Genomic DNA, 60,948 nt, shown 5'->3' with positions numbered 1-60,948 from the left:
TTGTACTTATTTTTTGTATATCATCCATGTATTAATTTTTAGTAAAGGATTTACTTTGATGAATCAATCCATTAATGTTGAATACTTTTAAGTAAACTTTTTGATTTGTAGGCTTTAAAAAATTTAGTCTTTATAAGCCTGTGTATGTATTTGTTTAAAATATGTAAATTAAGTAATAATTATGTAAATAGTAATAACATTAAGGTTTTACTTTAATTTTAATATATAATTATGTTAAATAAAAAAGTGTATCTGTTACTTTTGAAATTACCACTTTAACAAACTAAGTTTCCTGAAGTAAAAATTCATACTCATTGTCCTCTGTGTGTGTATGTATATATATTCATATTTTTCTGTAATTATTATACCAAGTATATTCTTAATTATTTTTATTAATCACCACTTTTAACCAAAGTAATAAACTTGTTTTCTCCACAGAGGAAACTAGAGGACAAAAAGCCAAGAACTGTCTAGCTAAATTTTTATATGAGTACACATTATAGATTACTTCTGTTAGGTTTTAAAGTGGCAAAATACACATACATTATATCATTCAAAGCAGTTACACATTCTGTTAATTCATAGTCATTTTAAAATGTATAAGAATAAAGATAAATTCAGTGAAGGTCCTGATTCACTGCAGTGAGGGTCTAGGTCAAACCTCAGTAGAATCTCCAAATTGTCCTAGCCCGACTAGCCTAAGACCATTGCCTTAGTCCATTCAGGCGGCTATAACAAAAATACCATAGACGGGGTGACTTGTAAACAGTAGAAATTTATTTCTCATAGATCTGCAAGGTGGGAAGCCCAAGATCAAGGCTCCAGGAGATTCGGTGTCTGGTGTGTCCCACATCCTGGTTCATAGGCAGCCAACTTCTCACTGTGTGGGCACAAGGTAGAAAGGGTGGAGGAGCTCTCTAGGGTCCCTTTTACAAAGGCATTAATCCCATTCGTGAGGGCTCCACCCTCATAACCTAATCACCTCCCAAAGGCCCCACCTCCAAACACCGTCACGTTGCCACACGTAGGCCGCCATCTGATACCAATGTGCTCCTGCCACTACCCTGTAACAATAAAAGATAATGAAGTCCTAAAGATAAATAATGAAGACCCATCACTGAGACTGAAAGTTACCAGGAAAACCACTAAAGTAGCAAGGAGCCTAAGTTTTCAACTTGGACTTATTGTCAAGGCCACATTCACCAAATAGTTAATATCCTTACATTCCCCAAAGACCCAGCATTCCAGAAAGATCAGTGGTTGTCAATAAAGAAAAAATAACATGTGAAGTACAAGCTATGGCGAGCCTTCTTTTTTATACTAGTTAAGTTGACTTCAGAATTAGGATAAAAATAAATTCAGAAAAAAAGTTAAGTTCAGCATCGTGTGAACATAATGAATTAACATTTGATCTCCAGATGTCACATATTTTGTAAGTGGCCCCTCAGGAAGCACTGTGGCATAGGAGGAAATATATATTTAATTCAATTTTAATTTGATTTCTACAGTAAACAAATTGAGATGAAAAAAGCATCTATGAATTCTCTGTTATATGATGCATAGAAGTTATACTGTTTTAAGCACAAATATTTATTAAAATGTGTTTTCATATCTGAATATAATGATTCAAGTTAACATCAGTGTAATAATTTAAGCAAAAGGAGAATAATTACAGTGTCTACTGGGATTTTGCTCTATCTAGGGAATTTATGCAAAAGTGTTATTTCAAATGGATGCCTTATGATAACTTCCCAGTATGTAATAGTATGTTATTAGTACACTAAATTATTCATAAGAGGAAAATTTTAACATCTTTAATACTTGCTCAATTACTTTCCATTATAAAAATGAATTGACACATATGCATCTTACTTTACTGACTAATTAAAGGCATGAAACACTGACTAGTAAAATTAACAGGATATGATATAGAAAATTAGAAGAGTATAAGCACAATCACACAATTCTACTTCCAAAGTTTAAAAGGGAAGATATTAGGATTATAGAGTGATAATCGATTCTGTTTTTTCCCCCCTTGAAACAACAAAAACTTAGAAGTTAAGATTTTATATTCTCACAAACTTCATGCCTAACTATAAAAACAGATTAATGCTCACATTCTAGAATGAAAAAACCCAAGAGCTGAATTTTTAAATAGTATACTTAAAAAGGGAACAATTGAATTATTAAGTACCTTGCTCAAACACACTTCACCTGTCTAAGAAATTTTGAGACAATCAATCATTCAGGTTTGCAGAATACCAAATGCATTTTTCTAAATGTCACAAAAGGGCTGAGCAGAGTTTCTCCAAGGACACTCCAACTTTAGAATGTTAACCGTGGAGATAGATTAAGCTGTCTGTGAGAAAGGAGAACAGAAATATGCTACCTTAAGATGTTAAAGAGAAAGGTCAATATAAAGTCTGACGAATGTTGAAAATGTAACACAGAACAAAAAAAGAATATACTGTATAAAGAAATGATAAGAAAATTCATGTATATTAACAATTTAAAATCTCTTTGAAAAGGAACTATTTGATTATTCTTTATGTTCTTTATCAAAATAATAACTAATTTTTTGTAAAAGAGTACTAGTATAGTTTTGCTTTATTTAAAAAAATTCTTTAAGCTAGCTGGCTACATAACACATTATAAAATTTGAGCTAAATAATTTTAACCTTTCTTAACATCACTCTATTATAGTGTTAGTAAAAATTGAGATTATTTTTTTACAGTTTATTCTTTTAACAAATTTTATATGATAGAACAGCTGTACATTCAATCTTGAATATATAGGGGAATACATAGCCAATAGGAAAATAATTGTGAAAGCAAAATCAGCATGTGTTATGTTTTAAAGGGTGTTATAGAATGTTTAACAGCTTGCACTATTGAAAGTTAAAGTTTTATTCCTAAAGTAGGGATAATATAAAGCTAGCACTTCCAAGAACATTCAGAAGAAAGTTGCTAAGAACACAGTATTGATTTAATAACAAGCGATTGGTCTTAGGTGTATTACTCAGCACCATTACATTCTCTGTTCAAACAACCAAAACTAAACAAATCAAATGCAATGCTATTTATTTTTTGTTGATTTTCACAGGTGATCCTTTGATGTTGAGTTTGTCCACAAAAACATTTGATCTTCTTCCACGTTCAATGGCTGGACTTTGATGCAGTTTCTCTCTGAGAAATATACATGTGAACATTAATACCATTTTTTAAATGGTCATTAAAAAAATCAATACAAACATGATACAGACCACTGTAATTTAAGGTGAGTTTTATCTTAAAGGTTCCTTAATAGCTTTGAAAAACATATGGCAGACTATTTCACTTAACATTTAAGAAAGCAACAGCTGCTTTCCTGAGATAGATTTAACTGTTTCCCGTTGAACCATGCGGTCCAACATGGTAGCCACTAGCCACATCATTTACATTTAAATTAATTAAAATAAAATAAAATTTAAAAATTCAGTTCCTCAGCTGCATTGTTTACATTTCAAGTGTGATTCAATAGCCACATGGGGCTACTGGCTACCATATTGGACAGTACAGATGCACAACATTTTCGTCATTGCAAAAAACCATTTCAGAAAGTTCTATTGGACAGTGCTGGTTTACAGAAAATGCCACGGATAGGCCATAAATTTATAGATCATCTATAAAGAGCATGCTTTTCTCTAACTGGGACCTGTATTTCATAGTCAAACTTAGCACTGTTAGGTTTTTATCAATAAACTTTTCAAAGTGACACAAATATTGTCTAAAATTAATATGAGAGCAAGTTTTCTAAAGAAAACATTAGGGCTCTAAATTCCTAAACAAGTATTTTAAAATAAAAGATGCTAGCACACGAAATTCTGCACAAGTCTTCTAATTTACTTGGTACCCACTTGTCGACCACTGGTTCTGGGAAGGCTTCCACCTTCTGCAGCAATTCTCCACACTCTTAGAGCCTAGAACAGATTTCTGTTTTAAGGCCTGCTGAGCCCTCTCTCTCTCTCTCTCTCGAGTCTAATTTTCAATAGGAATTAGGTAGTGTTTTCAATTTTTCCCCCAGAGTATCAAATAAAATTGTAACTCTAGAATATATACTAAATGTGTCAAAATCTCTATAATCTCTATAAAAGTGTGGTTTTAGCACGTTCATATTTTGCAGCTATTCCAAACGGTAATTCCAAAGGAGGCTAAAGTTTTTGCAAAACTCTTCCAAAATATTTGATATCTAATACAGATACTGTTACATATTATACAAGGGTCTAAAAATCTTTTTACCATTAAATGCTCAATTTTGACTTGTTAGGGAAGTTTTGTTCAGCCTTTTAGCTACAGTTCCTCTCCCCTTACCATATCCCTAAACACCAATATCTTTACCTGGTACAAAAGGTATGACTCCTACTCTATCCAGATGAAAATCTGTTTCACAAGAATAACTGCATTATAGTATATTGCTTTACCTTAGGAGGATTTTAGCCCCATTGTCTAAAGCATAATTTGCTAGTGAGGTACTAGTCATATAATCCTAAAATATTGGTTTTCAGATACAAATTTAAATTTGTGTTGGAATACTTGGAAATAATATAAAGTTATTACATCTTTCACAAAAGATATTATTGATACAAACAACTTGGATGTTAATCAAAACTTCCTGATAACAGAGGTAAAATTACATAACTTCTCTTCTAATTTGTCTTTGAAAAACACAGTTTAGTTTAGAAATAACTTTTACCTTCTTTTAAGTTCTCGGGATCCTGAATTCTCATGACCAATGCTTCGCATCTTAGAGTTTTCTAGATTGCGCCATTGTCCCCTGGGTTGGTACTTCAGAACCTCATTTTGCCACTCATCATCAAAAGCATGAGCATCACCTACATCAAATATCAAAATAAAGGGGTAAATATTAAGGTATCAGCTGTCAGTAATTGCCTTGCTCCCCACGCATTTCACTCTAGCCTGGTGTTTCCATCAGCCTAACCTTAAAGTAGAAGCAGGAAACTGCTTCACATAAAAAGGTCTTTGACTCAGAGTAATATTTCCTTTTCTCTCTGTTCCTCTCCTATTCCTGTTGATAATTTGGTTATTGATGATCTGGTTTTTCACACACCTGCCTGGGTATCATATTATTTATCCAATGGACCCCATGACCCAGCGACACTAACAGGCTTTCTTCCTGGGTCATCTCATGGTGATCCTGCTCCTCCTCTCACTGGGAGGACACTCCTCCTGTGCCTAGCGCTTCCTGCCCTCAGTTTGGCCTCACGAGCTTCTTTTTCAATTTCCTGAGACAGGTTACTCATCTGACAATTCATGTTGTTAGGAAGTAGGTAACCTAAATTCCATAATAACAATAAGTAAATGATAATACTTGTTCTTTCAGATTGCCTTTATAATAATGTGTTACTTTATTAAAATTTTCTTCAGTATGTTCATTATTGTGAACTACTCTGTATATATTTAAATATGACCAAATTACAAAGGTTAAAATTAAAGAGAGGTTAAGATGTTGTGGCTTCCATCTCATTGCATAAGAATAATTTTATCCAGCTCCAACCTTAAGAGAACTTCTTTTTTTTAAATCATATAATTTAAACCCTTTACTATGATAAAACATTTTTATTCAAAATACTTTCTAAAAACAGGAAATGAATACAGCTTAAAAACTATAATGAAAAAAGTTAGGAAGTCTTAAATGAGTTGAAGAATGAATATAAAATCTAAGAAATGGAAAGATTTGCTTGATATATATGTGATTTATTATCTAACAACACCAGAAATTTAAATCTTATCTATACAAAAGCCTAAGTGCCCAACAATACAGAATAGTTGAAATAAATTATGGCCAATTCATGATAAAACTTTTAGGTAACCATCTAGGATGTTTCTGAAAAGTAACACCATAGGTGACTGTTCACAATTATAGTGGGGAATTAAAATAAGCACAATATAAACTACATAGATGGTAAAATACAAATTTTGAAAAACAGTATGTGTGATTATATGTTTATATATATCAATACATAAAACTATTAGGAAGAAATACACTAAAACATTAATAGTAGTTATTTTGGGTTGGAGTTATGAATAATTTTAATTTTCTTTATACTCTTTTATACTTTTCGAATGTACTTCTTTGATATCAGAAATGAATAAAAACTCGATTTCCTACTGATAGTCTTTCTAAAAAACAATTCAAAAGATTCCATTTTCCGGGCTTCCCTGGTGGCACAGTGGTTGAGAATCTGCCTGCCAATGCAGGGGACATGGGTTCGAGCCCTGGTCTGGGAGGATCCCACATGCCGCGGAGCAACTAGGCCCGTGTGCCACAACTACTGAGCCTGCGCGTCTGGAGCCTGTGCTCCGCAACAAGAGAGGCCACGATAGTGAGAGGCCTGCGCACCACGATGAAGAGCGGCCCCCACTTGCCGCAACTGGAGAAAGCCCTCGCGCAGAAACGAAGACCCAACACAGCCATAAATAAATAAATAAATAAATAATTTTAAAAAAGAGTTTAAAAAAAAAAAAAGATTCCATTTTCCAAGTATAAAACAAAAAAATAAATGATACTCAACATTAACAAAAATCACTATAAAAAACAGATCTACAATGAAACACTGAAACCACAATTTTATTACTATTTTGATAACGTATTCTCTACATTTACAATTCATAAACTGTCTGAAACAACATCATATAAAATGTTTCTATAAAAAATATTCACCAAGTTCTACTGGTACAGCTGCTATTTTAACTTTGAGAGGAAGAATGCTATTTTCTCTGATAACTTACTTTCATTCATATTGATGAACTCTTGATTGACCTCTTCATCTCCAGTCTTCTTGTTCTTTGACTTTTTAATGACATGAGCTCGGTCACGGAGGTGATGACCAACAGCCATTTTTTCTAGTCCACTCTCAGAATCTCTCAGTGCTCTCCTAGTTTCCTTTACCTGTGAAAATGATGAAAATAAAAATTAGTTATTATTTAAATAAATATAGACTATAAACTCCTCAGAACCTGTTTACCTATACAGGTAAGAATATAAATCTACTGCTCTAAAACTAATGGGTACTCAGTTCCACTACCAACTTATAGTAAAATTATGGTAATAGTTCTCTGATATTTCCTGAACTGCTTACAATTAAAATATCTAGGACAAATAGAACCAATATAATTATTAAAACAAAGAATAACTTAATTATATTAAACTTAGTGCCTTCAACACTGTCCTTGACAATTAATAGATGGGAGTACATACTAGCATTCCTACAAGAAAGGGCAACTAATTATTCTGCACTCATGAAATGACTTACATATTCTATTTTCATTTAAGTCACCCGTTAGACAGGCAAACCCAAATTTTCTTTACTATAAGTACTAACAAGGAAGTGGAGAAATGGGAACTCATACCAAAGTCTGTGGGAGCTAATTGTCTCAATCACTGTGTGATAATAACTTGGTGATTTCTAGTTAAGGATGAAGACACAGGTCTCCTCCAATCCAACAATAGCATTCCTAGCCCTTTTGCACGAGGAGACAGGTATAAAGATGAATAGGTGAAAAATTATAAACACCTAAATATCTATCAATAGAAAAATAGATTTAAAAACTGTGGTATATTCATATTTTAGACATTTATATGGAAGTTAAAATAAAGAAACCAGAGCTATACATATCAACTTGAATAAATCTCAGAAGCAATTACTGAGCAAAGTCAAGCTGCAGAGGACACATGCAGTATGAAACCGTTTATACAAAGTTTAGAAACCTGTAAAATAATTCACTGTATTGCATATGAAGCATACATAAGTAATAAAATTATAAAAGCATCCATGAAAATGATAAATTCCAGGTACAGGCATACCTTAGAGATACTGCGGGATCTGTTCTGGACCACCGCAATGAAGGGAATATTGCAATAAAGTGAGTCACATGATTTTTTTGGTTTCTCAGTACATATAAAAGTTATGTTTATCCTATACTGTAGTTATTAAGTGTGCAGTAGCATTATGTTTAAAAAAGCAATGTACATACCTTAATTTAAAAACACTGTATTGCTAAAAATTGCTATCTCTCATCTGACAACACAGGGTTGCCACAAACCTTTAGTTTGTTAAAAACACAATTTATCTGTGAAGTGCAATAAAGTGAAGCCCAATAAAATGAGGTATGCCTGTATAAGAAAATGGTTGTCTTTGGGGGACAGAGAAAGGGAAAAGGAGGAGGAGGGAGGAGTATATTGGAAGCTTTAACTGAATCTGTAACATCTTTGCTTAAAAAGAAAGCAAAACAAGAGACAACTTAAAGTAAATAGAGAAAAGTGTTAATGATTTGACTAAACTGGATTGAAGGAGTATGGGGTACTTATATTATTCTCTATGTCCTTTCTGTACACTTGAAATATTTTATGAGTTAAAAAATTCATTTACTTCAAATAGAAACTAAAAGTAGACATTTATTTCATGAAACAAAGACTTCTTATAGTGTCTACTTACTTTGTCAACATGTAAAGCTAATAAACATCCATAGATATTAACATGAAAAAAGGCACCTGGGGCAGGGATGGAGGTAGGTGGGGGAGACAAAGAATGCCTTAAAATAAATAAATGAATAGTTAGTTTTATTGCTTTTCACACTGACCTGTGTTTTCTCCCCCCATCCCTTCCCCCGACCAGTACCAGGTCAAATTTTAATAGTTAAAATTTGATATAGGTGATCTATGATTCCACAACTTTATAAAGTTCCAAGAAAATACTTACTCCTCCTGGAGCCCTGCGGGTTTGAGTTGAGGCCTGGAAAACCTTTGGTGGTTCATCTCCTACTTTGGAATAAGTCATAACTGAGGAAGAACTAAACGAATGTCCATTTGGATCCGTTGAAAGGTGACCCTAGAGGTAAATATAAATTGTAAATCCAATGAGTTCAGTCAAATACGAAGAACTAATGTCAGAGGATTCAAATAAAGTAACAACACTAGCTAGAAGTTCTACTAAAGATAGTATATACGATCAGTATGATGTCCAAATGGTACCCCCATGAAGGCCCTAACTTCCTTGCATTTTAGATACCAATTCACACTCTCCTTATAAGGAATAATAAATAACAAGTGATTCATTTAGAAATCCTAACGTCCTTGCATTTTAGATACCAATTCACACTCTCCTTATAAGGAATAATAAATAACAAGTGATTCATTTAGAAATCCTCAAATCTTTGAGGTCAAAGACTTGTGGCTTAAATTTATAGATGCCGTGCCCTGAAGCATGTAATACTTTTACAGTCAGTGGTTGACTTTTGTGTGCAATTTTGCCAATGTTGAGCCAATTAGCCATATGCCAAGAAGTTTTATACCTTCTGTGGGTACCAACTGCTACGTTTCTAAAATCATTAATAATGTCCTAGATTTGGACATTCTGAAATGATCCTTAGATTTCAAACTGGATGACTAAAATAATATGGGTGGTCTTCATACTGAATCAAGTTATTTTGATTAATATCACGAGTAGAAAAGTAAGAGTATTAGTACTAGTTTATAAGTGTTTGGACTGTATTAATCTAATCCAGTGCCTAAACATCATTCCTGACATTTCTATTTTCAGAGTTATTTTTGAACGCTAAAACTTAATTTCTTAGATGCCACAAATCTTTTTAAGTAGACAAGTTATACATAATAAAAAAATCTAAATTCATATAAAACATTCATTTACAATAGTCATCTTCAGCAGAATAAATGTTTTTGAGGTTGAATTTTTTCATTTTGAAAGTTTAATTAACGCTGTTTTTCAAACTTGCAGGTTCTGAAATCATTTTGGTAGGTTGTGACCGGGATTTTTAAAATATGAAGTAAAATAGAAAGTATCAGCACACGCTGTAAACAGTATGATTATTTTCTCATGAAACTTTTATTTCAGGTGTAAAATATATACGGTACACAAGTACTGTCATGATGTAAGATATATTTTTCAATCACTGTGGACAATGGTTAGAAAAAGGTTGAAAGCCACTATAATATAGAGTACCGATAACTGAAAATAACATTCTCAACAATCTTTTAGTACTTACAAAGTTTCTTTGTAATTCCTGCATACTGTTTCGCATATTTAACATCATTCGGTCCATTGCCTGAAAAGGGTTGACATCTGTACGCTATAGGATATTAGGAAGTATGTCATTAACTATAAGCACAACACAAAAGAAGCAAATCAACATTCCCAAAACAGCTGAAAAATTTTTTTTTGATTTTTGCTGTGGGGTCTCATGCAGTGATCGACCAGGCAAAGATAATTTAAGGACTATATAATGAAAGTGATTTGTTAAAGAAGAATTTGAAGCATACACAAAATCCTAAACAGCCAACATACAAATGGTTAGGGAGTTGTAACACTATAAATACATGCATACATACATGTGTATATATCCACACATATATACATGCAAGAACATATAAATACACACACATAAAATTCAACTTGCTCATAACATAATTTGGTTAATATTTAAATACTGAGTGGTATATCCTTGGCTGTGGGACAGCTCTAGCATAGACTAGTCTTCCAATTTTTCCTTCTTCCTTCTGGATATCCTACCAGGCAAATAAATAAAACCCGAGTATAAGATGACAGTGTTCCTTCCAGCAGTTCCACATGGATGATAGAAACTGCCTCTGGAGTAATCAGCCCTCCTTTCCATCAGACTTGGACCCAAGTGATATAGGTTGATTCACTCCACTAACAGTCCTTGGATTTGCTGCCTACCACTGCCGGCTCAGTAGGGCATACCCTTGAAGCATGAGGTATGCTCCTTTATTTATTTATTTATTTATTTTAATAGATCTTTATTGGAGTGTAATTGTTTCACTATACTGTGTTAGTTTCTGCTGCACAACAAAGCGAATCAGCCACATGCATACATATATCCCCATACCCTTCCCTCTCGATCCTCCCTCCCACCCTCCCTATCCCACCCCTCTAGGTCATTGTGAAGCACTGAGCTGATCTCCCTGTGCTATGCTGCTGCTTCCCACTAGCTATCTATTTTACATTTGGTAGTGTACAAATGTCGATGCTACTCTCACTTCGCTCCAGCTTCCCCCTCCCACCTCGTGTCCTCAAGTCCATTCTCTATGTCTACGTCTTTAGTCCTGCCCTGCCACTACGTTCATCAGTACTATTTTTTTTTGTTTTAGATTCCATATATATGTGTTAGCATACGGTATTTGTTTTTCTCTTTCTGACTTACTTCACTCTGTATGACAGACTCTAGGTCCATCCACCTCACTACAAGTAACTCAATTTCGTTTCTTTTTATGGCTGAGTAATATTCCATTGTATATATGTGCCATATCTTCTTTATCCATTCATCTGTCGATGGACACTTAGGTTGCTTCCATGTCCTGGCTATTGTAAATAGTACTGCAATGAACATTGTGGTACATGTCTCTTTTTGAATTATGGTTTTCTCAGGGTATATGCCCAGTAGTGGGATTGCTGGGTCGTATGGTAGTTCTATTTTTAGTTTTTTAAGGAACCTCCATGCTGTTCTCCATAGTGGTTGTACCAATTTACATTCCCACCAACAGTGCAGGAGGGTTCCCTTTTCACCACACCCTTTCCAGCATTTATTGTTTCTAGATTTTTTGATAATGGCTATTCTGATCAGTGTGAGGTGATACCTCATTGCAGTTTTGATTTGCATTTCTCTAATAATTAGGTGATGTTGAGCAAATTTTCATGTGCCTCTTGGCCATCTGTATGTCTTCTTTGGTGAAATGTCTATTTAGGTCTTCTGCCCATTTTTTAATTGGATTGTTTGTTTTTTGATATGGAGTTCCATGAGTTGTTTGTATATTTTGGAGATTAATCCTTTGTCCGTTGTTTCATTTGCAAATATTTTCTCCCATTCTGAGGGCTGTCTTTTCGTCTTGTTTATGGTTTCCTTTGCTGTATAAAAGCTTTTAAGTTTAATTAGGTACCATTTGTTTATTTTTGTTTTTATTTTCATTACTCTAGGAGGTGGGTCAGAAAAGATCTTGCTGCGGTTTATGTCAAACCACATATATGGTTTGTGTTTTCCTATGTTTTCCTCTAAGAGTTTTATAGTGTCTGGTCTTACATTTAGGCCTTTAACCCATTTGAAGTTTATTTTTGTGTATGGTGTTAGGTAGTGTTCTAATTTCATTCTTTCACATGTAGCTGTCCAGTTTTCCCAGCACCACTTATTGAAGAGGCTGTCTTTTCTCCATTGTATGTTCTTGCCTTCTTTGTCATAAATTAGGTGACCATATGTGCATGGGTTTACCTCTGGGCTTTCTATCCTGTACCATTGATCTATATTTCTGTTTTTGTGCCAGTACCATACTGTCTTGATTACTGTAGCTTTGTACTATAGTTTGAAGCTGGGAAACCTGATTCCTCCAGAGGTATGCTCCTTTAGAAGAACAGTTAAGAATTCCTCCAGAAAGTAGTTTCTTAGCCAGGAGTGATTTTGATCCCAGTGGGACATTTGGCAATAATTATACTCATTTTTGTTTGTCACAGCTGGGGAGGGTATATGACCAGCATCTAGTGGTAGAGGCAAGGGATTCTGCTAAACATCCTACAAAGCATAGGACAGCTCCCCAGAACAAGAATTATCCAGCCCAGGGCTTCCCTGGTGGTGCAGTGGTTGAGAATCCGCCTGCCAATGCAGGGGACACGGGTTCGAGCCCTGGTCTGGGAAGATCCCACATGCCACGGAGCAACTGGGCCCGTGAGCCACAACTACTGAGCCTGCGTGTCTGGAGCCTGTGCTCCACAACAAGAGAGGCCGCGATAGTGAGAGGCCCGCGCACTGCGATGAAGAGTGGCCCCTGCTCGCCGCAACTAGAGAAAGCCCTCGCACAGAAACGAAGACCCAACACAGCCAAAAATAATAAATAAATAAATAAATAAATTTATTAAAAAAAAAAAAAAAGAATTATCCAGACCAACATGAAAGTAGTGGTGTCAAGGCTGCAAAACTCTGCTCTAGAAAGATCTGCTATTGATTTTAGGTTTTATCACTGGAACAATCACCAGGAATCAAAAAGTGAAGCACATATTCTAGTGTGTCACCCAAAGCATCATCTACTATTATAAGGAGTGTTTAGTTCAAGGAACTCCCCTGCTCAAGCAGGAGGAGTGTTTCGAACCCTGTAAGGCACTGTTATTCAATGCTGGTATTTCAGCCCTTCTGGATATTCTTTTGCTTTGTGCCAAGCTGGGACTCAGTAAAGAATTATCAAAGGCCTGTTTATGTCTCTGCCTTCTATTGGGTTTTTATTGCTAGTTACAATAGGAAATAGACGAAAAAAAGCAAATTCCTTTTTAGAACCTGCACTTAGCACAGTAGGGAACAACAAAGACACATTTAGGAGATATTGATACATCTTTAGGATGCAAAGGACTACAATAGAATTAATCTGCATTTCAGAGATTCAACACAATTCAGGAAATGTTGTGAATTTTTTGCTTCAACATTAGGTTAAGAATCAAGGCTGTATAAGAGAGAACAATTCAAGAGAGATAGAAGGGCTGGCCTAAGGAAGGAGAGGAGGAGGAGAAAAAGATCAGATGTTTGGGGTATATTCTGTCTCTTCTCAATTCACTATCAAATCAGCCATCAAAAGATGTATCTGTACTTGCTATGGGGTGGCCCAACGCCTTGACAAAAAGTGGGGCTACAAATTAGAGCAGAGATTCCAGTGGGCTTTTGAGGCCTTCAGGAACTCTGTACGGCTGCTCTTCTCTGCCTAGAATGTTTTCTCCTGACTCTCAGTATAGTTTCTTCTAATCATTCAAGTATCACCTCCTTAAGAAGCCCACCTGTCTAAACTAATCTCTGCCTCACCTCCACCTGTCACTATATCATTACTCCATCTCCTTCAGAGTACTTTGAAGTCCTTTGACGATCTGAAATTATTTTGTTGTTTATTGTCTGTCTTGCCACTCTGTAAAAATAATCTCTGTGAAGGCAGGGCTATCTTCTCTGTCTTACTCACTACTATATTCCCAATACTTTAAAAACAACTCCTGGCACATAGGAGGGCTCAATAAATATTTGCTGAATGAATGAACTAATTATCTCTAGCTCAGCTCAAACCCACATATCCAACTGTTTACCAGATAAATCCCACCTGGACAGCCCACAGATGCCTCAAATGCAAAACACCCAGAATTGAAATGACCTTTCTGAACACCCCTGCCCTCATATCTGCACTGCATCAATGCTCTGTTCCTAGCTCAGTGGCGTTCCCATCTACCTAATGCCTCATGCCACAAAAATAAGCATAATACTTTCCTTCTCCCTCTCTACTGATCCATCAACCCAATTAATCACCAAGTTCTATCCATTCACCTATTTAACTCTTTCTCAAAGGAGATTATTTCTCTTTATCACCACAGCTATTACCTGAGTAGAAGCTATCACTAATACTTCCCAGAATACTTGATCAGCCTCCTAGCCTCCCTGCCTCCACTGTGATCCCTTCTAATCTCTCTCCTCCCTGCAGGCACAGTGATCTTTAAAAAATGAGAACCTGATTCTACTACTGTTTTGATGAAAATTCACCAATTGCTTCCCCTGTTCTTAAGATAATGTCCACAATCCTTACCAGGGCCAAAAGAAGTCCCCCTGGTTACCTCTCCATCCTCATCTATACACACTCTCCAACTCACATCCTAGGGCCAAATGACCCTAAACATCTTTGGGCTCCCTAGCCTCTAGGTTTTTGCACACGCTGTTTCCTCTGTGTTGAGCACTCTTCTTCTCCCCTCCCAGATTTTCCTGGCTAATTCCTATTAATCCTTAAGGTTCAGGAATTGTTCTCTAGTTGACCTCCACTCTACCATCCCAAAACGTCTGGGCTACAGGCTTTTTTCTGCCTGTGCTCCCACAGCATGCTGAACTTCCTGATCATTTTTACTGATAACTCTGTGCTATAGCTGTTTTTTTTTTTTTTTTTTCCTTCATCACTTGTCCCACTAAAAACTCTGGTCAGGAAGGACAAATGTTATATGTCAAACTTTAAGGAGAGAAATGGCTGAAGTCTAGCACAAGAGAATAAAAAAACTTTTTCATGAGAGCATAGGTGCATCCATAGGAAATGTTCCAAGGTGATGCTATTCTCTGTTACTCCTCAGATTGCCTTTAAGTGTGTTAGAAACTAGAGCCACAGAAAACAGGACCAAAGGCCTGGAGAAACAGGGGTGGGAGAAAAGCTGGTTGCAGAGTAGCCATGCTTGAACTTGGGAAAGGAAAAGCATGAATGAATTGGCAATAGAGTCCTAGAGAGAGCAGCCAATCTGAGCTTTTCCAAATGTGCTTGTCTATCTACAGTTTGGTGGTTTTTCACCTTTTGAAAAGTCTTCATAAGCTTGGGGAAGTTTCCAACTTTTAAACACAACTGTGGGGATCCCTTTTGCAAATCAAGTGAATAGTCATCAACTAAAATGTACTATTTCTTTTGGAAGACTGATTTTATTATGTTGATATTACTTACTTCACAAAACACAGGCCTAAACACTCTAAGATAAATTTAACACATGAAACAAGTTTTCAGTAACAAATGCTAAAAAGCCATTATGAAAGTGAGATGGCATGCCAATTCAGTTTGCTTGAGTTAATGAAAAATAAATATTTGTCAGAAAATATTGCTCAAATGGTTTGTGTCTTATGATATGAACCATACTACCAAAACTGCCAAAAGGCACAAGAACACTCATCACCTAGAAAAAAAATCCAATTAATTTTGGTTATGATATTTATTATATAACAATCTCTGAAAAAGAGAGAAATGCACTGCATAATCACATAGTTCAGAGCTAAACAAATTACAGAACCTTTTAATCAAAAAGAACTCAACATATATTTTTAAAGTTATCTGCTTATTATTTCATTGTAGAGCCTGACAGGATCCTGGCAGGCAAATAGAGAGACCATATATCACTTTTAAATAAGACTACTCTAGTATTTGTTAAAGGCAGTTGAAAGAGAAAGTATTTGCTATGGATTGAGACAAACATTTCTCAAAGGAAATGCAAATTCACACCAAAATTAACACATAAGGTACAATGATTAAGATTATATCATCTTTCCTTTGTTCAACTATCCCATATTTTTTTAAAATCAGTTAATCTTTCCTTTAACCCGTTAAAAATCAAAAGTATCTAAATTAATAACATTTCAAAAAATTAGTAGAGATATTTGGCCAAAAATTTAATGAATACCTCCTAAGAACTAATTTATGGAATAAGAAATATGGACTTCAGAAAGGATCACACATAGAGATTTAAAGATATTTGGAGTCTTCGATAGGAAAAAGAACATTAAGTATAATAGATGGAATAATCAAAATTAATAATTCATAAATTATATTCCTCAATAGGTACAGATGAAAATAAATTTTTAGACACGTATACAAATTAAAAACTTTCATTACTTGGAAGTTTTAAATGTTGAAAATAAATTTTGAATTTCTTGGTAAAAGGTGTATATAAAGTTTTACCATCATTCTGTGATAATTTTCTCCCTGTGTAAGTTATGTCAGAAAAACTAGAGAGGGGCTTCCCTGGTGGCGCAGTGGTTGAGAATCTGCCTGCCAATGCAGGGGACACGGGTTCGAGCCCTGGTCTGGGAAGATCCCACGTGCCGCGGAGCAACTAGGCCCGTGAGCCACAGTTGCTGAGCCTGCGCGTCTGGAGCCTGTGCTCCGCAACAGGAGAGGCCGCGATGGTGAGAGGCCCACACACTGTGATGAAGAGTGGCCCCCGCTTGCCACAACTAGAGAAAGCCCTCTCACAGAAACGAGGACCCAACACAGCCAAAAATAAATAAATAAATAAATAAACCCAAAGTTAAAAAAGATGTCTCTAATCCTAAACATTTGTGAAGGGTTGATTTCACATCAAATCCAGCCTTCTATGAACAGTTTAGAAATTTAGGACCAAGGCCAGGTCTGAAACCCAAAGTTGGTCTTTAAAAAAAAAAAAAAAACTAGAGAAAACTGTGTTTATATTCAATTTTATAAGTTATATCAGATGATATATACTTATACTGTATATGCAGAACAGTAATCTCCAAAGTGTATTGATGCACCAGTAAAACTTCCCTTTCTGTTTCTTTTTACTAAAGGAAAACCAGATTTTACATTGACTCTGGCACCATCTCTCAATCTAATTGCCAAATGGTCACACGTCATATCTTGAATTATAAACTGCCTAATTAAATAAATTTACAGATTAAATTATAGTTTTAAACAAACCAATCCTCTCAAAATGGACTTTTTAAACTTAATGGCTTAAAAATATCCCAATAAGGAAATCATGAACTGAAGAAAATGCTAATAGTACAAACACAGGAAAACGGCAAAGCTGATGCTTCTCCTACTTCTGTAGGTGTCTCTGTTTTCCCTCCTAATAGGGCTGATAAAGATGACAAACGTCAAGAAATGGGCCAAAAATAAAGAAAAAAGTTATCAAGTGTCTATTTGAAATATAAATTTTCATCCACTGTGCTTAAAAGCATCAGCATATGGCTCACTACTTAATCAAAATACTCATTTTAAAATTTATAACTTCATAAAAAGAGAAAAAAGAGTTTGTGTAAACTGTAAATAAAAGTTCAAATAGAACAGCCAGCATGCTCAAAAAGCCTACTACTGTTTTCTTCACTGTGCTCTTTTCAAACTAGGCAGCCATCTTTCATCTTCTGCAGTCAATTTCTAATTTCTGTTTCTACTTTCACATCTAGTTATAAGACACTGACTTAGAAAAGTCAAGTTAGGATAGAGGTCTTCTGTTGCTACTGTTGTTTGTTTTTGTTTTCTTTTAATTAATTTAGTTAGTTTTGCTATAACATAAGTCTTTCATACTGAGACATAAACATGTCAAATGTATCACACCCTAGGGGAAAAAAGGTGAGCCATATCTCACCAGTATAAATTATAATGTACCGGGAAAGAAAAAGTGTTTTGGCTAAAAGAGAGGCTGAATGTTCCTGGGAAAACTGGATGAAATTCCTATATTTAAAAATTCCTACTGCCCTTCAACTGCCCCAGGACAGTGCTCGGAACTCTTGGTTGGCAAAGAGTTTTCATAGCTTGAACAAGAAAAAACTCCACTGGTGTTAGCTTTCTAAGACAGTTGATACAATATAATGTAATTGAAGAAGAATGTATACTACTTGATTTTAGATGGGAGAGGCAACTAAATACTACCTAGCAGTATTGACTATATAGAAAGTTATAAAACTCAAAGTTTTATGAAATGGTTTTGTCTAAATCTGATATAGTAAAAATTACCATTTACTTTTTATTTAATAGGTAGATGAGTACTGCAGTTTTTCTTGGGAAAATGTTTAAAGAGATTTTTATTAACTTAAAAAATAAGATGACAGGTTCACATATAGGTGATTAGTGTACTTTACTCAGCATTGGTTTAAAAAAAAGCTAAAAGCTTTCCAGTCTATTTGAATATCATCATGCTCTCCATTAAGGTAGCCAATAGCCACATGTGGCTATTTAAAATTAGTTTTAAAATAATTAGAATTTAATTAAAAATTCAGTAGCACTAGGCACATTTCAAGGGCTCGATAGCCATATGTGGCTAACCACACTGAACAGGGCAGATTTAGAACATTTGCATCATCTAGAATGTTCTATTGGATAATGCTACAGACTTTAGCCTACACCTATGATTAATAATCTTAGACAAAAGTTAATTTATGTCACTATAAACTGGACAAGGTAGCAACTATTTTAGTTTTTCATTCAAATGTTGGTCTTGGCCTTCCTTTATATTCAGAGTTGTTTTCCTGCTTGACTTTCCTTATTTCATCATCACATTTATGCAACCATATTACTTCACCTGTGTGGGGTTTTTTGGTTCCCCAAAACTTGATTTCAAGCCACACTGGCAAGGCAAATATGAGGCAAGCTAAAATACAAATAGTTCTAAATTATGAATCGTATAAACTACAGTTTCACAGAAATTTATCTCTTTATTTGGTTACATATATTTCTTATTCCAGCTCATTAAACATTCAGATGCTTTAAGCACAAGTACCCAGGAAAGAAACGTTTACTTCTACTTCCAGTGGATGACCAGCAGAGTTACAGCTTAGGCATCCTCAATAAGAACTTTATAGCTGAATTATAAACAGATCTCCTTTCTATGCTTACAAGGGAATAAAATTGTCACTTCTTTTTCTACAAAGGCTACGAGTAGCTCATTTATGCACGTAAATACAAAGCACTATGTACAGCCCTACTCTTTCTTTGCTGTGGTTATAGCAGATATATAAAATGCTTCAATGCTCATGTGAAAGATAAAATTTCAGAATGTCATATTTGATTTTTCTGTTCTCTTTGACAATTTTTTCCTTTGACCTTAATTTTCAACTTTTATGGAAATTTATAGCTCTAACAGTAAAAAATATATATAATGATACCACATTAACTAATTTAAAAAATAACTGGAATGTAATTAATATATATATTGGAATAATATGTATGTGAAAAAGAATGTGAAGATTACTTTCATTTAAATGGCAAATGCAATGTTATCCATCAAACGTCTCAGGAGTATTTGAAACATTTTGCTCTATTTAAGACCACTGCAAATAGAAAATACGAAAATGTTTTCCTGGAAGATTCTGGAAGTTTCCCAATTGACCAATTCAAAATGTTTACTGAGTTCCAAATATCTACATTTCTATTGCAGAGATTTATCTTTTAGAAACTGCTGTGGATTTGTTGTTCTAGAACTGCCATTCCTGAGGCTGAAGAAGCAATAGAAATAAGCAGAAAAGAAAATACTTAAGGTATATAAATATCCTGGTTTTTTTTGTTTGAGTTGAGTATGTTTGTAACTTTTAGTTTTGCTCTCAGACAAGACTTCTGAATATATATTGTAGTTTTGCAAGGCTTTTGAATACAATTAAAAGTTAATCTAAGTTTTGAAGGTCCAAGGTAGCCATGCAGAAGACTGGTTTTTCCTGGTCCAATAGAGATAAAGCATTATACTATAGTTTTTTATTTTAAAGTGGGGGAAAAAAAGTGTTGTACGCAATGATATTTCCTTGCCTGTTCTAATGTAAGACATGGGAGTAAATGATAAGGTGAGGAAAAAACTATATACCTATGGAAAACAATGTTTTAAGTTTGGCTTGTAATATATAACTTTATGGTGCTAAAAGTTTTAGTAGCACAGTGGAATCCTATACAATTAACAATTCATTGTTCAAGAACTCAGCCTTCCAACCGGTCCCTCCTTTTACATAAGTTATTTCTATAACATAAGTATTAGTCATGTCCTGTTGTCAGAGATATATTCTTCTGTAATACTTTTCTTTACTAACTTTAAAATGAAGAACTTACAGTCAAGGAATTTTCTCCATCCTCATGTCCCGTATGGTTACGCGCTCTTCCTCTGCCATCAGAGATGCTGAACAGGTCTCTTCCAAAAGGTTCAGAAAAATTTCTCATCATCTGTCGCATACTTTCTCGGTGTGCCATGAAAGAATCACTGTTGAAAATACATAAGAGTATCATGTAAGAGTAAGTGTTGGGACTTAAATAATAAGTAGGCAGCTTAATACTACAAAGAATGATTTTGGGCTAATATGCTTGCTAAAGAGACAAAAGAAGGGTTTAGGAGAATAGAATTATCTCATAAAGACCCACTATTCATGAATACAAAACCTGTTCTGTTTGTTATCTACCATAATTCACTTATGTATAATAGTAAAAATTTACCTTTATTTATCTCATTGTCTGAAATTGATAAACGCAAAGTAACACATCTCAGGTAGCTTAAGCCAGCACTACAGGAAATGGCAAAAAAGGACTGAAAAATACTGCTACCAGGTAGAGGCCACTTCGGGCAGTCAACATAAATTCTAGTGAGAGCTAATAAAGAATGCTGGCTTGTTTATTTTTTAACTCTTATTTATTAAATATGAGCATTGGGAACTATAGCTATGTTATGAATACCATAAAAGATACAACATTATTTTTTTAAAAACAGGTTTTTTTTGTCTTAATGTTATGGAGTTGTAAGAGTTCTTTTTATATTCTAGACATCAGGCTTTTATTATATATGTCTTGTAAATACTTTTTTCCCCCAATCTTGGACTTGCCTTTTCATTTTCTTAACATCAGCTTACTGAACCACACAGCCAGGATCCTTTGTTAGGTCTTCAGTTTTCACCAGACTATGACCTTTGCATGGAAATTTTATTTCTGACTTAGTTTTCTATCTCTGCCTTTCATCTTTAACTAACTCCAACTCCTATGACATTTTACATATCTCCATAAGCTTCTTTTGTTTTTAGAAGATGAGGAATAAGTAGAATTTAAAACATGAATGGAAGAATTGTAATAGAAAGTCAGAAGTGGACAATCTGAGGGGAGTATAGTATAAAAGAGTAAATTGTGTTGATTATTCTACCGTACCTTCTAAATTTCCTGCCTTAAAGTTAAAAGGCTTCCATTTTTATTTTGCATCTTCTAACATGGGAGATTTATTTGTAGTTTTTTTGTTTTTTTTTTTACAAAATGTTCTAATATTACTGAACTTAATTTCGGTTAGGTATATTATTAACTTGATTATCTAGTCTCTGATAAACCAATGAACTCACTAATTTATATGTGTGGTACCCAGCTTCTAAGATGGCCCCAATGATCACCACTCCCTGGTACTCATGCCCTCATGTAAACCCTTCCTCCCCTTAAGTATGGCTGGACTTACAGACTTGCTTCTAACAGAATATAAGTGATGGGATGTCAATTCCAAAATCAGGTTTTTAGAAAGACTGTGGCTTCTGCTTGTACGCTCTCTTAGCATGATGGCTCACTCTGCAGGAAGCCGCTGCCACACTATGAGGCAGCCCTGTGGGGAGGCCCACATGAGAGAACTTAGGGGCAGATTTCTGAGACCAGCCAACAGCCACGTGAAGGCACTTGGAAGTATATTCTCCGTCAGTCAAGCCTTAAGATGACGACAGCCTTGACTCACGACTTGATTGCAGCCTAAGAGGCCCTGAGTTGGAACCACTAAGCTGCTCCTAGATTCCTAACCAACAGAAATTATGACATAATCAATGTTTGTTTTAAGCTGCAATAGATAACTAATACATATTACATCCCAAAAAGCAGTGTATAACACATTTAAAACTGCCCTTATTCTGTCAATTTTGGTAGTTTCATCTAATGACTGGGAAGGAAATGAATACAAATCTATAAAAATAAGTAGGTCTGTTTCTGCATCATGAGAAAATGTTTTACAGATTTTCACCGAGTTTTGAGACTACATTTGGGATGGTATGAATATATATATAAGATTCTATGGCATAAAACAAACCTCAATTGAGGGTGGTGTTTCTTAGATAGGTGGTCTTACTCTAAAGCAGTTGAAACTGAGGTACAAGAAGCCACAGAACTGTTGATCAGGAGATACAAGTTTCATATATTAAAGCACTTGGCCCAGAGAAAACTAACTCTGGTTTAAGCGAGCAACTCCCTTCTCCACCCTTACCTCCCCGCCCCCAGTCAATCAAAAGTCACTAAGGAAGAAATTCGGAACTACAGGTACTGACTGCAACAGAAATGCTTCTCTATGTAGCATGCTCCCAGGTGAGTGGAAACTTTATTTAAGAACAGTAAGCAACTCTCCCAAGAAATGGTGAAGAGACAATATGATATACAGGTTCAAGTTCAACAAATGTTTATTGTATAAATTGTGCATCAAGCACAGAGGTTGATTATTGGTCTGGAGGAACTTCTGGTCTGACAGAGAAGTGAGACTTTATGTTTTAAAATTAAGATTTTAAAACTTAGATATTGTATTAGGTTACTATTGCTTCTGTAACAAATCACCACAAATTTAGTGACTTAAAACAACACAAATTAATTTTCCTACAGTTCTGGAGGTTAGAAGCCCAGAATTGGCTAGAATCATTGTGTTGGCAGGGCTGTATTCCTTCTGGAGGCTGCAGGGGAAAATCGGTTGCCTTTTTCTAGCTTCTAGAGACTGCTCATATTCCCTGGCTTATGGCTCCTTTCCCCATTTTCAAAACCTGCAGCATAGCACCTTCAAATCTCTCTCTGATGCTTCCATATTTAAAAGACTCTTGTGATTAAATCGAGCCCGCCTGGATAATCCAGGTTATTCTCCTATTTTAAGGTTAGCTGATTAACCAAGTTAATTCCATCTATAACCTTAATTTCCCCTTGCAATGCAAAATGACATATTCACAGTTTTGGGGGATTGGGACGTGGGCATCTTTAGGGGGGCATTATTCTGTCTACCACAAATACATTCCTAAAATCACTTTATTTAAAGCAATTTCCAATTGTTCCTGTCAGTCTGCATAAAATCATCTTAGAAGATTGAAAAGCTATAAAATACAGCTTGTGATTAACCTGGCACTAGTGTGCTGAAGGGGATTTCTATGACTGATGATGAAGACAATAGATTAAAGAACTTGAACCTGAATTAGGACAAGCCAAAAGACATCAGCTCCGAAAGCATCAGCTCTTGAAGAAGTATCCACCCCAATGGCAGCATTCTCTCTGACTAATGGCCTGATTTGTAACTATTATTTCTTGTTATAATTCAAGGGGACTTTTGAGGTCCTTTATTAGACTACTAAATAATTACAATTTTTTAAAAAGTAATTTATGAAATCCATGCCAATGCAAACTACCTTCTGTTCTTAATGCACCAAAGAAAGGCTTCTGTTATACTTTCCCTCCCCCTCCCCCAAACCCTTTCCTGATACTTTTCCAGCTACTGTCTCCTTTCCTTTAGCACTTAAAATCTTCCAATAGTCATCTATACTTGTGTCCTTTACTTCTTTGTAGCTCATTCCCTTTATTTCTTTACAAATGCCTTTTCCTTCCCTTCACCTCTGCATTAAAACGCCAATGATTCCCTTAACCTTCCAATTACTGAGACCCAAAGGTCATCCCTATTCCTTGAATTCTCTGCAGCATCTGGAACTTTCGGGGCAATGCACTGTTCTCAGCCATGTTTGATAAATTTCTCCTTTAAATTCTCCTTTCCTTCTCGCCCTTGATGGAGCTTCCTTAGAGTCACAGATAGATTACTGATGTGTCAAAATGTTCATACCTCATCCTTGGGGCAGCCAGGTGGGGCCTGAACCTGCCAAAGTCCCTGGCGCTGGTTACTTCCAGCTTCTATCAGTCTCTCCTCCTTGTACTCCAAGGTGCTTTGCAAATATTTTCTAATTGTGAATGACGTTAAAATGCTGAAAAGCACTGCCCCCTAAAGACATACTTCCTCTGGGCTTTACCCGGTCTTCTTTTTCCTGCCCTCTGTGCATTATTTCTTTTAACTTGACCATGCTTAAAAGTCACCAGAGGTACTCATTAAAATGCAGATTCCTGAGACATACGCCCAGGGATTTTTGATTCAGGATATCTGGAGCATGGCCCAGTCATCTGCATTTCAGCAAGCATTTCAAGTAACCCTAATGCAGATGTTCCAAGGACCTCAAGTGAATAAACACTATAATCTGTCCTCTTCAACCACTTTATCAGGGACTCTAGTTCAATTTCTGCTTGTTTTGATGAAAATGGTCTCCATTTATTTAACAAATATATACTGAATACCTATGTAGAAGGCCCCAGGCAGTGGGTATAGAGCCCTGACTTTTGGAGGGCTAAAATCAATTTCAACTTCCTATTGGCCAGGAAGTTGTAATACTTTTTGAAGTACTCAGAGTATAAATTACAATGATAAAGCAATTATTGAACATTTGCCCATCTCTATCCAAATAAGTCTGTGTTTACTGAAGTATAGTTGATTTACAGTATTATATTGGTTTCAGGTATACAACATAATGATTCAATATATTTATAGACTATACTCCATTTAAAGTGATTATAAAATACTGGCTATATTCCCTATGTTGTCCAATATATCCTTGAGGCTTATTTATTTTATACATAGTAGTCTGTACCTCTTAATCCCCTCTCCCCACCTCTCTTGCCCCTCCCCTGTGCCCTCTCCCCACTGGTAACCACTAGTTTGTTCTCTATATCTGTGAGTCTGTTTCTGTTTTGTGATAGTCTTTCATTTGTTTATTTTTTAGATTCCACATATAATGATAACATACAGTATTTGTCTTTCTCTGTCTGACTTACTTCACTAAGCATAATACCCTCCAGGTCCATTCATGTTGTTGCAAATGGCAAAATTTAATTCTTTTTTTATGGCTGAGTACTATTCCATTATACATATACCACATCATCTTTATTCATTCATCTGTTGATGGACACTTAGGTTTCTTCCATGTCTTAACTATTATAAATAATGCTGCTATGAACACTGGCATACATGTATCTTTTCAAATTAGTGTTTTCATTTTCTTTGGATATATACCCAGGAGTGGAATTGCTGGATCATATGGTAGTTCTATTTTTAGTTTTTTGAGGAAACTTCGTACTGTTTTCCACAGTGGCTACACAAATTTACATTCCCACTGACAGTGTACTAGGGTTCCCTTTACTCCATATCCTTGCCAACATTTGTTATTTGTAATCTTTTTGATGACAGCCATTCTGACAAATGTGAGGTGATATCTCATTGTGGTTTTGACTTGCATTTCTCTGGTGATTAGTGGGATGTTGAACATCTTTTCATGTAGCTGTTGGCCATCTTTATGCCCATCCAGTGATTTTTTTTCCTAAAAATACTGCAGTTTTCACTTCTAGAATTTCTATTTGGTTGTTTTTGTTTTATAATTTCTCTTCCTCCACTGAGATTTCATATCTTTTCATTCATTGTAAACATATTTTCCTTTACATCATTGAGCAAAATTATAATAATTGCTTTAAAATCCTTCTTGGTTAATTCCAACATCTGGATCAGTTTGGGATCAATCTCTATTGATTATCTTTTCTCTGGAGAATGGGTCACATTTTATCCTGTTTTTTTTTTTTTTGTCAAATAATTTTGGATTGTATCTGTAAATTGTGGCTATTATGTTTCAGAGCTGTGTATCTGTTATATTCAGGAGTAGTGTGGGTTGCTGCTGTTGTTTTAAGCAGGCAATTATTCTGGCTGGCCTTAATATTAAAATTCTGTCTCTTGAGTGGCAGCTCAATTCTCAATTTAGTTTTTATCCTTGGCTGAACTGCTTTATGTCTCTCCCACATATACAAGGTGTAAGGCTCAAATGGAGACTTGTGCAGAATTTATTAACAGTTCTTAGAGATCACCCTCTCTGATTCTCTCCCCTTTGAGGACTTCACTCCTCATTTTCCTGTGACTGTGGCTGCACTGAACTTTGAGCCTGGTTCTTAGGCCAGACTGTTTCAAGTCTTCTATCAGACTTTTAGCCACCCCTACATAGCACAGATCAAGCTTACCCATAGGCTACCATTGCTTTCCCTTCTTCCAACTGTTGAGTCACCTCCAATGTATGTCTGATTTTGGTCATTTTCCAGTACCTTCTCCAGAAAGTTGTTTTTGTGTTTTATTCTGGCATTATACTGTTATCTGAAGGAGAGTTGGTACAACCGGAGCTTTCTTGGCTATGCTAGAAATGAAGGTCTCCTGAAGATATTAATCTCACATTCTATAGTCTTTTTTGTTTCATTAGTTTTGTTTCCTTAAATGTTGGTTCTTCTGTTTGGTTAGTGTAGCTTCTGTCTTTCATGATGTTAGTTTTCCTCAAATGTTTGCAGTTATTTACATATTTTGAACAAGATAAAGAAATAAATGGATGAAGGGACATGAGTGGTTAAAAGTATTTTAAGTGAGTTTATAGATCTGAATTAGGAGGGAGAAGCTGGAATGTGTGCTTAGTCCTACAGTTTGGTTTAGTATTTGAGATTTCCTGTTTTAACCTCCTCCCCAAACCTTTTCAATCCAAGGCCTAATAGACTACTCTCTCTTTCTTCTATCAAATTAGCTTCTCTAGCTTTTTACAATTTTCTTTTATTTTTACTGTGGTAAGAACATTTCCTATGAAACCTACCCTCCTAAGAAAATTTTAAGTGTACAATACGGTATTGTTAACTACAGGCACAATGTTATACAGCAGATCTCTAGATATTACAATTTTCTTTTTCCTTTGTTCCTGAGACACAGCACAGCAAAGGAGTACCTTGGGAGCAATAATTTATCCTTCTAAAAAGGAAATGAGGGGAGGGTAGTGTGACTGTAGACTTTAATCCTCCCCATCACGTATAGTTATTTACACTTACCTGCTTTAAAATAGCAACACAAACGAGAAAAAGACGTTGGGGTTGGAAGAGAGCTACAGATTGGGGGAAGGGGAAGAGGATATAAAAGACAGATTGGCATTCAATCCATTTCAACTTCCTTTCAATGTGCCCTTTTATACTGCAGAAGTTCAAAAGGTAAAATTTAATTTCCTACACCCCACTGCAGCTAAGATTCTGGATTTAGGTTCTGCCAATTATGGACAATGGACAACTGGAAGGTGGAGGTGTGGGAGAGTCTGTATGTACTATTACTTCTGTTTGTTGGTAAACATGATCACAGAGCTACATAGTTTTTCTGTAGCAGTATTAGCAACTCAGAGTGTCTCATCACTAGAGCTTTATGGGTATTGGGGGACAGGAAGTGAAATCCATTTCGCTGATATGGTTGCTATCAGGTACACAATGGCTTTGGAGTTAGGAGTAGCAGCAGCTTCCCAATTTAGTGATTTCCTAACTTGGGAAGTGGCAGTTGCTTCCCCAGTGGTCTGGATGTGATGTGACTTTGAGGGTCATTCTTGAAAGTTCAACCTAGAGTCTGTTTCTTCAGCCATCACAGTGATTCTCTAAGCCAACTAATGCCCTGTAATAAATCATTTTCTGCTTCAAGTTGCTAGAGTAAATTTTGTTTTCCACATTCGAATGTCAACGTAGGTGGGAAGGTTTACTCCTTTTATTTTCATCAGCCTTAATCCCATTGCAGCATGTCTGAACAGTACTGTTTCAACTATTTTATCATTTTTCTTTTATGTACTCCTCAATATTTTTTTTCTACTTTCTTTTCTTCCCCTTGAAGGGAAGGCATAGGTTACCATTATTGGGAGTCAAGGGGAAATTTTTTTTTAAATTTAAGTTAACAATAAAGTCTTGCTATTTGTGTTAGCCCTCTTCATAAAACAAAGACTTTTGAAAATAAAATAACATACAGAAAATATTATTTGTCTTTTCTGCCCAATTAGAAGCTTCTTGAGGAAAGGGGACACATCTCTCTTGCTCCCTCTACTGTACAAAATTATCTGGCCCACAGATGTTTCTGGACTGACTGATGGAACAATAACCAAAAAAGGATAGGAAAAGAGCCATTGAAGACTTTTCAGCACTTTAAAAGCATTCAAATGGAATATAATGCCACCTTTGAAAGTGCAAGGCAGATATTTATGTATTGATATAGAAGAATTAGCAAGATATGTAGTACACCTCCATTTATATTAAAAATATTCATGTACATATGCTTATAAATGTCTAGAATATATCCCTAGGAGGCTATGCAGCAAACTGGTCATAGGGGTTGCATTCTGAGAGGGTGGCTAGATGGTTGAGGGCCAAAGGTGGGAGAGTCTTTTTTTGTCTTAAATTATTTTATTGAAGTATAGCACATACAGAAGAGTGCACAGATCAATCACAACTGTACAGCTCAATGAGTTTTCCCATTTTTAAATGTACAGTTTAGTGTTAATTATATTTGCTTTGTTGTGAGGAGGGGTCTTTTAATTATGTACTCTTCTGTACCTTTTTGAGTTTTTGCCATAAGCATGTATTACACATTCCAAAAACACATTTTTGAAAATGTAAAGCACCTTGATACTTTATAAAATAAGGTATTAATTGCTGGATGTTGGATGTCATTAGATTTTAAGAGATTTTCCTCATTTTTTAAAGTCTTACAGTGCATGTGTAAACATGGAAAATTGAAATGGGATAAAAGTTCTACAATTCCAAATCCAATGTAAATGTTCAGTTCAGACTGTATAAATGTGGTTTTTTCCCCCTAATAGTAATAAAGCTTATTTCTTGGCAACTCCCACTAAAATGCTGTAAAATAAAGTATACCAATTTATTTCTGTGAAAACCCTAAAGCTTGTCAAATTTCGGTATTCATGGTAAGATTAAGTTTTATGCTTCAATAAATTAATATTTCCCATCTGTTTTCAGTTAGGCATTAGTTTTAATTATATGCTAAGGCAGAACTTTACTCCAAAAAGTATTGTGTAGTTCTGAAGTCTTATTGCCTTAATTCGACTTGAACATAATTTCTGAAAATTGAATGTAGAAATTTATGTCGAATGTTTCAAATGACTAAATTGATTCTACAATAACTGATGTAAAGGTGAGTGTTTTGTTTTTTTTTTAATTAATTTTTTTAAAATTTTATTTATTTATTTTGGCTGCATTGGGTCTTCGTTGCTGCACGCGGACTTTCTCTAGTTGTGGTGAGCAGGAACTACTCTTCATTGTGGTGCGTGGGCTTCTCATTGCGGTGGTTTCTCTTGCTGCAGAGCACAGGCTCTAGGCGCTCGGGCTTCAGTAGTTGTGGCTCGCGGGCTCTAGAGCACAGGCTCAGTAGTTGTGGCGCACAGGCTTAGTTGCTCCGCAGCATGTGGGATCTTCCCAGACCAGGGCTCAAACCCGTGTCCCCTGCATTGGCAGGCGGATTCTTAACCACTGCACCACCAGGGAAGTCCCAAGGTGAGTGTTTTTAAGTTGTCTAAAGGATTTCCAGCAATTAAAATCTAGTCTTCTACTCAGAAAGCAGTGCCATTTCCCAGGTACATTTGATGATATTACAAAGTATTAAAATAAAAAATAAAAAGATGAGTATTCTCTAAATAAATCTAATAGGGAGGCCGTTTATGAGAGTGTTTCCTGACTGTTTTGTTCTACAGATCTGTTTACTCTTGTGCAGTATCAATTGTTTTAGAGGAAACTCGTTAAGTAGAGAAAGAAATATATTTACGAATGACAAATAGCAGGTCCTCTGCATACCTGACCAACACGATAATTTTCAACCACCCCTGCATTAGGACCACTGCTGGTCTGGATGATTGATCCATATTCTAAAAAACTGTAACATGTCAGTACTCTTACTTCTTCATTTGTTCTCCTACTGTCACTCCCTTGTCCTTTACATACCAATCCACTTGCGGACATTGCCCTGACTACTTTCCAGCCTCCTTCCTGCTGACAAATTTTATGCAAAGTCATAAAAGGAAAGTGCTCTCCAGTGTGTGCAGGTTGAGGATGCTGTTAGTGCAACAGAACACAAAAATTTCAACAGGAGTCCAAAAATTAAACTGTTCTTAACCAAATTAGTAACCGAATCTCTGAGAATGAAGAGTCTCTTTAGTTGAACGTTCAGTATTAACTACAGAAATGTACTTGTACTAAATTCATTTAGGAAATAGGATAAAATGAAGACACTAGAGCATTAGGTTTATTTAGAGATTATTCATACTTCATTCTTTCCAACTAAAAACAGACTCTAACATATTACGAATAATCAAGTAAAGACATTATACATAAAATGAAGAAAAATATCATAAATAATTTTCCCATGAATTCTTATAGAATTTTTAGTTTTGGATTTTTGTCTTATTAATAGGAGTGATGGGCATGGAAAATTTAACAGACTGCTATTCCTAGACCTGCCACCTGTTAAAAGTTTGAGAATCACTATTTTAGCAGAATTATAGGCAACTAGCACTATGCGGAAGTTGTGACAATTTAAAAATTAAATGGATCAATGGCACACAATGAGACTAGAGGGCAGAAATAGAGTTTTATTCTTTCCCAAATAAAGATGTGAAGATTAAAAGTTAGTTTACAATTAAGGAATCAGAATTTGGTGTATGTATCTCCCTAATTTTTACTTAAAGAGACAGAGTTTCAAGTAGTTCTAAGACCAATAAACGAGTTGTCTAAGAAATAATTTCTAGTTTTTACCTAAAAAACCAGACTATTCCTAAGTATTTCATATCTAGATGATACTCAATGCCAGATGATACCAAGAAATTGGAATTATTGTTAATTTTGTTAGATGTAAATATGGTATTGTGGTGATGTAAGAATACAACAGTATTTTTCAGAGATGTATTTGGAAATACATATGAATAAGATGACAAGAAGTCTGGAATTTGGTTTAAAACACTTTGGGGACTTCCCTGGTGGTGCAGTGGTTAAGAATCCGCCTGACAATGCAGGGGACATGGGTTCGAGCCCTGGTCCGGGAGGATCCCACATGCCGTGGAGCAGCTAAGCCCGTGCGCCACAACTACTGAGCCTGTGCTTTGGAGCCCATGAGCCACAACTACTGAGCCCACGTGCCACAACTACTGAAGCCCGCATGCCTAGAGCCCGTGCTCCACAACAAGAGAAGCCACTGCAATGAGAAGCCCATGGCCGCAAAGAAGACCCAATGCAGCCAAAAATAAATAAATAAATAAATTTATAAAAAAGAAAACAAAACACTTTGGAGACAGCAGCAGTGATAGAGATGGGTAAAGCAGGTGTAAATTTTGAAATTCTGGGCGAGGGGTATGCAGTATTGTTATACTGTTACACTTTAGTAGTATATATTCAAAATGTTTCATAAAAATCTTTAAAGAATAAAAAAGAAATAGAACTATGTAGAGTTAAAGGATTTCGTACCATCTGATGTTTTTAAAATGGATGATTGAAAAGAGAGTCATTTTGCTGAGATCTCTATACTCACTGGACGTTTAGAGCTTAGAATATGGGTACAAGTATGAAGATTAAAATGTTCATTCTAATTAATATGCAGTTACTTAAGAAAACCAGTCAACTTTCCCTTTAGATACATGGATGACATTCAACTGCATGAAGAAAGATACTTCAGGGAATACTAGTTTTCCTCAGTGAATAAATGAGTATTAAATAGCTATTATTTTCCTATAGAAACATAACATTCAGTAAGATTTATTTTTCTGATTGCATTATAATTGGGTTAAAAATGCAGCAACTAAATGTGGCTCATTTAAAATGTTGCCCAGGTTTCTCTTTATTTAAATAGGAGTAGGTATATTTATACATAGAGCAAATACTAAAAAAATCTTAATTTGGGGGCTTCCCTGGTGGCGCAGTGGTTGAGAATCTGCCTGCCAATGCAGGGGACACGGGTTCGAGCCCTGGTCTGGGAAGATTCCCACATGTTGCGGAGCGACTAGGCCCGTGAGCCACAATTACTGAGCCTGCGCATCTGGAGCCTGTGCTCCGCAACAAGAGAGGCCGCAATAGTGAGAGGCCCGCGCACCGCGATGAAGAGTGGCCCCCACTTGCCGCAGTTAGAGAAAGCCCTCGCACAGAAACGAAGACCCAACACAGCCATAAATACATACATACATACATACATACATTAAAAAAATTTAAAAAAAAATCTTAATTTTTTTATTGACATGAACAAAAGGCTGCTTGTTGGAAAAAGCATTAAGACAAAAGTGGGCTCACAGTCTGGCTTTTGCACCTGTCTGAACCATTCAGGAAGAAACCTGGCTGGACCCTGAAGTGAGTTCAACTCATGTCTACCCAAAACAGCAGCTGCTTGGAAATAGGACTTTAAGATTTCTCCTGTTCAAGCTTGAATTTTTTTTTTTTTTAACAAAGGGAAAATCTCTTGTGGTAGCAAGAAGTTATTTTAATATTTTAAAAATTAATCTAATAGAGTTTGTTTTCTCAGGTAGGAAGAGTTTTTATATTTTTCTACTTATTCATATTGTTCTCTTTTGAAAATTAATGTTTTGGGACTTCCCTGGTGGTCCAGCGGTTAAGACTCCATGCTCCCAATGCAGGGGGCTCAGGTTCGATTCCTGGTCAGGGAACTAGATCCCGCATGCAGCAACTAAAGATTTCGCATGCCACAACTAAAGATCCCACAGGCCATAAGAAAGATCCCACATGCTGCAGCTAAGACCTGGTGCCGCCAAATAAATAAATAAATAAATATTTTTAAAAAAAGAAAGAAAATTAATGTTTCAGTTTTCTAGGAAAATAAACTAGAAATATGATGACACTTTACAAAGCTAATACCCTATAAATTGGTCATACTGTGTACATAAACTGGTCTAAAGTAATAACTTGAAATGTGGTTAAAGATTTATATGAAAAATATTCTTTGTACATCCACAGGATGCAATATTTTGCATCCACTAAATTCACGCTTTAAAGAATACCTAAAGACTAGGGAAATGCTTATGGTATATGTTGAGGAAAAACACAGTATATTTATTTTTATACATTTATTTATTTTATTTATTTATTTTTGGCTGCACTGGGTCTTTGTTGCTGCGCGGGCTTTTCTCTAGTTGCGGTGAGCAGGGGCTACTCTTCGTTGCGGTGCGCAGGCTTCTCATTGCGGTGGCTTCTCTTGTTGCGGAGCACAGGCTCTAGGCGCGCGGGCTCAGTAGTTGTGGCGCAGGGGCTTAGTTGCTCCGCGGCATGTGGGAGCTTCCCCTACCAAGGCTCGAACCCATGTCCCCTGCATTGGCAGGCAGATTCTTAACCACTGCACCACCAGGGAAGCCAAAACAGCATATTTATAACCATAAAGTTTGGTTCCAATTTTGTAGAAAAAAATTCATATATGGAAAATAGAAACGAAATACACCAAAATAATGATAGTAGCTAAAATCTTGGGTTGCATGATTTCCTTTACCAAATTTTCTACAGTCTTCAGATTTTCCATGAGAATGCATTTTCATTTAAATGAGGAAAAATTTACTTATACTATTATGATGGCCATACTACTTCTTTCAGCATTGTTGACACAAACCACAATCAAACAGAATGAAATTTGGCACCAAACACATGTTTTCTACTCCATTATATTTACCTATCAGAAGCTAGGAAAAATTGTTGCCCCTCCCCCCACAAAAAAATCTTAACTCCTAGATTGATTCTGGGTCTCTTGGGATAACCTCAACATAAAAGTGTTTTTTTTAAGGGCTGGCAATGTTTCACTTCAGAATAAGTTTTTTTTTTTCAAGATTCTCTCAAATATATATGTTGTATATATATATATAATAAATATATATATTATATATACATGTAATATATATATTTTACCAGAATTACAATTTTACTGGCCTGTACAAGAATATAGATATTTGTGCTTCTAAGTAAAAAAGCAGTACACTATTTATTACACAAGGGTCTTAGACAACTAAGATGATAACTAGATGATAACTTAGATAACTTAGATAACTAATGGCAGTCCCATTCATCAAGGGAAATTCCTTCCTTCCATTATACATGGTAGTGGCATAAGCAGATTGCTATGGGTCTTTGATCACAAAAAAATGTTTCCTAGTCTCAGTAAGGTGTATGGGTCCATAAAGAAAATAGATCAGATGATATATTTTTGACACTAGAAATAATGCATACAACCTTCATAAGAGAATCTTTTAGGGCATGGACCATGACTTCTACAAATTATAACAAAGTCCACGGGGCTGGGCATATAGTAGAAAACTAAGAAATACTTGAAGAATGAATTACATTTTCATAGGCAATTTTATTTGCCTATTGTTTAGAAGCACAGTTTAAAATGGTGGTGTGGCAGAAGGCTTTGATATTGTAAGAGATGTAGGAATGACTATGGCTCCTTCCCATCCTGTAGGTACTCCCCTACTTCTGTGTGAATGCTTACAAAGTCATTGATAGAACTAAGCATTATGATATGATCAGATGGTACCACATGGCATTCTTTGACTATGTCATAATCGTGTTGTGCTCCTTGGCTCTTAACTCAATGGTTCATACTTAACGAGCCAAAGAATGCCGCGAATGAACAGTCTAGTGTATTTAATAAGGTGATTTTGTTTTATTTTCTGCCGTGGCAATATTCTCAATCAAGAAAATATCAGTCAATGCCTGTCTTGTATGTGTAATACATTCACTTTCAACTCAGTAAATAGGTCAAAGCAGTGTCCTCTGACTACCTCCAAAGTGCAAAATAAATAAATTTTTAAAAATTAAAAGCAGAGTTTATAGATACGTAAATTTTAGCCCCTGATGAGAGCGAGGAGATAGAAAAAGTAACATCCTAAGAATATATGCAGGGTTTCTTTAACCAAAGACTGGTCATCACAATATGGTGCCCACATGAAGAGTTTGGGTGGCTTAAAGAAATGCTAACAATTTACAATGAAAAACAAAGCTGATTTGCCTTATTAAAGGCTGTTTAATGTCTAATAGCCGATAAGTGGTAACATAGCTATTCTTTGTAGACTTGCACGATCAGAATTTCATTTCCGTAGCTCAGAAGATTCAAAGTTCATGTTTCTGTACAAAGCAGAAGTTTCTAGATTGTACTAAATATATGTAAACTTTTACATTTAATAATCAATGTTTTTTAGGGTGTAGGATAGATGCCAAAACCATTTTATTCTCAAATTAATTTTTCTGTCCATACTGGCATGTTTCTATTCTTAAGAAAATGCAAACGGGAGGAGAAAGTAGTATTCTTGAGAGAAAACTGCATGCCAGGAAGTGCTAGCTTTTAGCCTTTGTGTTTTTAACCAAATTACAAGTATTATTTGTTTTAAAAGGTATATGTGAATGTATACTGTGAGGCAATTTTCACTGAAATAACTTCAGCTCTGAAACATATTATGACACCAAAAATGTCCCAAATATATAATAAAACAACGAACTTTAAAATATCACTTTTGAAGTTTCCCTTTAATTTTCTGATGAAACATTTAATATGTGCTATTATAGGAAGGTAAACATTAAAAATGAATATATTTGAATTCAAAACTAGATTTTGGGGCTTCCCTGGTGGCGCAGTGGTTGAGAATCTGCCTGCCAATGCAGGGGACACGGGTTCGAGCCCTGGTCTGGGAAGATCCCACATGCTGTGGAGCGACTAAGCCCGTGAGCCACAACTACTGAGCCTGCGCGTCTGGAGCCTGTGCTCCGCAACAAGAGAGGCCGCGATAGTGAAGAGGCCCGCGCACCGCGATGAAGAGTGGCCCCCGCTTGCCGCAACTGGAGAAAGCCCTCGCACAGAAACGAAGACCCAACACAGCCAAAAATAAATATAAAAATAAATAAGACCCGGTGCAACCAAATAAATAAATAAATATTAAAAAAAAAAACAAACTAGATTTTGTCTTTTACTCAAATCTCTAAAGTGTTTGACAATTTGACACTGTATTTTACTAGTCTCAATTTATTTAATAATTCTAATTTCATATCCAAGAAGTATATACTTTTTGTCTGCCCACTTTTAATTAGTAAATTAGTAGAGTGTGCTTATTATTAATATCCCTGATTCTGAACTAATGAATTATTTAGAAAATGGTAGTATTTAAATTAGAAAGTGCCAACATTGACAATGGCACCTGTTGAAAGCAAATACATATCTTCCTCTACTTGTGATGGGGTGACATCCTGATAAACCCATCGTAAGGTGAAAATAACCGTAAGTCGAAAATGCGTTTAATACACCTAATCTACCAAACATCATAGCTTAGCCTAGTGTACCTTAAACGTGCTCAGAACACTTACATTAGCCTGCAGTTGGGCAAAACTATCTAACACAAAGCCTATTTTATAATAAAGTATTGAATACCTCGTGTAATTTATTGAATACTGTACTAAAAGTGAAAAACAGAATGGTTGTCAGTGATGCGTTGTTCACTCTCGTGATCATGGCTGACAGAGCTGAGGCTCACTGCCCCTGCCACTGCCTACCTCGTGACAGTATTGTACCACGTGTCACTAGCCGGGAAAAGACTGAAATTCAAAATTCAAAGTATGGTTTCTACTGAATGTGTATTGTTTTCTCACCATGGTAAAGTTGAAAAATCTTAAGTGGAACCATCGTAAATTGGGGACCATCTGTAACTACTTTCAGCAATCCAGCAATCAACTAAATACCACATTAACTACAAGACAGAGTAAAAGACACCAGATTGTCATTAAACAATATCTCTTGAATACTTTCTACATGTCAGACATTAAAATAGCCACTAGGGGGCTTCCCTGGTGGCGCAGTGGTTGAGAATCTGCCTGCTAATGCAGGGGACACGGGTTCGAGCCCTGGTCTGGGAAGATCCCACATGTCACGGAGCAGCTGGGCCCGTGAGCCACAATTGCTGAGCCTGCGCGTCTGGAGCCTGTGCCCCGCGACGGGAGGGGCCGCGATAGAGAAAGGCCCGCGCACCGCGATGAAGAGCGGTCCCCGCACCGCGATGAAGAGCGGTCCCCGCACCGCGATGAAGAGTGGCCCCCGCTTGCCGCAACTGGAGAAAGCCCTCGCACGAACCGAAGACCCAACACAGCCAAAAATAAATAAATAAATAAATAAATAAATAAGAAAATCCTTTAAAAAAAATAAAAATAAAAATAAAATAAAATAGCCACTAGGGAACCCAATGACCAGACACATAATGTTAGCAATAGGGATAATATTTATATAAAAGATGGTGGGTATGGAACCCTTCTGTGTTCCTTAAGGTCAGTGGATGATTTAATAAGGAGTCTGTCACCTTTATCAATTCCTTATGCTTGACTTATATTAAGTAGTGGATTCTCATTTTGTTTGGGGTTCGGGTAAAAGGGGTGGGTCAAATGACACATTACTTGAAATAAATATAAACTCACATTCTCTTTCTCCCTTGTCTCCCCTAATTATGTTTATTCTCTATATTGTTAATTGTGGAGCAAAGAAATTATAAGTCAGTTTTATAAAGTTAATTAATTTTATCCCAGATTTCTAAGATATGGCTGCCTGCATTTGAAGAAGGCTACAGAAAATGATGACTGAAAAACCTACTGACATGTAACTGATGGTCCTATCCATCCTAAGCCCAGGGGAAGAGTGTTCTTTGATGTATGCCTACTATTTGTGGTCTGTTACTATTTCTGACCCTGACTCTTGGGTTCATTGCCTTTGCTCGGAAAGCGTCACCCAAGAGTTTAAATTACACTTTTGCTAGATCTTTTAAAGAAGGTACTAATTATACATTCATGGTTTAGTTTAGTTCATTGCTCTTTTGATATAATCAAAGACAATACAACTCAAAAGTTGTCTGTCATAATCTTCTTAACTGTCGCCCATTGTACTGATGTCACAATTACATAAGAACCACTTCAACAGCTCAACTAATCTAAGGATATATTTAGTCCCTACTCTCAGAGGCTTTTAAAAGAGCAAATCATAATACAAAATTTGAAATCTGTTAAAATGACACTGGTCATAAATGTCCCAACTGCTCCTAAACAAGTTAAAACAGCATGATAAATTTGCTGGAGTCCATACACCCCTTAATTATAATGAATAATCTTTAGAATAAAATATTAATCATTTAATTTTTTCTAAATTAATCATTTCATCTTTCTACTCTTAATTTTCTTTCAGTTATTACTTTTATGTATTTGGTTTTAATATAGTACTAATACATTTAAGCCAATACAATACTTTTCTTTAAAAACAAACAAAAAAATCGAAGTAGTAAGCTGTTAACATTTTAACTTTTTTAAAAGATGGTCCCCAAGTTGCATAGATAGAGAATTTAAGTGATCAAAATAAATTAGGACAGCAAGTCAAAATTCAAACTGGCAAAACACTTGGGTAAAAAAGTAACACAAATCTTCCTGTTTTAGGGATCACTAGATTGTGTTATTACTTTTATATAATCGACAAAGGAAGAACTAAAGAAAAAACAAGACACAGCAAAAACCAGAAAATTAGATCATAATGAAACAACTAATTTCTGGATGCCTTCGTCTTAAGGCATCATATTATTTCACTTGGAACCATTCACCGGGTTGGCACTTGTTTACCTGAGGTGTTCAGCGCACCTCTCTCTGCTTCCCTGTCCTATTTGTACATTTGACAGAAAGAGGATTCTCTCTCCAAACAAGGCTAGCTTTGTAACAAAGCAAGCAAAGGAAACAAACAGGGCACCTGGCAATATCCAACCACTTCCAGGGAGAGACAGCAAAACTCTCCAAGTGCTCTTATAAGCACGTATTATGGAAAATACTGTTTAAAAAAACAGTTTCCTTTTTCGAAGACTTATTAAACATTCCCTGCCCCTCATTTGGAATAGAAGCAGGTGTGGAAAGGGTCCTGTAAGTACAATTCTCTGCAGAAGTTCCACCGAGAGGGCAGTTACCGTCCTCACCTGCAAAGCCTCTGCGGCTGCGAAGGCGGGACTCCCAACACCAGAAGCACAGGGGTTGGGGGGCGGGAAGTATCCGAAGTCTGGCCAAGTTGAGAGCAGCCGGCACACGGGTTTGTTGGGCGGGGAAGCCTGCACAGACCTCCCCCCACCTCACGCCCGGTAAATTTCTCTCCCCTCCTTCCCACGTCCCGAAATCCTCCTCTCCTCTCCCTCACACTCCCCTATATCTTCTCCGTTCCCTCTCACGCCCCCCAAGTCTTCCTCTCCCTCAAGTTGCCTCCTGGAGTCACTCGAATTCCCTCTCGCCCTCTTTGGAGTTTTAACTGACTCTTTTCCCTTAAGATAGCTCCGCTCAAGATCCCCGAGTTCCCGCGCGACCGCCGGCTCCCGGCCCGCCGACACTCACGAGAAGAAGGGATCATCCTCAAAGCTGCTGCTCAGCATCCCGAACATCCTGGCTCTGTTTCGGGCGGCGGCGTTTGCGGACAGATTGGAAAACGATGTAATGCCGCGGCCGCGACCCGAGCCAGCCGGTCCAGCACTGTCAACGCTTGTCTCCCAGTCGCTAAGGCCGTGCCCGTCGGGAAAGGCGGTGCTTGACGTGGAGCTGCTTTCCCATTGGACGCTGGTCCCATAACGTCACAAAGATGAGGCGGGGAAACAATGTGCCGCTGCCATGGCAACCGCCATCAACACAGGAGACTGGAAGTTTGGCCACGCGCCAGCCAGGCAACCCATCGTGAAGCCTCCGGTAGCACGAGATAGCTTGTTCTCTGGGCTGCAGGAACACAAAAATCAGTCTACCCCCTGTGTGACCTTGGGCAAATCCCCCTCGGCCTCGAACCCCAAGTCTCTTTTCGGGAAAATGGAGATGGGTCAAGATTTAGGCTAAATGGCATCCAAAGACCCATTCACCGGCCACATTTTGTGATCCACAGCAGAGTCCTATATCCGAAACGCTCTGTGGTGGTTGGTCGGACGCTGTGAACAAATAATAAGAAAAGATATGCAAAAAGTTTTTGAGTACAGTTAGTAAATAGTGTACCCAGTACTTGAGGGAAATGGGATGAGGCCTATCAGATTTCAACAAACAATATTTGCCTTTTGTGAGCCTGAACTGAAAGCAGTGTTTCCCAGAGTGGGAAATGCTTAAGTTTTACGTAGACATGTTATTTAAAAATAAGATGAGAACTTTGCTTTCTTCCATCCTCTTTCCAGTCCCTATTTCAAGAAGCAAGTCTCACTTTGATGCTGGTGTGTCTTTAACACCTTCTCCAGCATTCCTTAACAGAGAGGACTCAGGCACAAGGCCTGCAGCAAGCAGCCATAGCCAACTAAAATGCCATTACTGTATATTTTTGCTTTAATTATATGTATATCTGAGCCTTCTGTTTATGGCAAGTGAAACTGGTTTTAAATTTAAAGCAGTAACTAGTTTTTAAACACTTAAGTGAAAAAGTGAGCTAATTTAAGGAAACAGTACAGGTGGGATTTGGATATGTTGGGGGGTAGGGGGAGGGCATCATGACAGTGGTTCTCACATTATTGAACTTTGGAAAACACTGTCCTGAGAACTTGCAGGACCCTAGAGAAAGGTGGAGAAGAAGAAAGAAAGAACATTAAAGAAAGAGAAGAACAATTGAGTCTAAGAAGAGAGAAAATGCACCTTGCATGTCCATCCTTAATTAAGTGGGCTCCCCAGCCTCTCTAGAGGGCTGTCATGTGGAGACAGAGTGTTAGCCATGGCTCCACAGGGCCTCCTGGGATTGGGCCAGAGAAGTGGCACTCTGCCAGAGTGAAGAAGCGTGCAGGGCCTGATTTGGAGGTGGCAGGAGTACTCAGGGTTATTTTGGGAGCCAGAAATTTAATCCTTTGGACCTTTTACCTCCCCACCTTTAGCCAAGTTCTCTGGCAGCCCCCCTTTCCCGAGACTGGTGACATGAGGTTGGGCAGCCTTCACAGCCCAAGTTGAGATAGCATAGCCCTTCTGGGGAAGAGGATATTTTCTTCCCCAGCCTCAGAATGAAGTTCAGAGAGCACATACATATTAGGGATCTTCTTGATTAGTTTCAAGGCAAAAAAAAAAAAAGTCTTAGAAGACCTGAAATTATTTTCTCTTTAAAATAATACAACACAAGATGTTAAGGAGGCCACACTTTAAAAAAAAAAAAAAAAAACTTAAATTAAATGGGGTAAGTTATTGGTGATAAATGATAGGATTAAACTAGTTCTGGATTAAGGTCAAATAAAGCAACTTGTGAGAAGTTTTTCCCTCTTGTTCCCATTGGGATTTTTCTTAGAATTGCACTGTTAAAACATGAAAACTTTAGTCCAGGCACAGGTTAGTCAGGGAGTTACCTGGAGCTTCTAAAAGCAGTTTGGTCCTAATGGCCAATGCTTAAAAAATAGTTAGTAAAGGAAAAAGGAGAGTTGAAGCTAAAGAGACCTCATCAGTTTCAGATCAGATAGGTAAAGAGGGAGGAGGTGAAAGACGAGGTGGGTTGGCAGAGGATGAATACCAGAGGAGGGGAGAATAGAGATGCAGAGCAGGACTAAGGGGAGAAGGTCCTGGACTTGGCTATAGATAGAAAAACAAGAGCTCATATTTATTGAATGTGTGCCAGGCACTGTTATAGACACTTCATGTGTATTAACTCATTAAATCCTCACAAGATTTTTATGGAGTAGCAATGGTTTTTTTATCTCCATTTATAGGTAATGCAACCAAGACACAGAGAGGCTAAGAAAATTGCCAAAGTTCACACTGCCAGTAATTGATCTGGGTGGGGTGCCTGGAGTTTTCCCTGGTGGGGGCTACTTACACCAATGTGGGTGATGCACCACACTTAAAGATGCAGGATGAAAGCAAGTTATTATTTCTCAAAATTATGCTGACAAACTAAAAAATGGACCCAAATTAAACAGTATAAAATTCAGTGGGAATATATTAAAATCAATTCAATTCAATTGTACAAATATCTACTGAGTGCCTACCCTCTGTCAGTGATTGATCTAGACACTGAGGTGTTGGTGAACAAAACAGACAAAAATCCCTGTCCTCCTGGAGTATATATTCTTGTGAGGGCAGAATGAAAATAAATAACACAGAAAGTAGTATGTTAAAAGGTGATAGGGGGGCTTCCCTGGTGGCGCAGTGGTTGAGAATCTGCCTGCTAATGCAGGGGACACGGGTTCGAGCCCTGGTCTGGGAAGATCCCACATGCCACGGAGCAGCTGGGCCCGTGAGCCACAATTGCTGAGCCTGCGCGTCTGGAGCCTGTGCCCCGCGACGGGAGGGGCCGCGATAAAGAAAGGCCCGCGCACCGCGATGAAGAGCGGTCCCCGCACCGCGATGAAGAGTGGCCCCCGCTTGCCGCAACTGGAGAAAGCCCTCGCACGAACCGAAGACCCAACACAGCCAAAAATAAATAAATAAATAAATAAGAAAATCCAAAAAAAAAAAAAAAAAAAAAAAAGGTGATAGGTGTTAGGGGAAAAAACCAAGCAGGGTAAGGGGGATGGAGGTGTGTAGTTATAAACAGGGAATCTGTGTAGGCCTCATCGTGAAGGTGAATTTGAGCAGGCTCACTGGAAGGAAATGGACATGTATTGGAAGAGCATTCCAGGCCAGTGCAAAGGCCCTGAGGTAGCATGTGCCTGGTGTATATAATGCACAGTCTATTCATAGGTCCTGTAACTTACCTTCAGAGGAATGAGATAAGTCAAGTATAGTGAAAATTACCTATTAGGATGCCTTCTTATTCTGGATGCCTTCGTCTTAAGGCATCATATTATTTCACTTGGAACCATTCACCGGGTTGGCACTTGTTTACCTGAGGTGTTCAGTGCACCTCTCTCTGCTTCCCTGTCCTATTTGTACTTTCGACAGAAAGAGGAGTCTCTCTCCAAACAAGGCTAGCTTTGTAACAAAGCAAGCAGAGGAAACAAACAGGGCACCTGGCACTTCCAGGGAGAGACAGCAAAACTCTCCGAGTACTCTTATAAGCACGTATTATGGAAAATACTGTTTAAAAAAAAAGTTTCCTTTTTTGAAGACTTATTAAACATTCCCTGCCCCTCATTTGGAATAGAAGCAGGTGTGGAAAGGGTCCTGTAAGTATAAAGGGTCCTGTAAGTACAAACTCCCCTGTTTGTACTTCTTATGTTCCAGGCATTGTATTAAGTGCTTTATATACATTTTCTCATTTAATCCTAACAACAACTCTGTATACTAAGACAGGGGTCCCCAACCCCTGGGCCGTGGACCGGTACTAGTCCACGGCCTATTAGGAACCGGGCCACACAGCAGGAGGTGAGCGGCGGGCGAGTGAGTGAAGCTTCATCTGCCACTCCCCATCACCCCCATCACTCCCATCACTCGCATTACCGCCTGAACAATTCCCCACCACCCATCCCTGGAAAAATTGTCTTCCACAAAACCGGTCCCTGGTGCCAAAAAGGTTGGGGATTGCTGTACTAAGATGTTTATCTCCATATTATATATGGAAAACCTGAGACACAGAGAAATCTGGTGATTATCTGGTCAATTCAAATCCAAAGTAGCCCTATTCCAAAGCTAATATTCTTGCCACCACCATACTTTATCTCCCTATAAAAAATTAATCATTTACTGAGCACCTCTAAGTACTAGACACTTTTACATATATAATCTCTAGAGAAGCAAGAATAACTACAATTCTGCAGCCTGTGGAACGAAAACCACATTCACAGAAAGATAGACAAAATGGAAAGGCAAGGACTATGTACCAGATGAAGGAACAAGATAAAACCCCAGAAAAACAACTAAATGAAGTGGAGATAGGCAACTTTCCAGAAAAAGAATTCAGAATAATGATAGTGAAGATGATCCAGGACCGCAGAAAAAGAATGGAGGCAAAGATCCAGAAGATGCAAGAAATGTTTAACAAAGACCTAGAAGAATTAAAGAACAAACAAACAGAGATGAACAATACAATAACTGAAATGAAAAATACACAAGAAGGAATCAATAGCAGAATAACTGAGGCAGAAGAACGGATAAGTGACCTGGAAGACAGAATGGTGGAATTCACTGCTTCGGAACAGAATAAAGAAAAAAGAATGAAAAGAAATGAAGACAGCCTAAGAGACCTCTGGGACAACATTAAACGCAACAACATTCGCATTATAGGGGTCCCAGAAGGAGAAGAGAGAGAGAAAGGACCCGAGAAAATATTTGAAGACATTATAGTCGAAAACTTCCCTAACATGGGAAAGGAAATAACCACCCAAGTCCAGGAATCACAGAGAGTCCCAGGCAGGATAAACCCAAGGAGAAACACATCGAGACACATAGTAATCTCTAACCACACTACAACTTAGGTTTCATTTGGAAAGTCACTGACCAAGTTGAGAGAATACAAAGAAAAGCATGAAACCCATGACAACCTTACAACTCTATTAAACATACCAAGAGTTTGAAAAGTCAGTGTGCCCTCTTTTCTTTCATCTATTAGTTCATCAACTATTTATTAAAAAATAGCTATATCCCGAGCACTATTCTAGGTGTTGAGGATACAAAACTCCCTGGCCTCTTGGATCTTACATTCTAGCAGACAGCTCTTTTACCAGCTAATTCGGCAAGTATTATTGTTACAGCACTTCAGAATTTTCAAAATGCTTTTGAAGACATTATCTCAAGTGCCCAAGAAGAATTAAACAGGTTCTTGAGTGCTGGACTTTCAGACTTAATTCTAGCTCTGCAGAGCCATGGGTGTTAGGCCATGATAAGTATCTTTACTACAGTTAATTTCAATGTGTCTAGGGTTTCACTGTCTTAATCCCTTTGTCTTAAACTGTGCACAGAGATGCTGCAGGAGAGTCACAGCAAATTCACAGGGGGTGCCATGCGACATTTAAAAATTTGAAGGAGGACTTCCCTGGTGGTCCAGTGGTTAAGAATCTGCCTGCCAATGCAGGGGACACCGGTTCGATCCCAGGTACGGGAAGATCCCACATGCCGTGGAGCAACTAAGCCCGTGCACCGCAACTACTGAGCCCTCACTCTAGAGTCCGTGAGCTGCAACTACTGAGCCCATGCGCCTCAACTACTGAACCCCGCGCGCCTAGAGCCCATGCTCCACAACGAGAGAAGCCTCCGCAAATGAGAAGCCGGTGCACCGCAATGAAGAGTAGCCCCTGCTCACCACAACTAGAGAAAGCCCGCGTGCAGCAATGAAGACCCAGAGCAGCCAAAAAAAAAAAAAATTTTTTTTTAATTAAAAAATTTCGAAGGAAACAGAAACTTGACATTTGTCGGATGTTGTGAATCTACTGGCTTGGGATAGTTCACATATTTCAATACTGTGCTACATTCCTTAAGGTGATGTCATAGCTTTGGAAAGCTAGGTTTTTAGACATTACCATGATGACAAGGAAGTACCTTGTGAAAATCAATGTGGAAAAGGAAATGTTGATGGCAAAGCTCAATCTGTTCCCGAAGTTTGAGAAGTTGAGCCATGCTAGAGTGGCACACATCTGTCAGTGTGATTATTTAAGAATGATATAAAATTTTTTTTCTTTCAATGTATGTAATTTTTAAGAAGGCTACTGAGTTTCTAGGACATACATATTTAAGTTGTTTGGACTTAAGTTGTTGGTAATAAACAGAACCAACTACTGAGTATTTCTTCAGACCTAGGGGGCACAGTGAATATTACTGAGGCACTAAGGGCTCATGACCTGAGATCATTTGGGGACATCTGTCTTAACCCCATGATCTTTCTTTCTTTCAAATTTTTAAAAATTAAAAGTTGTATCACAAATCCAATTTTTCTAAAAGGTATGATTCATTTTCTTTTTAGTGTTTATTCTCTTTTCCACTAGCTGTCTTATCAGCCCTCTTACAAGTTTGCATTATACTTTTATGAGAGATAGGGAAATCATACATAGTGATAAAAGACATATAATAAAAGCATAGGTCCAAGGTCTTCAAACTCCCTGTTGGGGCCACCTCTGGTCCATACAGCATCATTGTTCAAATTAGGAACAGTTGCCTCCCTCTCAAGATACTTCCATTAATGGGACAATTGTTTAGTAAATTTACAAATCTACAATGTGTACGGTATGACTGGTGCCCCCTTAGGTGTTGCACACTTGGTCATGGTAGCCCCCTCCCAAGCGTGAATTCTTTCTACTTGTCAGAAGTTAATGTACCCAGCTCATCCACAAACTCATGAGCAAGAAATGTAATTTTATTTTCCTGTAGCTGAACTTGATTTATATTCTGTGTTCCCATTCTATTGGGGATGACTCTTCCTTCTCTCCCAGGGAGACAATGCCAAGGTGGAGTTAGTTGCCAACTGTGCTGCATCCCCGAAGGCATCTTTATTCCCCTCGCTGGGTGGAGTCAGGACACTAAGCGTCTCACAATGTGTGGCACAGTCTGGCACAATGAAGAAGTGTCTTGTCCTAAATGTCAATAGCATTCTTCTCCCTTGAGAATCATTCTCTCTAAAGCAAGTTTTTCCTCCAGTGAAGTAAACCTTCAAAGCAAATTTGACTTCACAGAGAAAAATTTTCAACGCTAAGTCCTCCTTTTTGGTGCCTGCTGCTGAGGTGAGAGCCAGTTTTGTTCACACCACGCCACGAACAAGCAGCACACTTTTCCAGTGGTGTTCACTTTTATAGCTCGTTTTCTCTGTGGACACGTTATTTTGCACAAATTGTAATTGAGTCATATTTTATTTGGAAAAACATTGAGAAAATGTCACCTTTGAGGTATTGGTAACAAGAGATCTGCCTCTGTTGAAAGGTGCTTTAGGCAGCCCCTTGGGGGCAGAATCCGAGGCTTTAGTCCCTGGGCTGGGGTCCTACTGTTCAGGTGGCAAAAAGGAAGTTTGTAGGAGAGAAGCAGAGGAATGTTCTGTACTAGTGATGGAAGTCCAGAGAGGACAGAAAAACACTGGGGAGGGAGTGAAGGCTCACTGTAGGGTCAGGGCTGAACCAAGGATTATACTGTTGTTAAATATGGGCAAAATTTTGGCCTTTCCCACATTTCTTAGATGTAAATCTTTGAGACTTGGATATTCTGAAGCACGTGCCATGTTCTTTTTAAAATATAGACTTAGCTAAGGGCTCACTTCCATTTACTAACAGTTTCCACCTAAAAATTGTCTACCAAAAGTTTTACAAATTTTATCCTAATTCTCTCAGTAACCCTGTGAGGGAGGCACCATCTCCATTCTGCAGAAGAGAACACAGATTCAGGGAGGTGGAGAGATTTGCCAAGGTCCTCTAGCTGGAGACTGGTAGAAGAGGGATTCTGATCCAGATGGGGCCACTTCAAGGACATTGTCTTCTCACTACACCCCTACGTAATTCTCATAACGAAAAAGAACCTGATGGAGTGAAACGGCATATATGTGAAGCTGCCAGGATTGTCCAAACTTTGGCATAGCTTGTTTGGTTTAAGTACATCAAAAGGTTTTTGAATTTTCTTTAAAAACAAACAGCAAAAATGTTATTTAATGAATAAAACGAAGGCAATTACTCCAAAGACAAGGAATCTGAATGACAATGTCAAGTACAAATATGTTATACTAATTTTTTTTTTAAGTGACAAACTTTCTACAGAGACCATAATGGAGCCATGTGTAGTTATGGAAATCCACACCTGAAGACTGACAAGTATTTTAACTAACTTTTTAATTGAGGTGTAATTTAAATATGGTAAAGTCCAATAATCTTAAATGTACAGCTCAATAAAATTTTACATATGAATAAACCTATGTAGACACCACCCAGTTGAAGATACAAAGCGTTTCAAATACCCCAGAAAATTCCCTCGTGGTCCCTCCCAGATCATCTCTCTCAAAAGTAACTAGTATTTTGAGATTTGCTTCTTTTGCTTAACATTATGTTTGCAAAATTCACTCATATTATTGCATGTAGCAGTAGTTTATTATTTTTCATTGCTGTGTAATATTTTATTGTATGAATTTACCACAAGTAATTTACCCATCTACTGTTGATAGATTTTTGGATTGTTCCTTTTCTTTTCTTTTTTTTTTTTGGCATTTGACTCGAGCTGCTATGACCATTCTTGTACGACTTAATTTTTATTTTTTTTTTGGCTGTGCCGTGAAGCTTACAGGATCTTAGTTCCCTGACCAGGGATCGAACCCGGGCCCGGCAGTGAAAGTGCCGAATCCTAACCACTGGACTGCCAGGGAATTCCCATGACTTAATTTTTAAAATCAATTTAACATTCAGCTGTTTTTTAATCTTTATTTTCATTGAAATTCGGAAAGCTTTCTACAGACAATAATTTCATAAGGAGGATTTTTCTATTGAGTCAACTCTTTGATGTTTGCAACTGTCTATATTTCTTTTCTGTCTAAAATAGAAGGAACACTTTGTTGCATCTCTCAAAAATTGAAAAATTTTAGAATCACAAAGCCTAAAACAAGTTGAATAGTAGGTAGAATTCTTTAAGAAATACCGTTGAGGTCATCTGTTCTCAGGAACTGTTTAATGTGACTGTCTAAAGCATTATTTTAAAAGTTATTTTTAAACCTTTGATAAGATTTGGAGAGAATTCAAGCTGTGGGTGGATGTCCCACTGTGAAGGCAATCATATGAGAAGGTTGTCCAGGGCTTGAGGGAATTATTCTGGAAAACTTTAAGAACTTGAATGCCTTCATCCTTGTCATATGCTTAGATGCTTTAACTATTTGAAGTGGTAGAAAAAATTTGCTTCCATCTTAGAAGAGTTGTTTTTAATTTCAAGGCCATGCAAGTTCTAATGCTATCTGGGGTATATACTTGGGCATAACAAGATAAAGGGGTGACAGGGAGTTAATCATAAGTAGCTCCAAGCTATACCTGGTTTCTTCCTAATTCATTTATCACCCTCAGACCTGGAATCTCCCTTGGGATACATCCTTCAGCAGGGCTCATACTATGGAATGACCCTGGAGCCTGTTGGGAGAAACTGAGGTGGGCCAGGCCTGGGGTTGCTGATGGGCAGAAGAATGCTGTGGTCTGCTGCATGTTAATGATAAATGCTAAAACCTACTATGTGCTAGGCACATTAATTCACAACACTTCCATTACTCTTCTATAGAAGTAAGTAAACAGGCTTTAGAGAGTTAATATTGTACGAGCATATTGCTAGGAAGCAGTAGAGTTGGGATTGGGAGCCAGGTTGTCTGGCTGTAGAATCTGGGCTCTTGATCGATGCACTGGTATAACCCTTGCTGCCTTGCTGTCTAACACACAGGAGACTAGCTGTCTCCTTTATCTCCAACTGAGGATGGGGCTTTACCTGGAGCCAGAGTCAAAAACACAAACATCAATAAGGGCCTGGTAAGTAATGAAAGTGAGAGAAGTGGAATAGGTAAGATGATAAGGAGAATAAGAACATTTATTGTTTCCACTGTGTGCCAGGCACCACTCTAAGTGTTTTACATGTTTTAACTCTCTTAATCCCAAAAACAATCTAATGAGATAGACACTATTATTACACCCATTTTACATGAGAGAAAGCTAATGGTCAGAGAAGAGCAATCGCGTGTTGAAGGTCACACATCCAGGAGTGGAACCCTGGGAGTCTGGCTGGGAACCCGCACTCTTACCCCTGTGCTGTATGGCCATGGGCTCCGGGAAGGGCGTGACAGTGGGCACTGGAGGGGGCTTGTCTCCAGCAAAGAGGGGAACTGCTACTCAGCTCCAGATGGCTGCCCTGCAGAAATTCATGCCCACTGGTAGTATGGAACTTCACATGAAATCTCCCAATTTTTTAAAGTTAGCAATTAATTAAGAACAAGATACCCTAGCAGGCCAAACAAAACAAGGCTGTGGGCTGAATCTGGCCCGCAGGCTTCGAGTCTGTGATCTACTTGCTGCGAGCTTGAGTTGTCATGGCAGGAAAGGATACTTGAGCCCAGTAGCATCCACGTACTGCCTTCTGAGCATAGCTCAAAACTGCGCTGACGGCAAGGCCTGTGTTGTGAGAGCTGAGAAGTGCCCCGACTCCCAGCTGAAGGCCTTTGTGAGTGGACGCCAGTTGCCGCATCACTGGCTGTCCATATCTTAAAATACTGGCACCATGAAGCAGTAGTTTCATTTCTGCAGGATATTTAGATTACAAACTAATGTTTTTCATCTGGTGTGCAAACGTTTAGCACAAGTTTATCAGTTTGGGGTATTATATTACTTTTCTAATTCTGTTGTCTTAAAGTAGACCTGAGATCATCTTGCCTGTGCTCTAAAATGCTTGCATCCCAGTCTTGTAAGTTGAAGTACTTGTGGTTTTTGACTCTAGCTCTAGGTTAGGCCCTCCCTCAATTGGAGGTAAAGGAAACAGCTAGTCTCCTCTGTGCCAGAGAGTGAGTCAGCGGTCCCTGTATAGCTTTGGGAAAAATCAGACTTTCATAGTGTATGCAATAAAGTATCAAAAGCCCATTTATCCACACATAAAAGCAATCTGTTAAACTAAACGTGATTGGATGCTTTCAAGAGCTTTTTCCCCCTCTTCATATTTGTTACTTGTTTACTTGCTACTTGTTTTGTCACTAGCCAGCATGTATATGAGAGCTATACATTTTAAACAAAAAGCTTACTAGACAACATTTTTGGAATTTTATTTCTTTTACTTAATTTTTCTCCCTTCGAATCCTTATTTTCATACTGGGCATGTACTCTGGGTTCTTAGAAAGAAAAATGTTTAAGGGTTGTATTAGTTTCTTGTAGCTGTCATAACAGAGTATCTGGGTGGCTTAAACAACAGCAATTTACTCTCTCACAGTTCTGGAGGTTAGAAGTCAAGCTGTCGGCAGGGCAGTACTGGCTCTGAAGTCTCTGGGGAAGAATTCTTTCCTTGCCTCACTCCTTGGCTTGTCCCCATATCTCTCCAGTCTCTGCCCCCGTCATCACGTGGCCTGCTCCCCTGTGTGTTTCTGAATCCAAATTTCCCTCTCCTTATAAGGATGCCAGTCACTGGATTTACGGCCCACCCTAATCCAGTATGACCTCATCTTAACTTGATTACATCTGCAAGGACCCTATTTCCAAATAAGGTCATATTCACAGGTTGCCGGTGGACATGAATTTTGGGGGGACGCTATTCAACCCAGTGCATGCATCCATTAGTAACTTGTACAGAAATAATCAGAATAGGCAGGGAACAAATTTCTCAGAATTAATCATTATATAAAACTTGGAATATAAGCCAACAATCAGCTGGCAAGCTTGAAAGTTATATAATTTCACAGAACTTTACAGCATGTGTTTAGGATATTAACCTCATTCCTTCTAACTTCTTCCTGCCTTTTCTACTCTCATTCTCTCGTTGGCCCTATTTTCTTCACTGACTTGTTAGGATTTCTCTTTTGTCTGGTCATAGCCTTTGAATTATTATAAAATACCTGATGCTTCTCTGGAACAAAGAATGGAAGGAAGGAATAAATAAATAAATAAATAAATAAATAAATAAATAAATAAATAAAATAATAAAATAACCACCATTAATTTGATGGTAGTGTTGAGATATTGGCCTCCAGTTGAGAACAAACTCATTATGAGAAGCTTTCTAACATGATAAAATGCCAGTGTAGATCTCAGAGTGATGTCTTTAATTGCCTAGACCTTTTTACGTTAGGTATCTGCATGAGTTATAACTCTTTTGTGAAGATAAAAAGGCTGCTGCAAGAAATAGCCCCAGTGCTGTAAGGGCTGTCAGACAGGAGGGCATCTCAAATGAGATTAATGATGTCTACCTTAATATAAGAAGATTTAGCATAACCAAGATTATGGATTCTGCAGAAACCTGCCAGCACTCATTTATCTGGAATAAATACTATTTTTAATTAAACTCCTAAGGTAGGTTATTCCTGAACTAATGAGATGTACAGCGATTACCTTTGGGAATTAATTTTCTTTCTTAATTCTCAGTCATTTTGATGATTATGGCTTATTCAGTCTTACTCATGGCAGTCAGCTTGTAGGACAAGCCAATTTCTAGCTAAAGGCACTAAATAACCCAGTATTTGTTTTTACATGGTACTCTCATTTTCTAATTATATTTATCATTTAACTCAAATACTCTTATAGATCTGTCTGTCCAACTGAGCTGTATATGGCAAGTTGGCTTTATAAAATAAGATCACAAGAGCATAAAGCTTCAATCTAAGTGAAATGGTAGGGAGCATAAAATCAGAAAATTACAGCACTGCTATTTTTAACAATTTGTTTAATTGATTCTGGTTCTTTGCTAGGCACTGTACTTTTTGAGCGTTGTACACACATCAACTCTAATCCACATACAAACTCTGCAAGATAGGAATTACTATTCCTGTTTACTAGATCATGGAACAGAGGCTTAGGTGGTAGAGGTTTAACTGTATAGCTCATTTCATACCACCATGCCATGCAGCCTCTGCTAACAGTGGCAATCACCTCGCTTTCAGCAGACCTCCGTATATAAACATCAGTGTTTATCAGTATGTGGTTCAACCAGGTTTTCAGTGACTCAGTAGGGTTGGTTACTCTTGTGGTGTAACAAACCACCTCAAAACTTTGTGGTATGGAGGTGCCATTTTATTACATTCACAGATGCTGTGGGTAAGGAATTCAGGCTGGGAAATGAAGATGGCTTATGTGAAGGGCCTCAGCTAGGGGGACTGTGGCTGCAGGAGTCTGCACTCTCATGCTGGTTGTTGGCTGGAACCTCAGCTGGAACTGCCAGCCAGGACACCAACATGCGGACTCTCCACATTGCCTGGGTTTTCTCACAACACGGCAGCCCTTGAGTAACTGGCATCTTGTATGGCAGCTCAGGGTTCTGGGGTGAATATCCCAAGAGAATTAGGCATAAGCCTTTCCTGAACTAGTCTTGGAAGTTATGCTGTGTCACTTCTGGTGTGTTCTGTTGGTTAAAAGCAAGTCACTAAGACTGACCCAGATTCAAGGAAGGGGATATAGACCCCTCCCCGCCCCCTCAATGGGAGAAGTGTCAAAGAATTTGCAGACATGTTTTAAAGCCATCACAGTGGGTAATAAATACTTTACTACATATTGTTACCTGTGGCTTACATGTTAGAGTTGAGGTTCTCATCTATCTCCCTGCCCCTTCCGGACGGCTCACCTGGTTGCCAGAAATATAAGCAAGGGCACGCTCCAGGCAAATGCACCTCTATTACTAGTTGGGACTTCTGCCCCTAATTTCTAGCTGATCTACGACTTTGATTCACTGGCTGGGGAAGAGTTGAAGCACCGGTAGCCTCCTTTTCAACCTTTCTTCCTAAGGCAGAGAGAATCAGACTACGCCTCTCGTTTACCTTAGATGGTTTTGCTTGGCTTTTTGGGAGTGAGAGCAGGCTGAAAACATTCAAATTTATTGCTTCACTCACATGAGATCACACACCTGGTTAATTCAATTTTTTAGTAAGTTAAAATATTTGTTGACAGGAAGATCCTGCTGGTGGAGACAGAAATCATTGATCAAAGGTTGGTTGGTAAATGTAGAATGAGAATTGAATTGAGCATTTTCCATGTCCTTACAATATAAGATGAATGAAAGGTTCTTTTTTTCCCTTAAAGGAGAAAAAGTTCAACAGACATGGAAACTACTTAAATGGAAAAGGAGGTGATTAGGCACATGAGTTAAACTGATGATTTCGTGCCTCCTTTCCCCTGGGCCCTCACCTCAAGACATCGTACCATTTTGACACAGAGTCAAGCTGAAACATTCATGCCAGACCTCTCTAAATGGGATACATTCAGGCTCCGAGAACTACTCTTAACTGACGAGTACTGGCCTGGAATAGAGAACTGAGGAGCAATGGTGATTAGGAATTCTCAGGGTCGAAATGCCACTCACTCACTTCATGTTTGAAATGTTTGTACATAAAGCTACTGCTGTCACAGCTTACTGTAACTTCATGAAAAGGATGCTTGTCAAGTGGCCTCTGGAGAGCTGGAAATGGGAGTATGCCACCCAGCAGCATTTGATGGAACTATTTTCTGAATTAGCAAAAATTTGAATGGGCAGATGTGCTGTGTAGCCAGGTTTCTTTAGGATCTTCTATATTTTTAAAGGAAATAGTAAGATTCATAATTATCAGGCTACTTTCTGCTCTGACAAGCTGAAATACATTTCCTAATCTCTCTTGCAACAGGAGAGTAGTCAGGTGACTAAGTTCTAGGGGATGAGGTACAAACTTCCAAGTTTCCTTTAATTTTACCTTCTGAGTCTTCTTAAAAGAAAAGGAGTAAGTACATCCTTTACGCTGCCCAGAATGTGGGCAGTGGGATGTGAGTACGATGGCTAGAGCCAGACTGAATCACATGGTGGAAGCCACCTACCTACCGAGGATGTTAGAGCAAGAGCCAGGGTTCCTCACATGTGAAGCCACCATACCTGCCTTTAAATGTCTTTCATTTGAGAGAGAAATAAACATTTTTCTTACTTAAGCCACTGTTTGTTGTTACTGTTGTCATTGTTTACGAAGCCAAAACTAATTGCTATACTTAAGTAATCCTAATTGATACACTGCCCTTGCAGATAATCTTATCTGCTTTGGTCCCAGCAGGAAACAAATGACATACTCAAAAGAGTTTAACGAAGGCAATATATACAGAGATGTGAGCAGGGTTAAGGAAGCCAATCAGGGCCTAAAAACTACCGGAAACCACCCCAGCCTCCAGGTCAGAAGGCAGGAGGAGGGAGTTGTTACTATAACACACTGGGAGCTGTATCCTTGAGAGAGGGGCTAGCCACAAGAGTTGTGGCCTTAGGAAAGCAACCACAACTGAAACAGCAGGGGTACAGAGACCCAATTCTCTCTCCTCCTTCCTTTGATTTCCTGCTAGTGCCTACTATTGGCTGAACCCAACCAGAAGCCAGAGGGCAAGGGAAACTGGGTGATATGGTCTGTAAAGGTCAGCCTCCTGGGACACTGTAGAGAACAAAAGACTGAAGAATGATTCTGACGGATGATGGCGAGAACTACCTATATATAACGTCCTCTCATTATAAAATGACTTTTTAGTTCTTAAGTGATTTGAAGATAATCTTAATTTGCATGAAATCATCCAACTTGAAAGTTAACTTATTGTTGCTGTTATTTACTAGTTTAAATGTGAAAGGTACATACCCTACGTCCTAGTGATTCCACTTTTAGGGATCTACGCAGCCATTAAAAAGAATGAGGCATATAGATGTACTGCTCAGGAAAGTTACCTAAGGAATACGATCAGGGAAAAAAATTAATTGTAGACAAATCTGTTTTCATGGTCTGAAAAGAGAGCCCATGTGTCAATATCTCAACAGAGATGTATTTGTTCAACCACAGGGAAAGGCTGGGAGGACTGTTAATAATGGTCACCAGAGGGGACAGACAACGCAGCAGCCGACTAAGAGGGACAGATAATGTTTACATTCAAAAACTGGTTCCATATGGATGACTTTCCTTTTGTGTTTTGTGTTTTTCAATGAGAGAAAAAAAAAAACAAACCCAAATCACAAAATGTGAAAGATATCACTTAAGAAAAAGCTTAATTACTGACATAACTCTCATTTTGTGTACGCTTTTTCTAGCAAATGAGCAAATTTAATAAATTATATGTGACCATTTGCTAGCTGGCATAAATTATATAATTCATAGAAAAATATATAAATGAATATTGAGAAAAATTTGAAGTACTTATCAGAAAGAGAATTAGTTTAGTAAAATGGTGGCCATTGATATTTAACTTACAAATTTCACATTTGAACTAGAATGCAATATTCAAATCCCCCATTGATATTTAAACATTATTTTTTAAACTCCCAAAGCAAAAATACATTTCAAATCTATGCTGTCTTTGTTAGTGAAAAGACAGAGATTTTTGTCATCGATTGTCGTAAATTCTAAAATAGGTTTTTCAAAAAATAAGAACTCTTTGAAGAGTTTTGTAACCCTTTCAAAGCTCTCTAAGGTCTGTGTAAATGCCTTTCAAAGGGATTTAGAAATTAATTGAACAATGCCTTTTGGGAATTATATTGCAGTTAGTATAGCAAGATAAACATATTTAGAAATTGGAACTTCAAATTAAGAATCCCAAACAGAAACTGAGTCTCTGATATTTTCTAGACTGTGTCGAATACTAACCTATTTACCAGTCACTTGTCACTTTCTCTTATTAATTGTAAAAAAAAGTGAGTTAAAAGTCTCTGAGCACCTTTGCTGAAAACGGCCCACATGACCTTGGAAACACAAGTGTGCTTGTAGGGGAACAAACGTTAATGTGAAAACGGTTTACTTCCTGAAAGTTTAAGTGTTTTAGATGGAACAGCTATTACATAACACAGGGACTGGGCTGCTAATTATGCTCTATGGCAGGGTATAAAAATTTTTTTGAAATGAACTATTTCAAACATGGAGAAAGTATATTTATGGGAGATTATAATTTTGGATGACTCCTCATTTTCACTGCATGTAGTAACACTGCGGCTGATTCAAATACAAAGCGTTCTGAAAAAAGTATTTTTTCAAACTATTAATAAATGAGTTATCTTATGAGTTACCTTCTCCAGGTCATTTAGATTTACTATGGCAGAAAGAGGAAGGAGAAAAGCTACAATGGGGCTATATAAATAATCCAGTTACAGAATTTGTTTAAAAAGTCTACCCAATCTTTAATATAGGCATTCAAACCATTGTGCTGGTATGTGGTACACATTTATTTATTTCTCAATTATTTGTTTTCGGTTCCATTTTAAGCTTATGATATTTTCATGGAACATGAACAGGTAGATAAACTGTAGTTATGGATTTTATTCAAGACATGGGATTTTAGCAGTTCATTTTTTAAAAGATTATGAAGGGAGCCCACACTATACTAGGTTTTTTACACTGGGATTTAAGCCTGAGTACCATGTTACAAGATGTGAAGAAGAGAGGGTCAGTTCAGTTCATCATTCTCTCCTAGCACTGCAGCAGGATCATTTTGCCATTCCTTCTCAAGACCTAAAAATAAAATGGTACATTGTTGAGTTTAAAGTGTTGTCTTACTATATTGGTAGACTTTACTTCTTTAAAACTGACCTATCATTTGCAAGGAGAGCAGTCACAGGAGCCAGTGGGTGGACCTTGAATGACCACATCTACATCATTTAAAATATTATTTATATAATATAAAAACTGGACCAGAAAGAAAGTCTGGGCAAGTGAAGACTAGTAAGATCCTTGCTTAAACTCTAGCCCCACTGTTGTTAGTTGCTAATGTAATAGAGAAGGCCGGGTGTAGTCTGTATTCCCCAGGAATTCCAAAGGCCTTTGTCAGCTCAGAGACGTGTAGAGATACAAATCACAGAAACCAAACTAATCTGGTCACAAAACTCATCTATTTTTTTATTTAGTATTTTTAAATAGATTTTTAAATTGTGGTAAAATATACACAATTACCACCTTAACCATTTTTAGGTGTACAGTTCAGTGGTATTAAACACAGTCATGCCGTTGTGCAACCATCACCACCATCCATCCCCATAACTCTTTTCATCTTATAAAACTGAAACTCTATTCCCATTAAACAATAAACCCATTTCCCCTCACCCCAGGCCCTGGCAACCACCTTTATACTTTCCGCCTTTATGATTTTAATTACTCTAAGTACCTCTTCTACGTAAATCATATAGCGTTTGTCTTTTTGTGACTGGATTATTTCACTTTGCATAATGTCCTCAAGGTTCATCCATGTTCCTTCCTCTTTAAGGTGGAGGAATATTCCATTGTATATATATATATACTACATTTTACTTCATCCATCCACAGACACTTGAGTTGCTTCCCTGTTTTGGCTATTATGAATAATGCTGCTATGAACATGGGTGTACAAATACCTCTTTAAGACCATGCTTTCAATTCTTTTGGGTATATACCTAGACACCTATTTGTTTTTGTACTGGCTCCAAATAGCTTGAGTATTTTAAATAGCCATACTGCTAAACAGACTGCCCATTTAAGACGGGCAAATTCAGTTTTTCCTTCATTGTCAAATACTTATTGAGAGACTTCTTGTGTCAGGCATGGGCTAGATTCTGGGGATACAATAATAGCAAAAATAACTTGGAAATACATGATGACAGAGCATTTTCTTTGATCTGGGAAAAATCCCACAAAATGGAATATACTGATCAACATCCATCTCTATGAAAAAAGGTGAAGATGAATAGAGAATTCACAAAGAGTTCTTTCTTACCTCCATTTTTATCCTTGTTCTTCCGTAAAGACTCAGATATTTTCTTATCAAGATGACTCACTTTTCCATTATTCCATAAAGGAGTTCCAAAGGGTAATAAGTAGGGCTTACATTTAAAGGATGGCATTTAAACATTTTCTGAATAATTCAAACACTGTATCCATTGAGTAATGGCCAGGAGCTGGTTCAAGACCTCTTCCGTCATACTCATGAGGAATTTTGGGGTAGGGAAAGGGGGGAAGGAAGAAGTAACATGGGTGTAAGGATTCCAGATCAATTCATCCATAGTTTAGTGACCAAAAATATCCCGTGTCTTGTTTTATTTCTAGCTTCTGTTACTATCTTAGTTACTCACTTGATACCAAGATTTTCACTTGATACCCAAATCAAAGGAAAATCTGGAAACAGACCTAACCACAGGCAAATGAACTGTATCTTTTCATTCCAAAACAATGCTTTCTGTAATAGCACACAAGGGAAAAACAAAGAGGATTAGGGAACACACAGTTGTCCCCACTGCTGTGCAAGGCCTTACTGGCAGATGCAATTCTTTCTTAGAAGTACTGAAAGCCTCCTTCAGCTACCATTACACGTCTCACTCAAGTCATCTTGGCTGAGAAGTGGTGGTGATACAAGACTGGATGATAGTGGCCAAATCGGCTTATTCAGCTGATTCTCCACCAAAAGGAAGAAATGATCAGAGAAAGCCAGAGGGCGACCAGGAACCTAAAATTTTGCTTGGATTTTAATAGGATCGAGAGGGCAGGGCCACTTGGGTCTTTCACAAGAGGGACTCTTCCTTGGGTTGGAAGTGCAACAGTTCCCAGCCCCCTACAGCAGCTACCAGGAAGGTGGAAGTGGATAGCTGTGAGTTCCTGTGGCTCCAGGGGCTTTCCCATCCTTCAGGTCTTCATTCAGTTGTGATCTCATCCATGAAGGCTTCCTTAATTTTCTAACTTGCAGTAATCTCTCTCTTTCTTGCAACCATGTCCTCTCCTCTGCCACTAAGCATTATATCTTTTATGTCATATACATGTCTGGGCTTCATAACTAAGCCTCTTGAGGGCAGAATCCCCATTGGATTCACCCATGTATACCCAACTGCCCTTACTCTGCCCAGCACAAACTAGGTAGTCAAAAAAACGTTAATGAGTAAGTGGGTAAATCTGACGGAAGAAGACCTGAGATACCTCCAGTAAGCAGACAGTAGGTCACTAACTGCAGAGCAATCAGGGTTTCTTGTGGTCTTGGCAGGGAGGGACATCAGAGAAATCTGGGGACAAAGCTGGGGTCTATTGGCCATGACAGTTCAAGCACATACATAAGGAGTACACTGAAGTTGGAGTGTAGCTTTTCAAATAATTACCCATGCAACTATTTGTTCCATATTTCCGTTAAGATGGGCTACCATGCCAAAATGTTCCCTTGGCATAAATAGTACACTTTTTCTACCACGGGCTTTCTTTTGTGTTATTTTACTGAAAAATCAAAGTAGGTAGGTAGGCTATTAGTATCCTCATTTCACCTGCTGGGATGCTGAAGTGAAGTAGGTGAAAGACTCAAGAGTGTTCTGTTCTCATATTCTTAGGTATCTGCCTCCTTGTAATTAGGGAGTGCCAGAAAAAAAAAAAAAAGTTCTTATTCCATTTTCCCTTAGAATATACTTGTTCAGAAATGAAAACTTGTATTATTAGTACTCATCATTTTGTGTGAAGTCAATGTTTCAAAAAACACTCTGAGGTCTCATGTAAATCCCAACTGTTACCACTAATCAACTGACATGAAAGGGACTGTTCTGTTTTATAGAGTCATTATATTAGGATATTAAAGAAGGCCCGCATGGATCGCCTACCTTGAGTTTGGCGATATGTTTGATAGTGGTCTATGAAGTCTTTCTCATTAAATTTGATTTGGCTTATGTGGTAATATTGTAGTCTTCAATAGGATGCAGGTAAACAAAGTTAATAATATATTAAAATGAATCACATTGGAAATCAGGAAGAAGGGGAATAGTCATTGAGTTTAGCAGGGACTAAAGTTTAGTTAATTAAAAAAATAACTTGATTCTCTATCTCTATGAAAAATTTAGCTTTAAAATATAAATCTATTGCAGTTCAAGCATCTGTATTTGGGCTACTTGCCAAAGAGGAACTCTGGTGTGAAATATAATTAAAGTGGATCATAATATTTTCACTATGTTATAAATGAGGAACATCAAGCATACTGAGAAAAAATGCCTAGTCCAGCTTCTCTGGAGAATCACTAGTGGCCCAAATGACAACCCATATTCTTGCCTAGACCACTAAAATATAATTCCCCAAAGGATGATAGTCCTTTTACTATTTACAAGTTATGTAATAAATGAAATATAAAGTTATTCAGTACCAGTAATCCCTTGTAAAAATCACTAAAAATTTGTATACGTCAAAAACCACACACACCTGAGTTCATACTGGGTACTTCTACTTATAGCTAAGGAAAAAAACCCCACTAGTATATATTTAGAATATGAAAACATGTTTGTATAAA

The 60,948-nt window shown here is 37.5% G+C and overlaps 2 protein-coding genes across 8 annotated transcripts in view; both read right to left on the bottom strand.

Moving 5' to 3' along the window:
- Positions 1–3,064: 3,064 nt before the first annotated feature.
- Positions 3,065–39,761, bottom strand: MLF1 (myeloid leukemia factor 1). 4 transcript variants are annotated; one of them, XM_057545941.1, is made up of 7 exons: positions 39,602–39,761; positions 20,393–20,540; positions 10,063–10,146; positions 8,760–8,888; positions 6,790–6,949; positions 4,733–4,871; positions 3,065–3,182 (listed from the first exon to the last, which is right to left on the bottom strand). In XM_057545941.1, exons 1-7 carry the CDS (start codon positions 39,646–39,648, stop codon positions 3,098–3,100), a joined length of 792 nt encoding a protein of 263 aa, XP_057401924.1. In that variant the 5' UTR covers positions 39,649–39,761; the 3' UTR covers positions 3,065–3,097. The 4 variants fall into 4 exon arrangements, with proteins under 4 accessions (XP_057401924.1, XP_007164906.2, XP_007164905.2 ...); XM_007164844.2 differs by having other exon boundaries at positions 3,065–3,186; positions 10,063–10,122; positions 39,602–39,760; XM_007164843.2 differs by having other exon boundaries at positions 3,065–3,186; positions 39,602–39,759.
- A 17,782-nt stretch (positions 39,762–57,543) lies between these two features.
- RSRC1 (arginine and serine rich coiled-coil 1) overlaps positions 57,544–60,948 on the bottom strand; it is a 428,398-nt gene continuing 424,993 nt past the window's right edge. For all 4 annotated transcript variants that reach the window (XM_057545926.1, XM_007164842.3, XM_057545927.1 and 1 more), the window contains one exon: positions 57,544–60,948. This exon is cut by the window's right edge and continues 1,237 nt beyond it. The gene's annotated coding sequence lies outside the window, so the exon portion shown is untranslated.

This window comes from Balaenoptera acutorostrata, chromosome 4 (genome assembly GCF_949987535.1).
Source record: "Balaenoptera acutorostrata chromosome 4, mBalAcu1.1, whole genome shotgun sequence".
NCBI classification, from domain to species: domain Eukaryota; kingdom Metazoa; phylum Chordata; class Mammalia; order Artiodactyla; family Balaenopteridae; genus Balaenoptera; species Balaenoptera acutorostrata.
Note: the sequence above shows the minus strand (reverse complement) of the source record. Positions and strands in the feature narration are given on the sequence as shown.

Excerpts from the sequence above, each read along its gene's own strand:
- MLF1 (XM_007164843.2), bottom strand. The coding sequence starts at position 39,648 with ATGTTCGGGATGCTGAGCAGCAGCTTTGAGGATGATCCCTTCTTCTC. Across the intron at positions 6,950-8,759 it reads CCCGCAGGGCTCCAGGAGGA|GTAAAGGAAACTAGGAGAGC; the intron begins GTAAGTATTTTC and ends TCATTTTCACAG. Across the intron at positions 3,187-4,732 it reads TCCCGAGAACTTAAAAGAAG|AGAGAAACTGCATCAAAGTC; the intron begins GTAAAAGTTATT and ends TATATTTCTCAG.